Here is a 72,089-nt window from a genome sequence, read left to right as displayed (position 1 = left end):
ACATATGAACTCATCTGATAAATAGTCCAAGGAATAGGGTGTCAATGTCTCACTGTCATTTTCAGAAGGAACAGAGAGAGATATATAAATACATGTGTATAAAAACAAACACTTCTGGTTTGAGTCAGCTATTTGTCTTCTAAGGGTCATGAGAGTTTATCCAAGCTGGACTGTACATTCAGTTCATTCTTGCATACATTTAACGATGACCAGTTCTACAGCTGTTACACCCAAATCCTATATAGGTACCAGGGATAATTAACTCAGTTTTATCCTTCCTGACCTGAGATGAAGCAAGCTTTGGGGGAAACCATTCTCAGTCTCCTCAATGGTTTAGGCAAAGTTCAAGTTGTATGAAAAGACACTCCAAGGCTATACTTGCACTGAGGCCATCACAATCAGCTCCTAAAGCATCAGACATGTCCTCCAGAATATATTAAGGAGTAGTACCAGAAGCATGAAAACAGTATAAGGTCCTGCTGAGGCTAACTTGGCTTACTGAAAATGATGTATTGTGATTGCAAAGTAGCTAGTCTATGTATTAGTTAGGTTATTTATATTGATACTATACCATGGAGAAGCTGTTGTCAAGTCACCAAATTCATAGCTGAAAGTGACACAGGAAGACAGCAGTGATCATACACCAAAATAATCCACATTTTCCAGTTTCTACTCTAGTGCCCCAACTACTACACAGTTACTCATATCCTTGAGTTTACAATATTAGATTCTCTATGCTGTTTGCAGCAGTGAAATCCAAGCAGCTATTCCCTATTAGTAGCAGAACTACAGAGCAGAACTAGTTTACTGATCCTTTTGCTTTAACAGGGAAATATGTCTGAAGTGCAAGTCCACAGTCTCACCCACAAATTTAATTTTAATTATATGACATTCCCATTAAGGCAATGGCAGTTTCAATGTTAAAGCTAAGAACGTGTGTGTTTGCAAGTTTTACTTCTGACTTTGCAACTAATACCTACTTAGGAAGTCCAAGAGCCAGAGCATCATTCCTTCTGTTTCACCTACACAGAGCACTTGATCCTACAAGTATAACTTCTCTGATTGAAACAGTGTATGAAATCACTAATTAACACAAAATCTTCAGTGCAGTCATTGAATAAAATTGAACAATATGAAAGGAAAGAATGCAGATTTTCAGTCCCATCAATTGCATTTCACCTTAAACCATGTTCCTGGGCACCTGGCAATTAGTTGTGAGGAACTGTGTAGGTCTGTCTTTTAAGGTGTTTTGAGACTCTCTGAGTCTGGGTGTGTAGAAAGGACACTGCTTTGCTTAACTGCACTTTCTATGATATGCATTGGTGTCTTATTTGCCCTGACACTTAAAAAACAGTATTTATGATTTTAGAAAAAGATGAAGAATCTAGAGCTGCAAAGAAAGGGGAAAACAATGCCTGGGGTCAAATGAAAGCAATATGGAGCATATAGTGTTTGGGGATGGACAGGAAATGGAAACAATCCAAGATATTTAGTCAGGATCCAGCCTTTGGCAGGAAAAAAATGTTTTATTGCCTCTTTATGTTCTTTAATTAACACAGATATGGAAAAACAGAAAGAACTCTGCAATTTAAAGAGGTCTTGAGTTCACCTGACTCACACTATCATTTGTGGCACAGAAATTTGGCACATTCGAAGACAAAGAAAATGTTGCAGACTATACCAATGCATCCCCTTTTAATTGTCTATGATGGATGTAAAAAAAGCAGCACACAGGCTGTGAAGAAACTGACTACCACAATACATTTGGCTGTTATGTTTTATCCTACCTACAAATCCAACGATCCAAGTGTTTTAAGACACTGTATATCACCTGTGTAGAAAGGAAGGTTGATAGAAAATTACCCAGACCTCTCAGGGAATACAGCCCCCCTCTGCTTTGATTTATAAAAATATCATTGTTAACATAACTGATAATTCATACATTATAGCATTGCACAAATACGAACATATTTTACCTCCTTAACAGCTCTGTGATACAGGCAGTGTTGGGTCAAGTTCAGCATCCCCCTTAGTACATACATGCAGGATGAGAGTGATCATTTATCTCCATTGCACAAGCGGGAAAAATAAAGAAAAAGTAAATGACACAAAGCAGCGTAAGAAAAGCTACAGCCAGACTTGGACAAAAGCACAAGTAATTGTTCCCTTTCCCATCTTCTTTACAGTGATTTTGTTTCTGCTCATTTCTGCATCGTTAGAGCAATGTTAAAGCTTTAATTTGATAACCCTGGCTTGCACAAGCAGTCCTTTTGCAAGCAGAAGCACCCCATGAGTTTAGTGAAAGTAGTACTGCAATATTATGGCAATTTTTAAAACGGGCCACAGGGGAAAGGTGGAAGTAGCTGAAACTGGAGGTTGGTCTAGTGCCACTGAAGGAAAAAATTGTACCCTTTTCCTTGTTATTGAAAACCACCCATGAAATTAAGATATGGTTAGTTGGAACCCATAGCAGTATTGCAGAATAGAACCTCTGCATAATACAGCAGCCCCCCTTTTACATTAAATAGATTAAAACCACTATTCATTGATCCTTACCTGTAGTGGGACAATCACCATTTTCTGCAACATGCCACAAAAATCTTCTGTTCTGCTGTTTAGGGTCATAGTGCAGCATGGCTGGGACAGGGAAACTTAGGAACACTTCAGTGTGTGCATTTTAGTAAAACCATACTATTTCTGTAAACGAAGAGTCCTCGTTTTCTCCCTGATAGATGTGCAGGCATGCCTCACTAACAATTACTAAGGGTCACGGGCAAACAATTTCTACACCTACTGTACATAATAATTGTCATGAGAAATTATCTTCACAACCTTCTAAGCTTCCCGTTTGCAAACAATGATCTGTATGATAATAATATCTCTATAGCTTACAATGCATACACATTAGCCTGGTGTATACACAGCACAACTTTCCAATAGAAGTCAGCATTGATCATCAAAAGTTTATTCCATACTTCATAGCTGGAGAATAAAATGCTTGGCGTGTTTTTATCAACAAAATAGTCATTTTCAGTGCCTCCGGCTGCATATTATTCCTGACTAAATGGACATGCTACAAACCTCCTACATTCCAGCATATGGCTTTCTTGCATGCTTCAGAAAGAGAAATTAAACAGTCATAAGCATTAAGTATCTCTACAGTGCTAAATCAAGAAGATTTTGCAGTATTATATCTCATAATATGGTTGCTTCGAGAGACAACTCTTTTTAAAAACAGAATATTTTTACATTCAGAATTAAGTATTATTTTCTCCCCATTTCTCATAATCCTTTAATATGGCAGACGTGCACCTGATCATGCTGTTTCCCATACAGTAAAGCCTGTTTGTGTGCTGTTAAGCACTTCATGTATATGATACCTGTTCTGCCAAGTTGCCTCTCTTTCTCTATGCATGCTGCAAGAACCTTTCTAATGGAATATTCTTCATTAACAGCACTTGCAAATGTGTATGCTGTCTGCAATAAATACATTTTTAAAAATCAAAAAAACCCACCCCTCATTATGCTTTGGATTAAACTCAGTTTTAAATAACAGGCTGCATTATTATACATACCCCCCTCCCTAGGCAGAGCGAGGTACATGCATGCATATATACACATACATATAGACACACAGAGAGCAGAGCAGAGACTTTTCCTCTGAGTATCCTGCATCCCCTGTAGCCCTTTAATGCTTAAGGCTAAAATGCTAAAATACTGAAAACAGGTGTACCTTGACCCTCTGAAGATCTGATAAGATCTGACTGGATCAAAGGCCAAGGTCACTTGAGTCATAAGATTGGCTGAGTGATATTATTTTTGTCATGGTTCCAAACTGTTGAGAGGTAGGACTCTGATTCTGGCACATGAGAATCAAATGATATGATAGTCTAGTTATTAAATATGACAGATAGAAAAAGCTGTATGTTGCACAGCTACTCTGTGATTAGTACCCTATATTTTACAATGTCACTGCTCCGAATGCTGTAATACTTCCAAGACTCTTTCAAGAACTAAGGCTTTTGAATTTAAAAAGAAACAATAAAAGAGGATACAGATGAAATCTGGTAACAGCTCTGTAAGATTTCACAGCTTATTTTCCCAAACAGCATTCTACTTCAATAATTCAACTGTAAAACTAGTTCTCTACTGCCATTTTTTCCTTAGGACCATCTTTAAATCTTTTATTTGATATTATTTTAATCAGATAGATGAATAAACTTCTGGGAAGCATTAGAAGAAATCAAAACAAGAAAAGTTAGCTCTACCTCCTCATTTTAATGTTATGCTTGCATATAGATGCAGCACTTGAAATTCAGCTCTATTCTACTACAGGTAACCTATCCCAAGGATTTGGGATGAACCACACCAATGATAAATATGCCCATCTCACCCCCATATCTCAAACATCATAATTTTAACGTAATCAAAAGTTAAGTAGATGTTTAAGCATGGTATATCTATAACTTACACAGCCTATCAGTTAATGCATTTGTAAACTGGATGTACATTTCTCTCTCCCCGATGCATTGCAAATGTTTTTAGAATGCTTTCAGATCCACTGATGAAAGCCATTTTAGCAGCATGCAGTATCGCTGGCATGGGCATCTTGAGTGCCTACTTGCATTTTGAAAATGCGGCCTTTTGTCTTTAGAAGGAGGCCTAAAACCCTAATTAAATTGGGAGATTTTTGTGGGCTGGGGGATTGCACAGTATTAGATAAGTTAGCAACAAACTCATCAAGTAGTCCAGGGGGGAAAAAATAAAATGCAATCAGGCAATCTTACAATCAGCAGATAAAAGCTAAATAGAAACATATTACATAGCCTGTAACTATAATAGGCTAACACTGCATCTTTCCAAGGCATAACTGCTGCATACAATCAGAAAGAAAGCGAACCACCACGCAATGCACAGAGAAAATGGGATAGTAAGGCAAAACCTGCGTTCAAACCTTGGGATTTTCTCTTGTTTCTTCTCAGCAAACAGATGATTGCTTGTTACAGATGATAAAAATGATCATATTAAGACATGTCTGAACGGGCAACAGTTGCTACTGTGCTTCAGACCAGAGTTGTAAGGAATGGCTGTTTCTGTTTGGAGTAGAAATGGGCCCCCTGGTCTCTAAGAATGTGTGCATGATGTATAATAGATACCTGTCTGATATAATTAATTATATTTTTCCTAAATTTAACATTGCCTGAAGGGTAAAATCATTTTGCTTGGTGAAATCCCTCATGCCACACAAAGTCTGTGCACAAGCCAGATTTAATTGCTGTGATAAAACCACAAGAAAGACCAGGTTTGCATTAAATCTATAACCACATCTAGTGAAGAATAGCTTTAATCACCTTTGAAATGGTGACCACAAGATAATTAAAGGGAAAGTGTTCTCATTAGTAATTATCCAGGAATATCAAATCTCAGTTTATCGTGAAGTCCAATTTAAAATGGCTTGGCATGGTTTTAATTTTTTCCTCTATTTCTGAGGTTATGAATCTCCTAGAATTCCTTCTGTGAGGGTGGGAAAAAAAAGATCAAGTTTACCTTATGTAATTTCACAATTCACTGTCATGCTTCATTTCCAGGGTGTGTGCTAGTCAGTGTGGAGATACCAGGTAACAGCAGTGACTTCTCATTGACACTTTTACCATTTTCACATTCAGGACAAACTGAAAACTGAAGTTTTTCATTCTCACTAAAGACAGCTATACTGGTGCTGCTATAAGATGATGTTTCTTCTTGCTCCTATCACTAAATCCTCCTCAGTGTAGTTTCTCTGCTTGTTGTTACAAATACTTGGTGTCTTGCAGGTGTGCTTCCAGTGAGAAAGAGAAGGGTCTAACTTGAATCTAAGCAATAACTTCTTTAATTTGCACATGCAAATCAGCACTGCAACAGAGTTTTTCAAAGACCATGCAAGACCACCCCTATTCTCTGGAATCAAAGCACAGCACTGATTCCAGGATCTGACAAGAGTCACCTGCTTTATGAACTGACCCTAACCAAAGACCAGGGCAGAGAGCAAGTTCTCCTGCTGTTCGCATTGTTTCCTCTGCCTGACCTGTTTAACAAACCTCATAACACACACCACATCTCATTAGGCTCAGCATTTTCTTGCTTGTAAAGAAAATGAATTTGGAAGGCTATATTTAAAAACATCAGATAGCGATCACAGCCCAACGTGACATGTGCAGCAGTGTAAACTTGATTCTTTTATAAGAACTTGTTTCCTTCTGCATACTTTCTCTGTTTTCCTCCTTCTTTCCTCTTTACACACCTTAGCAAATATGCCAGGAGGGGAGATTCTGGTCTGAACTACTGCCTGTGAAATTTCAGACAGCTTGATTTTTGGCTTGGCAAAGTTTGGTGGGGGTCGCTTTCAATATTAAGCTTATAATGAAAGGCTTGTTGTAACCTTATCTATGTTATGTGGAAGAGATCAGCATCACTCAATCATTAAATAAAAAAAAAAAAGCAGAGGGCTTCTTTTCTTTCTTTAAATGTAATTTAGTTTTCCTTTCCCCCAAGTCTCATTGTGGGTTCACTGAGCTATGCTCCCCTTCAGGCAGAAATGGAAACCAGAGGAGTTGCATTCCTTCAGTCCCTTTCTGACAGGGAGTGTGGCTGCATCAAACTTAGCAGCTAAAGTCTTGCCCATTACTCTGTAGCGCAGCTGTGCAGAACTTGACTGTTTCGGATCACCGTGCTTTTATAGAGACTTTTCCCAAAGATTTCACTTGGTTTGTTGCTGCTGAATTGCACTTTGAGAAAGGCAAACACCACAAAAATAAGGAAAAAAAAAGTATCAAAATGCTCAGTAAAAAGCCTTGTATTTCATCTGCTTTTGTGTTGAAATTGCATGATGCTATGAAGTTCACATGATACAGAGGAATAAAAGAATTATTTGAGCTTGGGCCCAGGTTTGCTTTGAAATGTCCATGAACCATAGCAAAACTTTCAACTGATATAAAGTGAGATTCAAGTTCGTAATGAAACCAGGCCATTTTACATGGATTCAGGTTTCATAACTCAGGTCTCTTACAGCTAGCTGTACTCTCAAAGGAACATATTCCTATCTCAAGATGGGATTTACATACTGTATGTAACTCCCCACATATCCCAGCAAGATTATTACTTTCTTATACAGCTGTAAATCCTAGAGCTTTATGTTATGTCAAGGGAATGGATAATCAGCTCACTAAGGGCCAAATCCTACCCCCTGAACAGGCATGTCAGGGCCCAAGAGGTAAAAGAAACTCTGTTCTTTGAGGAGATAGATTAGCAAAGTGTACCCTCCCCAGCAGCATGGAAGATGCTCAGTTCACACTAGTGTGCCTGGGTCTCCATGCACGTATGCAGTCAGCCCCAATAGCCACATACAAAACAGCACAGGAATCAGCAGCCCTGCACCAAACAGATGAGGCATTAGTTTGGTCGTGTCAATCAGCTCCTGACATATTATTTTTTCCCCTCAAAGCATTACCACAACTTAAACTCAGAGCCAACATCAGTAACATTAAACTACAGAGAGAATAAATACAAAGCATCAGTTTCTGAATTGAAGTGCTACACCCTGGCTCTAAGAGTGGCAAAAAGTGAAAGCAGAATAAAAAATTATAGCCCTGTATCATATCTGATATTAAGGACACCAAAATGGCTTTTTTTCAGAACCTGAATATTCTTCACTGCAACTTTCCAAACATCAACAGGCAGCCTGAAGAAGCCAGTTCTCTATATGCATGCCACTAGCACCCACCACTATCTGCTTAACGCCTATAATTTAGGATCCTTACTGTACATGGGTGCCCTGAATTACACCCATGAACATAGCGTGATCTATTGAAACAGCAAAAAAAAAAAGGATTACAGGAGCACAGCATTTCATAAAGGGGATCACTCTGGAAAGTGACATCAGCCTGTTTCAAAAGCCAAGAGCAAATAAGAAATTCTCCTTCTCAGCAGCAGCCGTCACAGAAGGATTGCTTGTTTGTACTCAGCCTAAACACTGCTCACACAAGGCAAGTGTGTCAGAAAACGGTACATCACCCTGCTCAGACCTGATCCTTAAGACCAGACCAAGCTTCCTTCATCTCCAAGTCACCCAGTGCCTCCCAACACACCCCTTTTATGCTGTTGGTGAAGGGGTGTGGAGGGGTGTGTACAGGAAGCAATTAACTCCCCGCAGCTGGCCTAATTCCTACAGGATGGAGAGACAACTGTGGTCCTTTTTCTAGCCAGTTTAAGGATTAACCTCTTCTTCCCCAGTGTTTCAAGGGGATGTTGGGACCATCGCACAGAATGAGCTAGGGCACGGCTTTGAACACCTTTGGCAGCTGATTTTCAGCAGGAGGCCAACATCTGAATGTCAAAGGGCTATCTATCTGCCTTTGAACAAAGCATAATACCAGGGTTGGATTAAAAACAAAGTTCTGTGTTTATATTTGTTATTATATATTCGGTTCAAGCAAATACAATCATGTCCTCTGGAGATTAAGAAAGCATAGGAAAGGAAGGCAGAACCATATGGTAAAATCTTTCATTCATGCAAGCGATTAATATATATAATTGAATGATAATATTACAAATAATAATACATGGCACTTATATAGCACCTGCCATCTGAGGATCTCAGCACTTTGCAAACAGCTACAAAATCTCACACATGCTAACAACATGGCTTATGATCTTTTCAGCCTAACCTTTCAAAACTTTACATGCCATATGAGCGTGTTAAAACCAGGAAATGAATATGCCTGTGACTTCACAGAATTAGACATGCTTTTAGGTCTAAATCTGGTGCAAATATGTGCCCACCCTATGTGAATCTGGCCCCAGAGTGGCTACAGCTAGGGAATTGGAGGGGGGGGGGGGGGGGGGGGGGCGTGCGTGCGCACATATATATTTAATTACTATCTGAGTTTTCATTAATTTAGGGTGTGTCTTGTCTCAAGGAAAGGGAAACAACTTGTAGTGCCAGAAGTCATCTTTACTTTCTGCTGCTTGAGACAGAAAAAAAAAATATGGTACAGCTCTCAAAATGGAGCTCCCAAGCAGAAAAAAAATAAAAATGTGTATATATATGTATATTTTGGCCAGGTTAGACACAGGATTCATTAATGTGCCCTTGATGCAGTGTCTACCACAGGTGCTCACATAAAGCCCAGCCAGATGTAAAATCTAGATCAGAAGTTAAATTTCCTCCTGCAGGTATGTTGGCAAAGGCACTTGGTGCAGAGCCCCACACATGTACACCTGATTGGTGACTGTGAGGAGTGGTGGGTGAATGATGAAGGTACATATAATAAAAACTAACAGATTCAACACATGTGCTTGGCAGATATATTAAAGTGTGCAGACTGTCATTATGTTCTGGGTTTGGAGAATGCAACAGCAATTTCTGTCCAGAGGTACCAAAAATTAAACAAGCCAGACCTGGTCACCAGCTTTTCATATGGCCTTAAGAACATGCAGTGACTGAACAGGGATGGTGGTGGCTCATGGACTGGCACCAATTTAGCAACCTGGGATGCTGGGATCTATTTTCAGTATGGTCAATGGTCCCCTATGTCACCCCAATTAAATAATTTCTCTCTAGGTTTCTGCTTTCTTTATGCTTAAGGGCAAACTCTCTCTGCTTTTTAAAACCAAGTGTGACTTTTTCAGTATTATTTAGTTCCATTAATAGGCAGTTTCTAATGGTCTTCTGGTCTGTGTGATACAAGGAGACCCAGGGACATGAGAACAATGGCTCTCCATTAATCTCTTGTTCTTGGCAAAGCCAGTATTATTGATTATCATATCAGATGAGGCCTCACAAAACTACTGTAATTCTAATACACCTTAATTTCAATATTATGAAGTACTACTAAGTATATAACCCATTAAGTGAAGCTTTTTGTTTTCAGATATATCTATTCCCACACAAAGTTCTTTTAAGAATAATAATGGACACATTTTTCTCTTCTCCCCCCCACCTCCAAACTCTTCTTTGCCATCTTTATTCTAGAGACATTTATTCCTCTTCACACTAATTCTTGAGTGAAGAATCCAGCTAAAGTACCTGTTTCTCAAATTCAGCCTATCCAATCAGGGACCAGAAATAAGGCCAGGTGAAAAGTCATACACAAGGAATAACTTATAGTAAATAATCATCATGGTCAAATTACAGATAATTCATAGGGTACAGTTTGCTCACAAAAATAATTCAGCAGACAATTACAAATAATGAACTAATTTGGGAAAATCACAATCAGCTTGCCTGTATTACATTTACAGAAGAGCTGGATCTGCTGGATGAATTATTTGTTATGAAGAGTTCGACCAGCTCCACTATTTACTTCATAGAGTAGCTAAATCCAAAGAGCACACAGTGGAAACCACCACAGAATGGAAATATTTACATATTATCTATGTTCAAAGTGTGCAATGAAAATTGGAGAGAATACACAGCTAAAAAGGCATGCTAATCACCCTGGAAATCATGATGTACAATTAGCATGCAATAGATGTAAAATGGCAAGCAAATAAACTCAGACACGTGACCAAACTGGGCCAGAAAATTCTAGATCAGTATCATACTTCCTTACTGATAGCATTTATCTCATGGGTAGAGGAATGGAATTATGCTTTTATTATTGTTGCAGGGCACAGACTGAAATTTCAAACTCATTTGACTTAGACACACACAAGCTTCCTAATTCTTATCCCATAGAGATGGACTGATTTCACCAGGTTTATACTAGACTATGATGTAGTGTGAGGTGTTTGGAGGTGATTATGCAAAAATCTGCATCTTTTGAAGGCAAGGCAAGACCTGGAGCATGAAGGACACTGGAATGAACTCAGAACTCTTCCCTGGGATAATCTCTCCTTGCTCCATTTTGGGATCTCTCATTGCAGGAGCTCCTCCTGTCACATCTTAGCTATAGGCTTTCAAAGTACACCTTCTATATAGGAACAAGCTTGGGTTAAGTTTTAGACCAGAGGGTATTTATTAGACAGCTTCACTGTTCTAAACACATTTATACTGTTCAACAACTTTAAATAAGGAATTTCTCATGAACAATATCTTCTCTCTATTTCACAATCCCTATTATAGACTCTATTTATAATCCCTTGTGGAAAAATATTGCTAAGGGGACATTGAGAAAAAGGAGCTTAAAATGAACATATGTTATTTGGATAAAGTTAATAAATTGTAGCCCTTCTTCTTTTCCCCTCTTTTTTGTTTCCCCCCTATTGGGTCAGACCAGGTCCAAATAAAGCTGAATAGGACTTAGGAGTCAATTTTGGATCAATCCCTTTCTAACAGAATATTTGTTCTGAGCAGACCAGAACACTATCTGGCTTCATTTTTTTCTCTTTTTGAATGTTGGCCATCATTTCACCCTACATGCTCTGCTGCACAGGATTCTGTATGCAAGTTACAGAAATGTCTCAGATTTGGCTTTGACCAAAAAAGCAAGTTTCCTAATACCCCCCATATCCCCAATATTTCTAAGCACTCGTATTCCCTACTACTGCATATGGCACTGGAATACTCAGTGGGAGTGGAGGAAGAAGAAAAATCCTGGGTGAGGCTACATGAAACTACAAACAGCATTTGAAAGCTGAAGTTGTCTTGCCACTCTGACCAGAAAGTCTCCACAAACCACTAATAAATGTCCTCCAGACCACAGTTGGGGAAAGGCTGAGATAGACAAATCATTTAATAACCAGAACATGCTCTTCATTCACAGTGCTTTCTTTAAAGGCAGAATGAAAAAGGGGCACAGTGTTTGACAAAGTATTTCCTTTAGGCAATACAATACTTACTTTTAATTTATAATCCAGTTTACTTGGCCAAAATGACTTTTCCTTCTCATTTCACTGTTATGTACTTTGCTGGGAGCCAGCTGGTCACCACTTTCTGCCCTAGAGGTAGCTGCTTTTCACTCATGCTTTATATTGTTGTGAAGTGCTTAGGGATTTGCAAGATGGAAGACACTATAAATGTGAGAAATTGTGAAGCTCATTAAAGTTATTACGAAACTTCCACTTTGTATTAGCCAGATCTTTTCACAACCACTTTACCACTGAAGTCATCAAAATGTCATCCATCCTTTCAGCTAGGAGAGAGGGCTCACCAAATTCATTTAAATAGTGTTAACCATCCCAAAAGTCTGTACAATTTGTATGACTAAGGCCTGCACCCAGATAAACCCCAGTTTTGCAAGAATAAAACAGAGTCACACTCTGCTAATTTCAAACTATTCGGAATTGGGACTCTTCCAATATGCAATGTTGATTAAACATGGACAAATGTAACACTCCCATCTCAAAATACCCAGGTTGTTCAGACAAATCCGTATCTTAATTATCTTTTACTTCTCTATAGTTCCTGTACGTGGCAAATCATGAATGAAAAGATGTCATTTACATCTCAGGACACCATAAATAAATATAAACATTGTAGCACATGCTTGTACAAAAAAAAAATCTCTGTCAGCTTAAGTTAGTCAAAATGGTCCAGCAAGGGAAAAAAAAAAAAAATTGTGTGAGCATCCTGGTCCTTAGCAGCTCTACAGAGAGATGGCAGCTACACCAAAACATTATTGTTGAAGTAAAAGGGAAAAAAAACCCACCCCACAACAAAAAAACGACAATTATGACATTCAATTATACTATTAAGTGAAATTAACTATTCTTCTTGTTCTTTGAAAAGAGCAAGATAAAGCACAGGATCCAAATAATTAGGTCAGCAGCAATGAATTCTGAAGAAAAGCTGTCTAGACTTCTATTTTCATTCTCAAATTTGAATGGTCGGGTTTTGTGTGCCTGTGTGTGTTTGCTCCTTTGAATTCTCAGGGTGGTCACGTTAATAAGTTTGCCCCGGCAGGTAGAGTGAAGCCTGGATCAAGGTGTGGCATTCCCGCTTTGATGTCGGCTGTCACGCTCGGCTGCCTCTCGATCTCTTTGGCTGCCACCAAGTCTGCTGTCGTGGGAGACCAGGTAAACCTGGGCTGTTCTGCTGTTGGCACGACTCAAAAGGAGAGAGTTCAGATAACGCTGTGAGGGGCTCTGGTCTTCACCGGCTAAATAGGCAAGGAAGACGTAACTCGTAACAAACTTTTAAATGAAAAGGCATTGATTCTCACTGGGCTTTTAGCAGAGGTCACGGTATGTCGGTATGTTGGTGCAACAGTAATTACTGAGGTCTGCTTGTAAAAGGTCCTGCAAAGGGGAACTATGCAACAGAAAGGAAATGGTGGACCAAGATAAATAGTGAGTTGGCATGTATTTAGAGAATTAGAAGCACAATTCACAAAAATCATCCAGAGGAAAGCTGGAGGGGTGGGGGGATAAGGCTTTCTTTAACTAAGAATTTGCTGGACGTTTAGTGAAAGGAAACAAAACACATCTAAAGAAGTATTTTCTCACCTCTTCTATTCCTAAAGACACTAATAACTAATAGCAGCTGTCTGCAAAGCAAGATGCAAAACCAAATGAGCAATTTAAAAGGAAGAATCCAACGCTAGCTTTTTCTTGAGCACAGGGAGGTCCGTTTCAAAGGGGAGCTCAGTAGGTACAGTCTATTATTTATTAGTGTGACTAATGTGAGGAACTCCCATGGTTCGCATGAGGAAGTTCTTCCCTGCTTATCTCAACATTCTTTAGCATAAAACCTTTCATGCACATTGTCCTCAAATGTCAAAAATGTTTTAATCTGAAAAAGAGGGTAGAAACAAAATGGACTCATCTCAGAAGCTGAATCATCACACTGTATTCATGAGATGATGCTATGATGTAAACTGTAACTGCTCTCAGCAGCCCTGAACACTGAAGATTTTAAAAATTAAACATTTTAATAGAAATAAGAAAGCTTCTATTTACTGAAGACACTATCTGCTGATCTTATTTTCCAGTCTTTACCCAGGCTGGTAAATGGTTTCAAACCCATGTAAATTTTGAGTAAGAACTGAATGAGACCTGTAAATTTGGTCTATTTAATCTTTAACATAGAGTCTTAAAATGAAAAAAACAGCCATTAGCCTCATGCTTTTGTAAAACTGAATACCAGAGCAATGCTTATGCACTTCATCTATTCCTTCAAAGTTGCCACCTTGAGACAAACATAAAGCTAGGGTCAAAAACAGCCTTTCAAGGCCACTTTAAACAGAAGCTAGCACATTAATCCAATGCCAATAACTTCGGAGGATTTGTGGAGGAGTACAAACAGCCACATACAATCCAAACAAGCTGAACTCCTGGAAGTCATCTTGCTGCATGGCTTTTTTGACAGCATAATGAACAATAGCACTGTCGTCACAATAAACCCTACAATTTGAAAACAAGGCTGAAAACACTGCAACCACCAGTGAATTTATGAGTATCTTCTGAGGCTAAACATGGTAAACCAAGGAACTAGTCCACTGGCTATCCTCAATGTCCTGCTCACGGAGGCTCCTTCATTTCACAGTTTCCTCACACTTGTGGCACTTACGGTTTTGCATTGGACTGCACTGGACTGTGGCACTTACAGTTTTGTAGACTGGACTGTCATTTAGTCATTTTACATTTACTTTTCTACAAACACACATGATTACCTGGGTCTGGGCTGAGAGAGTCTGTGCTACACCACATATGGGAGTGTGCAGGCCTGCCATGGCCCAGCAAAAATTGGGTTTCCATACCTTAGGGAGGTACAAAACAAGAGACAGTTCATCAGTTTCTCAGGAAACGGCAAAGAAGGCATTGGGTAGAGGGGAAGTGTCTCGCCAGGAACAGTCTTAAAACATTTTAAAAGTGTTCCAAATCCATATCTGACATTATGGAGAAAGAATAAGACTGCTCATTGACTTAGATACTGCCTGTCCAGCAGGAGAGACTTGTAGAAAATGATCCCACGATTCAATGTGAGATGAGAAGACATTACAGAACATCATATATTAGTGCAGCAGCAGTTTAGTCATTTGTTATCTGATGCCTATTTGAAGTAAACTGCCAGGAGCTCTTAGGCAAGTTTCAACCACAAGATCTGCTGAGTTATTACTGTGGCCAGTACAGTTCCTGAAGTCCATAGTAATCTTATTTTTACTTTCTTTTTTTTTTTTTTTTCCCCTTGTGGACTGTAAGTGTTCATTATTTTATCAATGTTAGCAATGGAATAGATGAGTAAAACTTCTAGAGGCATCTAAATGACTTAAGGACAATAAATCCCATTGGCTTTGGATTCTAAGTCAATTAGATGCATTTGAAAATTTTACCTTTTATCTGCATGCTTCATTAGTCAGATTTATTAACCAATCATTTAGGAAGGAAAAGGCCAGAGCAAAATGATCCCCAAAGTGTAAAATTTACAACGCTGCTATCTATCCTTACCAATTGCCCAAGTTTAATTCTCTAATTTAATTCATTAATTAAAGAATATGCTAATTGACTGAAAAACTCAGGCAGAGGTTTCTCTCTGAGCTCTTTCCCGTCGAGAAAAACAGATCCCAGCTCCTAACAAAATACACATATCAAGCATAAGGCCATTGAAATTCTTTTCAGATCTGAGCTCCTGTTTAGCACAGGAGCACTTTTCCCTGTTGAATATACTATTTCACCTGAACTTTCCCAAGAAATGGGACATTCCTAGTTTGCATTTCTCATCAATTCTCTAGCCCATTGCATTCCATTGTCAGCAACTTCATTCCAAATATTCCATCTTGAGTTATTTTCCACTCATTTCACTCATTTTACTCGATCTCTGTGCCCTAGTCCCACCTAAAATAATTCTTCAATGTTTTTGCCAAGACTGAGCCAAGTGGACAAAAAGCCTAAAGGACTTAGAAAAGCGTCTCTGCAGAGCAGAGTGTTTCTGTTTCACTGTAATTCCTTTTTTTCATACTGCTGACATCTCTGCAGGTAGCTTTTTTGCCTCTGGGCATTAGGGTCATAGGTTCATAGTACAGCAAAGAGGGAAGGCTAGAGAACTTCCTTTCCTCTTGGCCCAACACGGCATGTGTGCTATGCACTGTATTTCTCCACTCTTCCCATCTGCTACATAAACATTTAATAGCCCACAACTGTGTTGAAAAGCTGATAAATTCTGACACATTGGCCCATTTTCTCACTTAAGCCTACAGTATGAAATAGTATATGGCCTTCTCAGCAGGAGAATGCATTCAAGTCCCATCCCTGGTTTTTTCAATGTGTTTTCAATATAAACTCTTTCAGATTCAGAGCTGAATATCTTACAGCAACTATTGACCTCACACTCATGATAAAAAAGAAATCAAAACTCCAAACCAGCACTGGGATTATTGGCCTGTGAATATTTCTGTCTATTTACAGTAGATCAGAATTAGTAAGAGAGATAGAATGGAGGTTTTATATCATCAATTTAACATTAATTACCTAAATCTCTTTGAGGACATGTAACAAAAAGCCCCCGACATTTGTGTCACAAAGATTATTATAACATATTGCCAAGTCATAGCATTGCTGCACTAGTAGATAGAATTCAAATTCAAATCCAGGCTAAAGATGCTACAGCTGTCACCCTTGCCCAGCAAAGCCCTCTTAGGTTCAAAAGTTAGCCGTCCTCCTGCCTGCCTCCACCAAATCAGCTCCTGATCCCTGGAGATTACTAATCCCGACTTCTCTGCACACAGTTGACAGGAAGAATAAAGCTATTGTGCCTTCCTAATAATTCAGGCTAATCACATATTTATAAAAGAAAATTAGGAAGAAGTGATTAACTCCTTCCAGTTCGGCTATTGATAGTATAGAGTTAATAAAGAGGCAGCTGGAATAGCTTTAAAATGTGTTTAAATTTTAACGCACTGTTATAAAATAATAAATGTTTAAATAACTATGGTTTGGATTAACCTAGTTGCCCAATATTGCACCACTGTCGCCAAGGAAACATGGAAAGGCAAGTTGACAGAGGCTTTCCTTTTGAGCACATGTATTCAACCTGAAAGTGCAACCATAAGGCATGGCAGGTCCAGAGCAGGTGTCACCCTTCTGAAGGAAAAGGGTGCAGCAATAATTTGAAATTGGAAAGTAATGCGGTATGATTGGAATCCCTGCAAATTAGGGAGGATTTCCATCCTTCTTTTTTGCATGTATTATAATGCTGTGAATCCTAGAGTAATCCTGCACCCAGTGCAACACAAAGCAGAGAGATGGATGCTGCTCTTCAGTGTTTGCAGTTGCTAGTAGCTTGGTATTAAAAGAGCACAGGCAGACCTAAAAATTACACACCAGAAAAGCCTCAAAAAAAAAAGCAGAATGCAATCAGTCGTCCCACCACATCATGGGTTTAGGCAGGAGCTGTTCCTCCATCCCTGTGTTCCTGGTATTTCCTGCGTCTCCCACAGAAGTGTTGACTCACTCCTGACTTTCTCAAGTTCCCATTTGAGGAGAGGCGGAACAGTGCTCAGTGCCATCGATGTGTAACAAAGTCACAGGCATACAGCACCTTTCAAGAAAAAAATGAGTATATCAGCAATTGGGGCCCATGGCACATAAGGTCCTCTAGGAAGAGAGCAGGAAACAGTATATTTAAAGAGAGCAATATGCTGGAAGAAAATGAATTACTGAATCCACCCTCATATTGTCCTGTCCCCAACAGCAAGCAATTTAAAACAGTGTCTTCTCTTCAGTAACACCTTTAAAAATAAAGTGATATGCATATTTTTGTTGTTGAAAATCTTTACTTTTATCAGGCATCAGACACCATGAATATTGTCAAAAACTAGTAACTTTTGGATTCTTCTCCATATACTGACAATCTGTTCAAGCACCCAGGAAAGGAATGGTGAAAACTTTACTAATGCTTTGAATATTAACCTTCAAGCTTAGCCAAAAATAGAACGAAAATACAATATTTTTATGGAAACCCAACTACATTTGGGGCACTTCCTTCCTCTTGACCCAATTCCATTTTTAGTACATTTTGGGCACTTCCTTCCTCTTGACCCAACTCTGTTTTTGGTTTGCTGCAAAACTGTTACTTAGGAGAGAGAAAACACAGGAAAGACAGACAGCTGAAAAAGCCAAACAGCAGGATATTGAGAACCCCAATCCTACTATTTGTGCTGGTAAGAGGGTAGAGCTGTGTCCATGTGTGCAAGCTGGAGGACCTGTTGGCAAGGGTAGGATTTTGTATGGGATGAAGGAACTTCAGGTTCAAATCCTTCTTCTGCTTGACTTTGTCTTTCATAATGAACATTTAATAAATCTCACTTCAAACTTTTTCAGGGCAGGGACTTGAATATAATCTTCCTCATCCAACAAAATTTTCAAAATGTCTCCATTTCACATTGGATGAGCAGAAATGTGTTTGTATTGTTAAAAAAAAAAATGTACTGGTTTTCAGACAGCCTCATTAACGAGGAAGATTTGCAGCATCATATTTAATTTTTCCTGCTTTATCACTGGCCAGATTTAGAGCACTTATCCACTAGTGTTTAAGAGAAAAAAAGGAGGTTCTGAGATCCTACAGCTGAATTAGGATATGTTTTATCTGGGAAAAACAGTATATTCCTAATGAATGCTAAAATCAAAGTGAAGAGAAACAGGTACAGCTCTAGTGCATTTTAGCCAGCTGAAGTAAATCTCGTTTGTTTATCTTGACCAGTTAATGGGTTAAAGAATGGTTCAGCACTGTATTTACCTCTCATTCTGACACTGTCTGAAGAATGGATTGTTTCTTTCATTTTTTTCTTTTCCAGTCATCTCTGTGAATTCTTGTGTGAATGTTTTCCTCCTTGTCCTTTGTCTCTTCTTTTATGTGATTCATGCTGAATGCTTGTCATCCATCCATTGGGTTGTTTGGTCATGGACATTCCCAATGAAAATAAAGGAGATTCCAAAATAAAATACTAAAACCAGAAGCTTACAATGACCTCAGTATGAATGAGCAGGAGCAGAAAATGAATGTTGAGGAAAAAAATCTCTTGTTTACAAACATTTATCTTCAATTATTAACTATTTATGGAGGAAAATAGCTGCAGATACCTGATTGGCAAATTGGCTTATGTTTAAATAATGTGTCTAAAGTTTGACTGAGCACAGAAGTTCATCTTTAAATAAACAAACGGTACCATAATGTTATAGTCATTAAATATAAACAAGCAGTGGTCATGGTACCTGTCTGCCATGCTAAAGTTGTGCAGAAGCATCAAAGTTTCCTTAAGCTCTTTCAGTGAACTGTGAAGAGGTTCCTATCAGGGAAAGTCCCTTAAATGTGTTATGCTTGCAGTTTTTTCTTTCATTACATCTCCATAGTCTGTTGGTGAACTAAGCTTTCTGGGAATGGAAGTAGTTTCCTAATGCTACCAGCATAAATAGGTAACTTGAGCCCTCTCCCCAAATACTTCAGCACTCATTGTAGAATCACGTTCAACATGCTTCAGATGCAATACCCTGTTTGAGGTGCAGGAGACAGTGGCAGAAACCAACAGGTGAGCTGTGAGTTTTGTTTGATTTGCTGGGTTTGTCTCTGTTACTGAGCCCATTATTACAGTGTGAACTGCTGGCTGCTCTCGGTTTGTCTGGTCCCCATCCCTCATTGTGACACTGCCAAGAATTTCACCCTTGTTCCAATGTTATCAGGATGGATAGTTTCTCATTCTTACAAAGGATTTTCTATTTGCCTTTTGGGGAAGTCAGGTTAGAAGGATGATGATGCATCTGAATCTGAAAAGAGAGGAACTTGGTAACAGCAACAAGAAAAGGAAATTAATTAATGCCTGTTAACCTAGGAGCAGATTTCTCCTGTGACCAAAATGCTGCTAGGGAAAGCTGCAGACATTCTCCAAAGGGTAATAATACTTGGAAAGTTAGGACTTGGGAAAGAAATTAAGACTGTTTCTTCACATGTCCCATTCCCCCCAACCTGTGGCTCTCCTAAATCTTGCTCCTGTGGCAGGCAGATTTAGCCTTTCTGAAGGGCACAGCTGCAGCTGGATGCAATGAGAGGAGCTGCCTGAGGACTACTGCAGTCTATGGGAACTCCATAGAGTAAGGCTGTAACCTTGAACCCAGGCATTAAATTGGACATAGAGCAGAGACGAAAGCACTGGGCTCAGCATCTCCCTCTTGCCAGACTGACTGAAGAGTATGTTTGTGTTCTCGGTAGGGTGGAGCTCTTCAATCATATTTTTATACATAATTTAAAGTCTAGATCTAATAAATAAGCAGTTTGCTTCTCAGTTCTGTTTTCAATCCATAGTTGTGTGAAATGCATATTTACCACTTTGAAAAATACATTTGAAAAAGCAAGAGAAATTCTACCAAAGGCAACAAAAAGAAAGAGATGTTCTCCACTGGCTTAAGCAAGGTACCACAAAGTGCCCTTGCCCATCTAGCCATGCTTGGACAGACTATCCAAGCTGCTTGATTCACAGTGTGCAACAGGTCTAACTTGTCCCTCTTTTATATTTTGTGAAGTTATTTCCACAGATATCCAGTCTTATCTGTCTGCTTACATGCCAGTCCATTACTTTTTTCTGGGCAAAGGTAAATGGTTTGATAAGAGTTGGGACCATAAGCATCAGATCTTAAGCATTTTAAAAACTTACCAGGCCACATTGCGAACAACGGAGTATGCTGTGGAAAGCATTTTTAGCTTGGGGAATGCAGATGAGAAAACATAGGGATCGAGCAATTAAAAGCCTTGATTCCCCCCTCCCACCTCCAGCATATGGCAGGAAATTGGACCAGAATCAAGTGATGTCTCTCCTCGGTGGAGTCTGACTTCTGACCTCTAAGACAATGGAGTCACAAGCTATCCTGAGGCTTGATTGAGAAGCCACTTCAACATTTCCATAAGTCATTCTGCCATTGCAGATCTGTCACAATTTTGTCATAAAGTTTGCAGAATTCTGTTGACATTGTGTCATCTCAATAAATGCAAAGGGAAAAAAAATGAGTCGGGGCAGGTGCGAGCACAGATTTTAAGTCTAATGCGTGGGCTGCTGCATGTCTTCTGACATAATCTAGGCTCTCATACTTGATGTTTTTCTGGAGCCGTGGTGAACTCTTCCATCCTTTAAAGCGATCAACCTCATTTGACTAATTTGAGAAGGAAAAAAAAAAAAGGAAGAAAAACACTTCACTTCCCCTCTCAAAACATCCTTGGCCAACATGGGTCTTTAAAAAAAGTAACGATGATTTGGGGCCTGGTTGTCATTTACATGAAGGTCACTTCACACTGATCTGGCTGTGTAAACGGGCCATAAGTTACTTCTACACCCACTTGAAAGACCTCTTACGCTTGCCAGAATGATGTAAAATGGCCTCAATGTAAGTGAGAATTCAGGCTCTTATTTTTAAAGCACTATCCCCTTAGGGAGATGCATCAGTCAAGCATGTTGTATTCCACTAATTATCTTAATGGAAGCCTGAACCTTGCAGAAGGTAAGCAAAATGGCCACTAAGAGCATTACAGCACCAACACCCAGGACAGGCATGATCCACAGCAGAAGGTAGCCTCCAAAGCATCTAAATAACTCCCTAACTTTTAACATCTGACCAGCTCTGTTGACTGTTCAAATGCTTGAACACATAAGCACACTGGTAATTTGAGGCCTTTTAACATGAAAAGGAGTAGCCCACTAAGATGTGAAAGATCTGTTAGTACTAAACACAGTCAGATCTTTCCACTGCTGCAGCCTTAGTGATTGCTTTTCTCATGAGCTGTGTCCAGCTGTGATGGGATGGTATTTCTGCAGCCAAGGCTATTCGCATCTGAGTTAATAATTCCATCTGGGAGTCTAGAGCTGAGAGGGTGTTCATGCTCTTCTGTATGCCAGCAGCTCAGTGCTGTGTGGCATGGTTTGCATAGAGAACTTCTCAACTGTGATGGTGGCTTTTGATTATGTTTGATTATGTTATTAATAGGAACCAACTTGAAATTACTTGTATCAAATGGACTAATGAATAAGCAGCCAAGAGAAAGAAGTTTCAGAAACTAACTGATGAGATTTCACAGTAATACCAGAGGGTTTAGTAGTTTTTTACCTTTTCCTTCAGTCTTCCATCTGGCTGTATTTGAAGATAGTTTTAATATTCTTTTTAGAAGTTGCATTTGTGACCTGGATATTTTGTGTGAGAAACAGGATGAGGTAAGTTAGGAGAGAGATACAAATGGCAAGTATTGGGAAGATAATTTGTTTAGGTAGCTTTATTGCATTTAAATTCACTCTAAACCCCAAGGAGAGCTCAAAGGGGTTAGAAACACAGAGCTCAAACTGATAGAAAGAACTGTGTGAAACATGATTTGAGCCCAGTCCAGACTTCAGTTTTGTGGGCCCTGGGAGAGCTAACACGTTCAGATCCCCAGGCAGATGCCTCCCAAATCTCCATCACTAATCCCCTAGAAGCCTTCTGTTATTCTCTCATCTCCATCAGGCTGAAACAAACCTTCTCACCTTTGTGTAGCTCCCAAAGCAGGCAAAACAAATTTTTCTCTAACTTTTGGAAGGAGATGGCAAAAACAAAGTCTTCATTAACTAGTTTTAATCAGTGCCTACTATTCTCATTTGTGCATCACTTCAGTCAATGATATGATATTTAACAAAAATATTCCATTTCACACTTCCGTACTATGACTTTTAGAACTAAATATTTCTATACAAACATCCAGCCAAAAAGACAATTTGTTCTCACATTCATCTCAACTGTTATGCATTTGACCTTTATTCCCCTCATTCTTAATTTAAGGTCTCTTATTTATCTCTCCAACCACTGGGCTTGTATAAATCACCTCATTCCCTTCAAAGTAATTATCAAGCAGGGAGTTGTTAATTTCATTTTCGATCTTTTTATGTGCAAAACATGAAAAACAAAAGGCCCACATGTTACTGCACCTCCAAAGTGTGAGTGTTAATACCTTGGAATACACACAGATATTTGTTTAAGACAAGATGGGGATTTTCAAGCATCAGTTTTGTATCCTGTGGCTCTTGAGGCTTCAGGTTTCTGATACATGGCCATGAGCTGAACTGTGCTATCATGAAGTTGCTGGGCAAACCGAGGGAAGAGAGAGGCCCCAGGGTCTCCTGCTGGAGTTTTGCCAGACCTGTTGCCCAGTGCAGCAGTGGTTTCTATCAGCTTCAACATGCAGATAACTTCCAGCATTTCCCATCAGCCCTACCGTTTGAGCCATGTGGTACTTACCTCATTGCCCTCAGCTTAGAGCTATGGCTTGTAAGATGCAGTAGTAGGGTAAGGGAGTTTAAGGAACTGTGTCCTCAGACTACCAGAGAACCAATCTTTATGCAACCTGCTTTGTGTAGATTGTCATGTCCAGAAATGACAATCATGAAAGTCCAGCAGCCAAACAGCAGTTTCAAGGCATTAATTGTCATAAATGGCATTACTACAACACTGAGCACTCTGTGATATCAGACTGGCACCTTCTTCCACTTGTTTTATGTGCCCAAAGTCCAAGACAGTTTTAATGCCAAGAGGTGTTTTTCTTTAGAACTGCCTTTGTGTTTTAACAAGAATATATTTGTTGGAGAAAACTCTCTGCCTAGATTTATCAGGATGAAAAATGGATTTCTCAGCTGGGGTAATCGCTGGAGTTTTAGTTCAAAGGCCTGAAGCAAGTATGCAGTGATTTCACTAACCCCAGAAAACTGTAGCTCTCTAAGGAACATGTCATCCTTTCTTTCCCTTCCCTATTGAAAGACTGCAGTTGCAGCCAATACACACTTTCACCCATCAGTGATTATTTCCCAAAGAGAGCATGTTTTACTTTGACCTCATTCAGGTACCCTCCTGCCCATCTTTATACTCTCCTATCAAGAAAAAACATTAAGTTTTGACTGAAAAAGGATCTGAATTATCCCTAAGTATTTGGACAGCAATGTATTCTGTTAATAGACATGTCAAATGGTTAAAGGCTGCCACATAGACAATAAAGTTATCTTCTGTTGCCAGACTCCTGCTGGAAGGACGGGAACTTCTATTACTTCTCCTCCTTGGTGACTTTGTCTTGGATGCTCAAGAAATTGTATGTACAAATGAAAACACCAAGCAAGGGAAAAGAAGGCAGGAGATGTGAAGGAGGAAACATGACAGAAATAGTGCAAGAACTGAAGGCATCTGACCAGTGTCTGGGCAGTATGCCCAGGAGAGGTGTAATGGATAGGTCTGATGCTGCTCTGCAGCACAGACTTCATGGGTCTCATGTATGCTATTAGGCACTGCACAATCAAGTTTGTGTCGTGTCTGCAAAGGGCACTGGAGGCTTCTGTTCTTCTGACCTTCTCTGCTTTGTTGTCCTTTCCACAGATACAAACCAAGAAGGGAACAGAAAGCATCATTGCTGGGAATGCCTATTGCTTGTGAAGAAAAGTCAGCACAGACCAGAATTATAAGAAAAACTGCAAAAAGCAAAGTTGGGGGGACACACAGAGCTCATGTTTTGGGGTAACACCAGTGTCAGTCTCTCTCCTCCTATCAAGCAGGACCACAAAACTGACTCAGCTGGCCTTGCTCAAAGGCAGAACTTCGGGAAGCAGCAAGCAGCCCTGCTCATTTAATGCCTTTAAATGTATGAAAATCAAAACTAGGCACATTTTTACAAATGTTAAGTGGAAATGCAGCATGACCTTCATATTCTCCTTTTGGCTGAAGAGGTCCCAAGAACAAGCCTCAGTTCTCTTCTGGGACAGGGTGAGACACACATGCTTCTCCAGCTTTTGTCCCAACATGCAGAGGATATTTCAGAGATATAGTTGTCTCCTGTCACTTTCATCTCCTCACCTATTTTCCAAATCTGGGACTTCAAATCAGTTTTTTGCAAAGAAATGGAGGTCTGATTTTAGTGATAGTTTTCTCTTGCTCAGTTTACCCCCTTCTGCTCTCTGCTGTTATATCCATTGCTGTTATCCCATCAACCACTCAAAACAGCCACCCTCCCAAGAAAACACCACTCCAGATTCACTTATTGTCATGACTCAATAAGCTGCAGCTCCAAAAGTTGCTTTTCTCATGAGATTTTTTTGAATCAAATAAGCGTCTTCCTTCTTGATAGCTGGTGTGATTTGTTACTTCACCTGTCATAGATCAGGCTAAGGGGTATCTATCTCTCTGTACAAACAGAAACCTAGCACAAAAATTAGCTGCTAGGGCTATCACCCAGACAGAAATTAGCAGCAGACCGCACAAAGTACCATGAAATAAAGTTAGTGCTGATCATAGAGAATTTTGATGCCAACAAAAGAAATTAACAAGGCATACCCTCATCATTTGCTAAGTATCTAGTATAACTGCCACTAAGATCTCACTGAAGGACATTGCACCGTATTTTTGCTCCTTTTTCCATGCTTTGTTCCCACTGTTCCTCCAAAACCCCTTTCAGATAGGGAAGGGTAGGATAGGATAGGATAGGATAGGATAGGATAGGATAGGATAGGATAGGATAGGATAGGATAGGATAGGATAAGAAAAGTCTGGTATCTGATTAAACTCAGTTACTGATGCCATAATGACCATGAACTTGCAATCCTTTTGCTGATAATTAGACAAATTGTAAAATGACTTATTTCTTTCATAAAGGTTAACCATGGGTGGACAAAGGTGAGTTAATTCTAATATTTTCAGCTGAGTTACACATGCTATGCTCACACACACACACATGCACAGAAAATCCTCATTATTAAATCACAAAGCAATTAAAAAATTAAAAATTTCATAAGACCCTGCATAAAAGAAATACAAGTGTTTAATGATGGATTATAAAGTGAAAGTGAGAAAAAAAGTAAAAGCTCTGCTGTCTCAGGGGCTTCCCTTGCAGCCTGTGATACTGATTTCTGTCTTCACCCTCACACAAGCCGCAAGAGCTAATAAATTCCTGGCTCCCCTGCCTGGGAGCCAAGGCCGATTAATATCTGCCTACCTTGTTACCTAATTCATTATGGAATAGCAGTTAATTTGATTTGATATTATTTTAATAAAATTCTGTAATATATTAGATTGTTTCAGGCTATCAAAATAATTTTCCAATTATTACGGTTACTCAAGCAAGTCTTTTTTTCCCTTCATGAGCGGCAGTTGGTCTGACTCAGAATACATTAGCTCCTACAGCTTCATCCTGGCCAGAGGAATACGAAGTATATGCATGATTACACCAGAAATGTTATTGCCAGTAATGTGAGCCTGCAGATCAAGGCGCAGAGTCCAGATTGATGTGCAATTACAGGCCCCCATGACGTCATGACATTGCTGATTACCCTTCATCTACAAATGAGTTAATGTATTAATAGGCGTATACACAGTTACACATACACATATGTGCAAGCATGCATGCATACAAGTATCTCCTATTTTCTGTATCCTGATACTCGTGTTTGAGGGCTGGTGGTACATGAAGGCAACGTGGCGTAGATGTTGCATCTCACAGGAGCTCATGTTCGTTGCTCCTGGGATGGACAGTGCTAGTCTGGCCAGCAGGAGAGGGTGGGTAAGCTTTGCAAGCAGCAGGAGTTGCCTTTTCTCACTGTCATCACTTTCGGCCCCTTCAACAAACAGCAACTTACATCCCTGCATAGGAGGTGTCAAGCTGCTCTTTTCCTTTGATTATAGTGAATGTCTAAAAGCCAGAGAAAAGAGAGGAGATGGGTGGAACTTGATTGAAATAGGAGAAGGCAGCCTAGACAAAAGAGCAGGTGCAAACACAGCCATTCCATTTGCAGATGCGCTGAATGTCATAACATTTCTGCCTGGGTACATGAGAGCATCTTCGTCATATGCTTCTGGGGTTGAGAGGGTGGCATACCAAACACTGTCATGGCTTGATCCTACTCCCACTGGACTGGGAAAGAGTTTGCCATCATCTTCATTAGGGGCAGAACTGGGTCTGCCTTGGTAATTTCCTACAGTATGTGCAACGTAAATAGAATGTATCTCACCCTTTCCATCATACTTCCTCAAAGGGCTTCTGTCCATGTGAACACATAAAATATCTGTACTGCCGTGCTGTGAGTCAGGAGAAGGTCCTGAATTTCAAATGTTGGAAGAAGATGTCAATTGCTCCTCAAAAATATGAACTGAAAGAACTGAAGCTGCCTCTCTCTCAGGTCATCATTCCAGTGAACATCCAGACACCTCCCCTGCATTCCTGAAGCAGTCTCTGACCCTGCTGGGGACCATCCCATGGCAATGTTAAAGTTCATGGAGGACTGCAATTTTGCCATTCTGTTCTACCGTTTCCTTGTCCTGATTGAAAAAAAGAAGTGCAAGCACCCGAGTTTAAGCTGCTGATCATTTTTAAATGATGGTTTTCTGCCTTATACAGTACATCACAGTTGCTTTTTCATATTCTGCCTCCAAAAGTGGTTATTCCCATTCCATTCAGCTGTCTTAGAAGAGTGGTGGCTGACCCATGGGATGTATGTCAAATATGATTTACAACCTTTTTCATGCTTCAGCAGAACTCAGCAGAAGCATAAATGGATCAGAACATACCCTACATATATGAGGAAATACAACTTCTTTTTGTTTTAGTATTTGTAAATTGCCTTATTATTTCCACTGCTTAGCTATCATTAAGTGCATGAAATAGCACTGTTAATAGCAGGGTGTTGCAACAACACTTATTGTGCAAAGACTTTATTACTACGAGTAAACTGTATGCAACCTGCCAAGTGAAAGCACTATCATATCAAGTGTAGAGGTTAGTGTAATTTTTCCTTCTGTGCATCAATGTTTCTTAACTTACGTTCACATTTGGGTGGGTTTAAATTGTTAGGACAAAAATGATATTGTCTACCAAAAGGATATTAGTGAAAGATGGGGGGGGCGGGGGGGGGGGGGGGGCGGGGGGGAGAGAGGAGGGCTGTACACATGCCTTACATGGTACTGTTTGTAGTTTGACAATAAGCGACAGTAAGAACATTTCTAAGTTTTCCCTTTAAAATCATTGCATTTTTTTGCAAACTACATTTTTGCCAACCCTTATAGCATGAAATATGACAGAATTGTTGGCTTGTCATAAAATTCACATAAAAGACTGTTTTAAGCATTCACGGTTTTAAATACACCCATTTCCAAAAGGAAGCTTCCGATACGACGTTCAATTACTAGAAAGTTTGGCTTAAAGATCTGTCTCTTTCCAATTTTTAGGTTTTGAATATGCATGCTATTTTGAATAACTAATATTTTTAAAACATGCTTTAAATTTAGATATCACATTTTAAAATCAGGCAAAAAGACTTACGAAGAATCCTGACTTTACCTTTCAAAAACAATCCCAACATCATTAATCATAACTGAAGTTTTTCAGTCACTCAGTATTAGTGATGCTGAAGTGAATTAACTAAAAGGCTTTCATGCTTCTTGATCTTAGATCCCATGCCTGAAACCCTCGTTCATCCAAATCTTCCTTACTCATGTAAGTTGTCCCATTGAAGTCAATGTATCTCAGCATGTAAGTAGGGTTTGAAGAGAAGTCTCTGGTATATAAAAGCAGGAAACAGAGTTGGTTCTCATGATTCTTGCATAGAAACTGGTAGGTTTACATTCTTTTTAACATTTCTAATGCATAATCAGCTAAAATGATTTTAGATCCGAGAAATTGCTACAAGATGGTTATAAATTCTTTGTGTGGACAACTTTTCCATTTGGTGGTAAAACTGGAAGGCCTTATCACTCTTTTATAGCTTTCTATATAATTTTTATGAACACAAACATAAGGCATCAAAGACTGCAGGCTGAAAACTTCTCTGTGATCCAAACCAAGTGGCAAAATTAAGTCCTGAAAAAGTTAAGAATCACATCTGGTTTATGGTCTGTCTTAGACGACTTGGCCTGAGAACATAGCACAGGAGTAGATTGATGCAGAATAAGGCTCAAATTTAATAATCAAGCTTGGTTACTGAATACAGCTATAAAGATGGATGAAATGAAAAGTTTGTATTACATGTCTCCACTCATCACGTAACAAAAGAACATAAAATAAGGGGATGTTTTAACACTAAAAAAATGGTTTGTGCTGAAAAGGCATCAGATGTAAACAATACGGGTTAAGACTTCATTACAATCAATACTCAAGGAAGAACGTGTTGTCTGTTGCCTAATAATGGGAGAGGGACCTGTGAACCTTAGGTCCAAGCTGCTGTCACTCTGTACACATGCTTCTCTTTACAAGTGACTGAAGGTCACAAAATCCTTTGTTACTTGGCTGCCAGTGGAGGGCTCTGCCAGCATGTTACCATTGGGGAACCACTGTTCTCCACCCTTCCTCCCCTCTCCCTTCCCTTCACTCCACCCCTCTTCCCCCTGGGTAGACAATCTCTTTGCTGGCCAGCAGAGATGTTCTGGTAACTCTGTATTCTTCTCATCTTCCTCTGATCAGAAGTGCTGCAATACAGCCCATCTTGGATGGCATACAATAGAAGAGAACATTTAATTGAAAACTTGCATGCTGTGCTATTTCAACTACTACTATATATATTGTTCGGCTATTCATCCACATCTTCTGCAAATCACAGGGTTGCAAATCCAAGGCGCATCAATATCTCTGAGGCCCACAGAGGTTCTTAAATGTATCTTTAGCTACAGAAGCTGGGATATGGTCCTGATAGAAGGGAAAATCCTGGAAGTGATATAGCTCCAGGGAAATGTTCTCACAATAACTGATGACAACCCAGAGAGAGAAGATTTAATGTGCTTTTGTTCCATGGCTGGGCTTTCTGAATTGCCCTGTGAAAAACTGTGGCCATGCTAAAGATTTATCTTTCTGGATATCTATCTTAGGTATGCACAATGCCCCCCACTCCAGTGCTTCAGTCTCATACCTTCACACGTTAACCTTCCAACATCTCCTCAGAACTTCTGGTCCCATCTAACAGTGGAAGAGCTGAGACATAGCTGATCGGACTTGTGGAAGGCCTGTGTGCATCCTGACCTTTTAAACAGTTTTCCATATGGACTGCTAGGTATGTGTATCCAAAGGATATCCCTTTGCCAATGTGTTCCTTTGCACTTCGCTATTGAACTTAGTGAAACCAGTACGTAACAGTTTGGTCTGCTCAGAACCAAGTCCTCTTTTTCACATGTAATAAACTAGAGAAATGTTTTAGATGTCATTACATTGTATTCCTGCTAAATAAATGCCACCGTATTTCTCTGGGTTTTTTTGATCAGCAAATCAGTCATCTTTTTAAGCAACTTTCCTTCTTAATATATTTTGAGTGTACATAGACTGAAATTCTCAGTTTCTCTTTGAGGTTTTTTTTTAAGGCTGCAACTAAACATCTATATAAATATATATAGGAGGAACCAAGCTCTGATGAGGTCAGTCCGTATCGAGATAGCCTCATGCAGTATAGTGACAAATGGCTACTTTTTCTATAGAACAACAGATACAATCAGCATCTCAATAAAGAAAAGGGTCAAATAAAGGTCAGCTCAGAACACATCCACATGGAGGAAAGAGCAGATTATATGCTAATTATTGCACAAACTTTACAACACTTCTGAATGGTCGAACTTGCTAGATAAAAAAAAAAAATATCACAAAGGCGGAATCAGATTTTCTCTCATAATAAGTTCTGGATTCTTAAATATAGGCTCTCAAAGAAATAGCTAATTATATCCAGTTATTAAAGTATATTGCAACTTGAGGTTGCCGCCTCAGATTTTATAACACGTGCATGAGTATAGAAGGTATATGCTTAACTGACTTCAGAGAAAACTGTAACAGAAGCTGTTTTAGTGATTCAGAGAGAAAGAATGAATGAGGGTTACAAACACTGTCATAGATTTCAAGAAATGAAACAGAGTACATGCTCTGCCCTAGTCTTCCTGTGTAACTTTGGACGAGTCATTTCACATTCAAGTTTCGGAGCTGTAACACAGGAGCAATACCTTTTGCCATTTTCACCGAGGTGGTCAAAGGATGGACATGTGGAGATACTGACCCGTTCAGACCCACCCTAAAGGGGCCTGCAGAACCTGTCATACATTCAGCAGTTTGCCCTCGTAGTCAGCAGAAAAGGAGAGGCAATGAGCCTAGAGGTGAGCAGTTGCACAAGAGACATAAAAGTAAGGTAATTAAAAATCATTGGGTAGAACAGTGATGAAGTTTGAGTAATTGCATTCTCCCTACTTAAAAAAATAACTCCCTGAAGCTTCAATTGGATCTGGGATTTATTTTTTTTTTTCATTTGAAGAGAGCAGGTGTTGTGCTATATCGCTCTGCATTGTTAACGCGTTGCCATGTTTCTCCTTAGCAGTGGATTGGCAGAGTGATTCCCTTTAGTATGTAAAACATATTGTGACTTTCTGAGGTGAAAGAATACATAAGACTTAAAATCCACCATACCTTGGAAGCCTGGTTTCTTGGGAGCATAGAGCAGGGTTTCAGTGGCTAAAGCAGGTTTCTGTGGAAGGAAGAAACCTGTTTTCTCACGGACAGTCTCGAGCCACCACACCCACCAGCTGCTAGTAACCATCCCCACCATTTCCTTGGTGAGACAGATCATCACACAGATTATTCAACACTTGAGTTTTGCTCAAGCTGCTTTTGGCAGCAGTGTAGGTTAGCACAATTGCTCTCACCTTCAGATCATTGAGGTCTGTTCCATAGTTTGTTCTACCAGCCCTATCCAGCATAAGCTCTTCAGAGGGGCAATCATAACTGATCTGGAGAGAATGCAGGAAGAAATGCTTGGATACATTTCAGCCATTTGTAAAGTACCATGTATCTAAAGTGAGAGCTTTTTCAGGACCCTCACAAGCTCCGTGTCTCTCTTAGAAAACTCCAGACATATGAGGAATCCTGAAATGCTTATATAAGAAGAGTTACTGGTTTTATTCTGAACTTCTTCTAGAGGTTACATGCTGTCCCAGCAAACAAATCTATGAATGAAAAACTCTGCTTACCTTTGGGGCACAAACTGAGGTGAAGAAAATTCTTAGCTAGATAGGCAGAGTTCACCGGAGAGTTAAAGAGCAGGACCACTGAACCTAACAAGGAACTCCTTCAACAGACTGGTACAGTCAAACACAGGTGGGAAGACAACACTGAAAGAGTAGACTATATTTTAAAATATTTATTCTTAAAACCTTCAGAAAATGCTAGGAAAAAATCTTGCAGAAGCAATATTAAGATGTTTAATCTGCATTGGTGAAAACTTGCTGTATGGCATTGTATCAAATGCCTGTAAACTTATTTTGCCATTCAGAAAAGGATACTATAAACATCTTTGAGTCACTTCACCCTGGTGTCGTGGCACACCTGTAGCTTCCCCAAATTAGATTTTTTTGCCAGTCTATTCTAGTCTCTAGTTCCTAAACCCTCTTACCAGTATAATATCTGAATGTCATGTGATAACAAACCTGTCTTTGATTGCTTTCTCAGGTTTGGGCCATTCTGGGAGAAAGTGAGCTTATATATATCTACATATAGGGAAGCAAGCCCCAGGAAATCTGTGTAGGTTAAAAAAAGGAAGTATCAGAATTTGTGATCATCCTTCATTCCCAAAAATTTATTCTGCAAAGGTGGAATGAAACCTTCACAACACAAAAAGACATTAACTTCCACATAAGAAATTAACATTACTTCAGGTGGTCATTTACTAGCAGAGACTGCAAGAACTGAATGAGCATCAAATAAAGCAGAAAATAATTTAAAATGGCCCTTCCACTTATTTTTTTTTAAAGGGATTGAGAGAATGTTGATAGGGTTTAAAAGATAATGAATAACAAAAGCACAAGGGTATTTTGAGATTCAAGTTTTAAAGACTGATAGATTGTGAGCTTAGTTATAGCAGAGAAAATCTGAAGCAAATCCATTTGACATCAAATCAAAACCAGAGTTACTGAAGTCAGTTAGTCCAGATTTAGAGTGCCAGGACTGAGATTAGAATTTGGCCCATGCTGTTTAGATAAGGTCAGTGTATATAAAGGAAAACAGAACCAAGACAGCAAAGTGCAGAGAATCTGAGTTGATAAATAGAATGGTAGAGTTTACGTATGAGGACAGAATTACTTAGTTTTGGAAGTATAATAGAGATGATTAAGAGGTGACATGACTGAGGTATTTAAACTAACTGAAGATTACTATAAAATTAAGCTTGATGATCTATTTGAGTTTGTTGAAGAGACCAGAACTAGAGGATTTAGGTTTAAATAAAGTGGGAATATATTTAAGAAGAATTTAAGGGGAAACTGTATCACAAAGACTGATAAAAAGATGGAAGGTACTTCAAATTCAAATGTTAGAGATATGCTGCATTAATATTTAAGCAAATACAGTAAGACTTTCTGCAACCTAATACATTTAAGTGGTGACAGTCAGTTTTCTACTTGGAAATAATCATTTTTACAGAGAGCAAATTTCCACTGATTATTTCTTTCCCCAAATATCTAGATCAAATCAAAGAGAGAGAGCTTAAAGCTGTGCAGGTTTTTGGAACATTGTCAGTTTTCACTAGGTGCAGATCTGTTCTTGTGATTTTTCTCTCACTTGGCAAGACTGGTAGACTCTCTCTCAGGCCTCAGGAGCTTGGTTGCATGCACCGACAGGGTGGCATGAGGAAGCTTACACTTCTGTTGTCCGCACATAACCTGTTTGGTGGGTAATTAAAGGATTTTAATCTCCAGCACAGTCAATCTGGCACCTTTCAGCAACTCAAACTGACAGGAGCAGAGACAAAAAAAGAAAGAACACTCTTAATTCTTGTTGAAAGAAAAAAAATAATTATGTGGAAAAGATAAATAAGTCTTATGAACAATGCATCATTGTTTTTTCTGTATCTCTGAATCACTATTGAGGAAGATAAAGCTCAAACTAATGTCCTACCTCCAATCAACTTTATATATATAATCTCCTGCCTTCTCCAGTATATGCAGCTCTGCTATAACTCTGCTTATTAAGTACATTTTTCATGAGGGTAAATCACAGGTGAGTCTAATCAGTATTGTGCATCCCTGCAAATTGAAAGATATTTGTGGAACAGATAACCAGAAGGTTTACTTCCATAGTCCCACCTTACATTTTGTCCTCCTCCCTTACTTTTCCAACCATAGAAGCCTTACAAATGGGATTAATCAAGAGAAAGTTTTAAGACATTTTAAAGAATAGGAGAATGTTAATATTTTATCTTTTTTCTTTTCTCTTAGATTATATTATAAGAGGAAGTACTTTGTCAGGCATATGTAAAATCTTAACCCAGTTCAAGTCCTTAAGGATCACCGTTCAACTCAGACTGCAGGGCTCCAATGTTGTTATACGGATATGCCTCACACACCATGCTGGAAGAGTTTTGTTGAGAGGGCTTTTTGAGGGGAAGCTTTTTGGTTGGAAAACATGACATTCAGATGGGAGGTTTGAGGCTTAATTTCCTCAGGATACAAACGCTCCACACTCTGTTGCTCACCAGCAATTATTCTAACCCCTTTAAAATATCACCACACCCAAATCAGCTTGAAAAGATGACAGCAAACTTGTCACTCACAAAGAAGGGAAGGGCAGGAAAGAGCACTGCTCCAATCCTACAGAGGGGGGACTTGCAAGGTGGGCAAGACTGAGAAGATAGCTGGGATTTCAAAGGATCTGCCACCAAGTTTTCCTCTCTGACTGTATGTTGTTAGCTCTTGCCCCATTCAAGGTTGGCTCCATTCTATTTTATTTAAGTAGTTAACTGAATGTCGGAAGCAAAGTCACTCAATTTCTTACGTAACTGATTAAGAAGGCTGGCTGTCTCCATAAGGGAATTCAACTTTCATCAACTGCAAGGGAAACTGCCTTTTACACCTGTACCTCTCTTTCCCCTGATTGCGTAGAAAGACTGTGGAGGCTGCGCTTCTAAATCAGGTTATCTCAGTTACATTTCTAGTTACACCCTTTAGTGTGTAAGTATTTGTGAAGTCCAGTCCTGAGGCACCTGAGTCTTTTCACAAGCTGTTTAGTACAGGTTTGCCAACTTGACTCCTGGAACCCAACACCAAAATTTAGGTGAAAAGCACCTTGCTAAGCACCTTTGTGAATCTTTCCCAGGGTCACAGGAGTTCTTAACTGAACTCATTCCACTCATAATTTAGATTGCTATGCTAGCCACTGTAACATTTTTCCCCTTTTTTTTTCAGTCTTGTTTCCTTGAAGAAAGAAGGCTGATGTGGTTATGTGGGTGGGCTGGCTGGCTGTCCCCACCCTTGAATAGCTTTTTCCCGAACTAAATCAGTTGACCAATTTCAATTGCATGCAAAATGATAAAAACACTGAAGTTCCAGCGTACTCATGAAAATCCGTAGGCAGAGGAAATCAAAACTGATGCATCCAGTGAAGGAAAAAAGAGAAAAATAGTGCCTTGACCACTATGTTTGGCAACGGCCAACAGGCTGATCGACAACAGCTTGCGATGTTTTTTGCTCAACAGGGATGAAATGTAGGAGAAGGATTGGAGGAGAACAGATTACAGTGTGAAAATTAAGGGGTAGTTTAGGGGACAAAAGTTTTTTATCTTCTAAACAGAATTTGTTCCATTACTGATGGACGAACTTAGGCTTTCAACACGAATGTGGTAGATATGGTTGCTTCTCCCATCATGTTATTACATTAGCATCAAGTAGGTAAATATAGGAAGAAATGGAAATCATCTAAATAAAAGTAATTAACCTTTTTTATTATTTTCTCAGTTGAGATTATTTTTGGGCTTTCACTTAATTACAAGCCAGCAAATGTATATTTCATTGTGGATAGCTTTACTTCTGCATACACGTTACAAATGGAAAATTTATTTCTTTGCAGTTGGGAAGATGGCAAAAACTGTTTTGGGGCATACTTAATGCATCAAAAATGTTATTGCCACTTGAGGCAAAATGCAGAACTAGTACAAACTCATTTGGCCAATTCACACTTGTTTGATATATTTCAAAAGCATAATTTTATGCTGGATCAGCTATCATCTGTCTTCCTGCAGCCATCATCAGGCCAGGACAAATTCTATACTGTATGCCCTGATTAATTTGACATAAATACTGTCAAGTTCTCATACCTGAGCCAGATCACATTTTGTAGAGAGGATGATCCAGTTGTGCACAGGTCTGGTATTAATGAGCACAGAACTAAGGTTTAAACTCCAGCTTCCCTCTCTGTGTAAGTAATAAAGGATAGCGAAGTGCAAGTTACTGGTACAGGTCTGGTCTGATGCTGGACAGTTTTCCATATTCAGTCCAAGTATATGAGCATTTAGCATTATAGCCATATGAATCTCACTTCCCATTACACTATCCCAAATATTGCATTGAGCCTGTTTTACTCCCAGATGATTATACATAATGGGCAATGTCTGGATGGAAGTGTGCTGCAGGGATTGTGAGCAAATGAGCTGTCTCAAACTTACAATGTGGGACTGCTCTACCGTTAACAGAATCTTCTGACATTATTTCAAGCAGTGAGATTATTAAGTGTCATACGGCTAAATAGGAGAGGTCATTCAATGGAAATATCAGCAAACTCAGTCATATAAAAAACATACTACCAAGTGCTCTATGTGACATTAGCCCATCTCGGCCATAAATCTATACAAGATCTGTTTCAAACTGGCATGTGAAATAATACAATTTTATATGTGGTGTGGTGTGGTAAAACAATGCCAACTCTGTGCATTACAGTCTTTTCCTGCAGTGGAAAAGTCTCCATGCTTGGGCCCTTGGCTTGCAGGAAGAAAGAGGGAAGAAGGCATTTTAATAATGCAAATAAAAAGGGAACTGGATACTTTAAAGGAAATGTGGTTACTAGACAGCTGGCAAGACATAGATTTTAAGAACACTAACACTCTTATCAAACAGCTGATGATGGAGGTTAGTCCATTTGCCTAGGTCCGATCAAATGGCCTCAAATTATATCTATACATAAATATGTAAAGGAGATTATTTTATGGAAGGTGGAAGACAACAAAATCACAAAATATCAGACCTGATACCTAATCTCTTCTCTCTGGGCTTCAGAGAGGCAGCTTCAGCCCTTCATAAAGTCTGATCTCAATTTATGAAATAAGCATTGTCCTTGAGGGAATGGGAACAAGAATACTCTGAGGTGAGTTTAACCCAGCTGGATTAAGTTGGATAACAACACTAACTAGACAAAGTGGTGTCTGTCTCAAGAAGCATGCAGCCCTTTCACTCTGTCCACTCAGTGGAGTATTAAGCAGATAATACCAATGCAATGTGAAATAGGATCTCATGGAAAAAATACTAGATTACCACTCAGAGGTCCTGGAATTACTCCTGGCCCTATCATCATCCTGCAGTGCGAATCTGTTGCTTCACATTTGGCTTCCCTTCCTTACCCATCTTCTCCCTTTTCTTTTTTGTAGTTTCTAGCACAGTGGAGCCTACATATGTTGCTGTAATCAAATAATAACAGCAGTGCTATGGGATAACGTAAGAGCAGAAATGTGTGCAGGAGGAAAAAAAAAAGTTGCACTCTGTGATAGTCTGCTCCACAGTGCGACAGTGCTCCATGAATTAAACTCATTAGGCATTTGGAAAGATGGAGAGGAGATAATGCTATTGTCAGTGTAGAGACAAATACTTTAGTAAGATTATATTTAAAGTGTCTGGAGCAAAATGGTTCATTCCTGCATGCTGAGCCCCACCTGTAAATAACTGTTGGTATAAGGAGTGCTAGGGGATAGAAAGTATTGCATCTTTTAACCCAGTTAGGAGGTTCTACCAGTAAAGGATGTAACAGAGCTGGATCTTATTTGCCAGTATTGCTTTGGAAACTGAGATGAAAGAAAAGATGCCTTTGTGGTGAAGGGAAAGAATTATTCCTGTAATTCAGGAAGTTCAGTTCCAGCCTAGTTCACCGACGCCTGTGTGACCTTGTGCACATTTAAGCTCAGCTTCTCAGTGGAGGTGCTGAAGTTCCCCTATGGAAGATGTCAAGACCAGAGGTGTATTATGGGTCCAGAGAGGGCTTAGGCTCATGCAGAGAGGTTGTCCTTTAAACATCGTGGTATGAATGATCTAGGGTTTTTAAACCTCATCAAATCTCAGTACAGAAACTGAAAGGATGTACCATGGAAAGGTCTGTTCATAGTTGCTTTTTTTCCCTCTGCTTTCCTATGCTTTCATTACTGCCCTGCCAGACACAGGATACTTGAAAGGTTGTTCTTCTGCTGAGGAATGGTTGCTCTTCTGTTACAGCTATGTTTTAATACAGATGATTCAGTGCAGGTCTCAGATTTAGATCTCTGCAGGTCCCGGTTTCTCCCGTCCACCCTTTGTCTGTCTTGACTAATTTGGCTGTAAGTTTGAATCCCAGCCCCACTGGTTTATGGGAGTTTTGCCATTAGCTTCACTCAGCAAAGATTTTCTCTTACATTCTTTGAGCCCAGGACTGTCTCTTATTATGTGCACGCCGTGTCTAGCTCGCTGGGGTGCTGAAGTCAGTTGGGACTGCCAGATGCTACTGTAATGTGAATAAATGTTAGTATACATGGAGGAAGAAGAGAGATCATATAGGTTTTCTTTCAACCGTTATATAAAAATCCCCTCAAACTTGAAGGACTTCAAGATATTACATTAAAAACAGCTTTTTTATTATTTTTTTCAGGTTCTCCAGCATTTTTCATGTGCAGACTGAGGGCTAACAGCTCTTCATGGTATTTACAGGAAAAATGCATAGTGCTAAATAATCGCCACATGCCGTGGGAGGAACTTCTGTTTTTAATAAAACCAATCTGGTCTGGATCAATGATAAGGGGGCATAATTTCTTCAAATGGGAAGCCAGCTCTTTGAAAGGAATCTTAGAGTCTACATTAATCTCAGATCAGGGTCTGCAGGGTAAGCAGAAATCAGAGGCCTGGCCGTTTTTATGAATAAAGAGTATTGTCCTCATCTTAGTGGAAATTCTGGCAAAGAGGTTTTACTGGGAGAAAGAAGGACGGTTTCAGTACTCTGGAGTGTTTGGGGCTAATCTCTGCTCTCCCTTTCTTTAGGTGTATAAACACTCACTCAACAGTGTGTTTACTGAATTATTAGCTCTTGCATTAGGGATCCCCTATTTCAGGGAAGGAATCCTCCCAGTTGGGAGGCAGGGAGCAATAACTGGACAGAACTGCTGCCCACATCATGAATACCTGACAGCCTACATGTCATATATTATCGCTTCTATCCACTGCTGGCAGCCCCTCTCTCTAGTTTCCATATGCCTGGGTGGTCCAATACAGTTGAGTCAAGTCCCACTGATGTCCAGGAGAGTTTGCACACAGTGGTCCATCTTACTACGTGGAACAAGGAGAGGGACTGAGGTCTTGTTCCCTCTGCTACATCTCTATCTTGCTGCTAGATCAGCTTTCCAGTCTCTCCTCTACAGTTGCTGCAGGAACAGCATGAGTATTCTCCACCCTGGTTTTCTAGCCATGATACAATCAGTCTAATCTTACTGTCCATTGTTTCTGTAATTAATGCATTGGTGCATGACAAATTGCTAAACAGAGGTAAAACAGAGGGTTGTCTTTGGATTGTATGGATCTTAAACAGAAACTGCAGGGAGAAGAAGAAAAAAGACAGCAGGTGTCCAAGCAAACCAACTGTGGTCACTAGGCTCCAGGATGACTTTCGGGGGTAGCCACCAAAAGCAGATCACTTTAAATATCTGTCCACTCAGCTACATCTGCTGCAAACAACACAACTTACATGGAAATGTGTTTACTTGAAGTTCAGATTCCAAATATTACAGGTGAACCATATCCCATGCATTTTCCTGTCTTATAATAAACAATAACAGTAAGGATATACATAGTGGCTTCATCCCACTGATCTGAAGGTGTTCTATAAAATCTAAGCATCCTTCTTTTACAGCTGATGAAGAGCTGAGAAGTAATTTACTCAAGGTCACAATGAAAATCATCAATAAACTGAAGAACAGACCATAGGTCTCCATGATTCAGCTCTACTTTTCTACCAATAGATCTCAGTTGCACCTCTGGGAGAAGGGAAGACAGGCACTTACCAGCTGATTTCATTTTATGTAAAATGTACATGCACAGAAATTTAGAATACAAAAAAACCCAAATTTGTTTTAATTATATGAAAGCTTTTCGACGTGTTTGTTTGCAGGTCTAAATGCATATGCTGTGAATGCTTCCTTAGTTGTGTATTATTACATGTTCAAGCAGCAGGTTGTCTAAAAGGATAAAAGATTTTTCCAGTTTCTGTTATGGATCTGACCATCAGGAAGATGAAAATTTCCACAGTGTTGGAAAAACAGGCAAACAAGACATATAGCCAACCATAATAATTACTTTTTGGCAAAGTGCTTAGTGGAAAATTTCCCATTGTCATTGTACAAACAATGCACGTTCTCCCATGAAACAGTGTCAAAGTGTTTCTCATAAACATATGCACCATTTCCTCTTCAGAAAGGTCAAGTAAAATAGCATCTATCAAGAGGAGCATTTAGAAGCAACCCACCTGTTATTTCCAGCCAACAGCAATGCAGAGAAATGCTGCTAGTGTATCTTGGGGAAAGACAACTGGGTCTCTGTCTGCAGTGGATTTTTATGGCGTAAGAGAAGAACACACTGGTTGAAATTCACAACCCATTACTTTAAACTAGCTTTGTGAAGCCCATTAAAGTCACTAAAGATAAATCATTGAGGTTTGGATTAGATGCCTCAATGGGAGTATTGAAAAGATATGTGCTAGTGTATCAATGGAAGAAGTCTTTTGAGGCTTCCTGCAAGAGCCTTCCACTTAGGGGGATTCACTTTTGAAACAGGAGTTACTACAATCAGCAGATATCTTTCTAAAAAGTACAGTGCAGCTCAGCCAAAGGTTGTGTGTTGGGTGCAGAAATGGCTGGACAAAATCCTTCAGTCTGTGTTGTGTAGGACAAGAGGCAATATTGTCAACGTTGTCAAATGATCCCTTGGACTTTATTAATCACCAACCCATACCACATCTTACAGCCCATGATCTGTGCATCCCTGACATCTGTAGAGTATGGAAAGGTGGTAAAACCCAAGTTCATTTTCACTCTACAACATACTGTTGTTGGGCAATATGTAAAGGAGAGAGGGGCACACCACCAGTAGAAAATATTCTACCAATAATGAGAGATTATCTATGTAGAACCTGCCAATAATGGCTCCAAGGTAAGCAAAATTTGCCCTTTCAATCAGTTGTGATCTTGGCAGGGGTGGGGGAAAGTAAAAGAAAAAATATTCACTAAAGTAACTTCCAGGAAAATGAGTCCCTTGGATTTCATTTCAATTTTCACTCTCCCCCCACTATTCCAAAACAACTCTCCAACGTGGGAACTCTAAGCATATATATATATATATATACACATAGTATACATATATATATATATGCTTATGTATATAGTAACTTTGAAGAAGATATCTTTTAGAAGTCAAAAACACTGGATGGTTCAGAGGGGAACTACATCAGGGTAGGTACCGAATAAGCAGTACTGAAAGGTTTCTGAGTGACTATAATGCATATGACAAATGGAAAGGGCCACTGAAATCTGAAGTCTTACAGAAGAGAAGTTTAATATGCAGGTCATCAGGGAGAGGAGGAAGAATTGGACAACTTGAAGGGCAAATCATGCTAGAATTCTGTGCAAGCCACTGAGCACAAATGACAAATACACCCAGAGACAACACTCATGTGCACAAATACGCCGTATAATCCCAGACACTGTAAGAAACATGTAAACATTCGAGCTTGCATTTGCATACATTCTGAAAATGCTAGAGGACGTTTTTGCAAGCTATTATTTAATTTATTCACAAGGTCGATTTGGAAACAGTGTTCAAATGTTTTGGAAATACGTCAAGAACATCGTTTTATTTCATGGTATTGTGGTAGCATCTCATTATATTAGTCTAATATGAATGCAGCACAATGAAAAAGCTATTGTGATGGTATTGTACTAGGCTAACTAGATAGAATGTTATTACAGTACTGTAAAAGGAAAGATTTATAGGTTAGCATTTGCATTTATGAGTAAGAACAGCACATGCAGCCACATACTTGGCTATTTGGACTCCCAAGGAAACTAAACCTTTTGTTATATTCAGAGTAATCAGACATTTGAGTAGTGAACGACCCTGCTATTGCTGGAAAAAAGCAGCAGCAAGGGAGAATAGGTGTGTTGACTCTGCTTCTGGAACAGTTTCTTCTGCCACACTCCCCAGAGGTTTTATCCCCTTTCAACAAGAACATCAGGATCCCAGACAGAATAGGATCCAATTGCACATCAAAGCAGCTTTTTTTTTTTTTTTTTCAGGACAGACAACTAAGGGGCACAATTTTAATTTCTACAGAAACACAGCCAGCAGGGAAACAAAACTACCTTGTATGAGCGGAGGAATGTCTTTGCCTTCTCCAGGATATTTTCCACTGTGATTAGAGGCAGAGGTGATGGAGGAGAGCTGAGGGGATTTCTCTGTTTCCTTGCTAAAAATATTTTGCCAACTATGAGAGACATTCAGTAGGGCATCCCTTCATCCCTTTCTCTCCCTTGCTGAGTTTGGATTGATGAGATCTATGAGGTTTCTATTTAAAGTAGAAAATCCGTGTTCACTTTCGACTTAGGTGAATAAAAAAGATCTGGAGAGGAAAAAAGTCCTGAGAGCCAGATCCTTAGAGTTGTAATCACCACAGTTGTGCTGACTGAAATGAAACTACGCTGATTTGTATCAGCCAAGGATCTGGCCTGATACCATGAACACGCTTTTGGAAACCACTATTGTCAAACATCTCTCTGTGCTATGGCTGTTGCTGCTGTCTCTTGAAAGAGTAGATATTTCAGTGACAACTGCTTCCAACAGGAAATCTTAAAAACAGGAAATAGCACTCAGCTGTTGAATAAGGGCTTGATGCAAAGCCTGTGGACACCAGTGGGGATCATACCATGACTTCTCATAGGTTTTGGATTATTCCTAAAAAACATTTAAAACTGTCTCAAGGAAACAGGTGCTTCACTCTTAGTAAACACTGCTGTAAAGAGGGATGCTAGTTCCCTTAACCCCTACTGAAAATCCCAAGTAAGATCACAAATATGGAAGACTTTCACATGTTAAGTGAATCCTGGAAAGTGATTTTTACTATGAAATTTACAATTGAGCTGGACCAATCCTGGGTCCTTTCAAGAATCACATCCTCATGTTCACTTTGGCAACACATGCATCAATTGGATGTCAGTCTGGAGGAATGGCTTTTCAATCTTGCTTTATGGACCAGATATCTGTCTTTAACGAGGAATACCAGCTTGTGAAGTGCTGGGTGCTCTCTGCCAGATGCTGAATGTCTTCATCACTGCTGAAAGTACTCCACATCCTGCCAAAGTTGGTCAGCAAGGCAGGAGAAGAGTGTTTGAAGAAAGCACTCCTCTCTCCTCACAAAGGAGGGGTTGGCAGTCCATGTTCCTCTGCACCAACTGTGAGCTCATAAATACACCAGCCCGTGTTACTAAAAAGGCCCACTAAAATCAATTAATAACTTTTTTATGAGATATACGGTAATTTTCTCTCTCCTCCATCTTCCATTGCTGGAAATAACTTAGATCAGACTTCTCATGCCAGCTGGGCTACATGCCACTCCTGCCCCCCTGAGAAGAGAGAAGGACCAGCAGTCCCATCACTGTTCCAGTTCAGAACTGCCCATGATGCCAGAAGCACTAAGACTGCTGTCAAGTAGTGCCTAACTTAGTCCCACGGAGTTTGAGTCCATCCTTATTTCCTTCGCATCTTACCTGCTATAGAAGCATAATAAAAGGGATAAACTGAAATGTGATTAGGAATTTTTTTACGAAGGGGGGACCAGTCAAACTGCTAGCACGCTGCAGTCTAAGGAGCACTGTATCATAAACCTTTTTGTAGAAATGAAAACTCTTAAAGTAATGTCTTGAACTCATTGGTATCAATGTCAAGACACGTTCTATCACACTGCCAGAGTTTTCTTCCAGCTACCTTAAAAATTTTTATTAAAGTTGTTCAGAAATAAAATCTCCTGAGGAATCCATAATACAGTAACAAAATAATAACTAGATATATTAAAAAGAAAGAAATTAAAATATTTAACCCAGAAAGTCTTTCTGAAAATGCAGAGGAGTCTAGAATGCTTGCTAGCAATTTTAACTAACCTTCTAATTTCAAGTAGAGAGCATTCAGATGTTATGAGAATTAACAGTATACGTTCAATAAATAGATTAAAAGGTAGTCAGACAATTATTGCCTAAAAACAACAACATAAAGCTTTATATATCTAAGAAAATCCTTTTCTTGTCTCCAAAATTTTGTGTAGTTATTAGACTTTTCGAGGCCGGATTACATGGGATGCATGAGGAGCTCTCTGGTATTAGCAACATTGTAACATTGATGACCGCATGATTTATTGCAATGAAATAGTTCCTGTTAGAGTTAGAAAACAACATTATGAAGCTGCCTCTGGTTATAAAAAAACATGCTGCTCAGAAATATCAATTAATTCTGATTAAACCCTCCAAAAAAAACCCAAACCAAAACATCCTCAGTTGAGAAAACAGCAGAAAATTAGAAACTCTGCTGATTGTTGTTTGGTACTGGCTAGCTCTCTGTGGCTCTTTCCTCAGCATCTCAAAGTTTTGGTTCATATTCTGGATGAACCTGACCACACAGGGACAATAAACAACTATTTTGATCCTAAAAATCAGGTCAGATAACTAATTTTTCTTAGTAAGTGTGTGAAAATTAAGTATTTATACATGCTCTAACTTTCACAATGTAGAAGTCCACTAAATTAAAAAAATAACACATATGATTAAAGCTAGGTGTCTAGTTAAAGTTCTTGGTGATTCAGTACCTTCATGACAAAGCAGAAAAATAGCAATCAACTTTTCCGTTTCGTAATATCATCTCCCAGCTGAATTACACTTCTAGAAGCTGATCACAAGTGCCATGACATTTTTGTTTGATTCTTCTCAGTGGGTCACATCTTCAAAGAACAATCATGCCACATATTTGCAAATAGAAATATTTGTTAAACTAATGTTCATCCCAAAGGGATCTCTCCATGTGACTGCATTGCTGGATTTTTGCATTTTATAGGAACGTAAAATAGGAAGTGGTTTATTGTTCAATACGGAGCCTGTGACAAAATTCTAAATGGAAAATTTGAGTCCATAAAATATCAAATTATCATATCTTTCAGTCTTACTATCATGACTGAAAGGAAATTATTTGGTTCATTAAGTATTCCATAAGTTAAAAACAAATTCTCTCCATTTCTATTTTTTTGTAGATCTAAAGAGCTATTGAGCTCACAAACCTGTTCTGGACTATTAAAACCAATTTTAAGAGCACCAATTTCAAGAGTGCTCAGGAGACAGCTTGGAAGCAAGTAGCACCCAAAAACAGGGACAGACTTTCAGAGAGCTCAACCTCCAACACATTGAGTTTATTTTTGGGTACAAAGAAGAACCAAGGCCTTTTGAAAATCTGTGCTTCGTTATGAATTCTGAGTATTATTAAAAATCTGGCAGTCATTGAAGGTGCTGAGTACTTGAAATCTTAGTGCTAGGTTCTCTTGAATTTCCTGTTGGAAAGTTTTTTGTATGCCAGACAAGGTTTTTGAGTTAGCAATGTGTTTTAAAGAAATTTTGAGATTACTATCAAGCTACCAGCATACCTTTTTCAAATATGTTTAACTCACTGGTGTAGGAAAAAAGGGGTCACTTTGTTTTGTGGTGACATCATTATATATCACACACTTGGTGGCATCATAGGGTCTGAGAAATAAAAATGTGAGCAAGTTTACAGTGAAGATTTAAAAGTAAAGAAAATTTAGTCCAATTATTAATCATTACAGTATTCTGAAAACAGAAGCAACCTAGGGCTCTTTCAGTTAGTCGACTAAGAAAACTGGATGAATTGCTGGCATGAAATAAAGTGGTAGAATTTGGAGAAGTAGAGACTCATATTTAGGGGCCTTACACTTTAAAGCTACCAATGCAAAGGATTTTTATTTAAAAGTCCAAAGGCAGTTAAATCAACAAGGTTTTCGGTCTGGGAGACATTACTTGAACAGGACAAAGCAGTTCAATGACAACCATATGGTATTATTTCCCCCCTCTGGTCCACACCATTATTCTGCCATTTTGAATAAACCAAAAAAAAAAAAAAAAAAAAAAAAAGTCTTGCATGCTTATAGTTTCCCCTTAGCTCTTCACAGGAAGAAGAACTGTGATGAGATAAACTAGACATTGCCCATATGAAATAATCACAGAAAAAAGAAAAAAATCAAATTCTAATGGGCAAAGTAATAAGGATTAGACACTTTGGGGATTTTGGATACTCATCTGAAAATGTTCAAATGTCTAATGTCTCAGCTTTTAAGAAGCATTTGGAAAATGCCCTTATTAGTATGCTTTATCTTTTTACCAGCCCTGAAGTAGAAGGTTGGACTAGATCATAGAATCACAGAATGCTTTGGGTTGGAAGAGACCTCAAAGATCATCTAGTTCCAATCCCCTGCCATGGGCAGGGACACCTTCACTAAACCAGGTTGCCCAAAGCCCCTGGATAAAGTTGGTTATTGTAAGTCCCTTTCAATTCCGTTCCATTCCATTCCATTCCATTCCATTCCATTCCATTCTGTTCTGTTCTATTCTATTCTACTCCACTCCATTCTAAGCAATGGAATAGTCCCCTTTATGAGGGCTGATGAAGTCAACAGGAAACTTGACTTTCCTCATGGATACCAAAAACCAACTGTCTTGGGCTTACACTACTGGGGTTCACCAGGAAGAATCTGGTTGCACAAAGAAAATTATATCTAAAAGTACAGCTAAATCAATGTGTAATATAAGCCAAATATCTTTTAAAGGAACAAGAGGGAGTGTTTCACATTTATTTCTCAGGTAGTCTGCAATGTCCCATAGGCACTATAATCTGTGAAACATCTGGGGCTGATCTGAGGCTTCTATTCCAGCAGATGTGCTAGATAATTTACCCCTTCTCATGTGAAGCAATGTGGACACTGCCTGAGTAATGACCCCGTGATCTTCCACTTCAGATGTTCATTGTAGGGAAGGCTCTGTTTCCTCTTCTTTTTACGATTTCTGATTATTTCCCTCCTCCACCTTAGGTGGAAGCTAAAAGAACCTGAGCTTTTGAGGATGATTTCAGTGCAGACCAGCATTGACACAGCCACTTCATCCTGGTGGCAACTGTTGGGTGGATGACAGCTGTAGGGACAGCCCTCTCCCAGCTGCAGAAGGTGCCTATGGAAGGTGAGCTTGGTGCACTCTGGAATATCTCTCTATCCGCCCCCTAGGAGCAGACAATTTTCATCTACAGCATGGTAAAGGAGGATACCAGGGAGGTAAGACCATTGTGTAAAATGATCTCAGTTTCATTTCATCCGATTCAGCCCAGTGAAAAATTAGTCCTACACCCTCCATCGCCCTTAAAGGGATATGCTACTTTTAACATGTGAGAGGAAGAACAGGGGGAGGATGAGAGATGAAAAAGAAGAACTGTGATAACTGTGGGACCTAGAAGCTATAGTGTGCTCAATTAATTAGAATCTTCACTTGTTTAAAAAAATGGTCTCTCTGTGCACATATTTAAAAACTGGTAATAAAATATCACTACTGTACCACTATGGAGTCTCTTTGAGATGCTCAATGAAATACTTGAATTACAAAGTAACAATTTCTATTGTTAGGAGTTGCTGCTATTCTCTTTTTATTGATGTCATAAAGTAGGTATTTATGAGATGAGGTTATTAAGATCAATAGTATAAATGGAACACCTAATTCTCTCTTTTTCAGGCCAGCACAAAGCATTTCTCCGGTAGAATCTGTGAGAATAAAAGGTGACTGGATACTGTCAGTTAACCCTAATCCAAATGCAAAGAGCTCACCCTATTAACAATGAGTCATTTTTTACATGTTTCTTAGATCTAAAACTATCTTGTCCCTAAGTAGCCTTTATGAAATGTACAGATTTGAATTCATTGCAGGACTGGATTTGCTACATTTACAACTAACACTGAAACTCTATTTTTGCCTTTTTTAAAGTAAGAAAAAGAAGATGGAACATTTTACTTTTAAATTCATTTAGTGATGTGTTTTTAATAAATACGATCTCAGATTATAGGGTTGATATTCAGTTTTCCCATCTACTGCAGAGAAACTATGGTATGGGCTAGATTAAATCTATATTCCAATGAAGAACTGAACCTGTTATTATACAATTTCACTACCCAGCTCCAGTTGCAAAAGGCAATGTTTTTGAGCCAAATGTAGTCACCAAATTCTCTCAACTATTTCTAGTGATCTGACTCTTGTTTGTCATTTGCCTTTTTCACTTGTAATCGGCAGCATCATCAATCACTGCTAATTTAAACTCATGATTAAATAATATCAGCCTAGTTTAGTGGTCATCATTAAGGAAAAAGATTTGCCAACAGCTGATCATGTTGTTGTTCCTAATGACTGTCCTTCCAGAATTCTACTCTACAAGCACTTGCTAACTTCAATAAGATTTACACATGGGAGCAAGGGTTTGAAAAGTTCTTTAATCACGAGATGCTGCAGAAGATGGTGTGTGTTCTCCTTTGTTAAATGAAGAAAAATCTTACAGAGGGATTTTTTTGAGGTTTATATTTAACAAAATATGTATAAAATTTGGATTATCTTCAGCAACAGAAAAAATAAAGAAATAAAATATAAAATAATAGAAGCATATAATCATTCTAGTATTGCTCAATAATCTGCGTTAATGATTTTTTTAAAGATGTGGGTTTCAGGAATGCAAAGAAAACTTTAACGTATTATTTCACATCAAAAGAGATTCATTATTCTTTATATTAATCATTTTGTTTGTAGTATAGTATAATGAGTTATTTGAAACTTATCAAACTGATACATGAGTTTCTTCTATAGCTCTTCCCAGTGCAACTGTTGAATGAAAGAAAAAAAAAAAAAGCTTGGTACCTCATACAGTTTTAATGTGTGCTTATGCATAAGAACTTTGTACCCATCAAGGTGACTGTTATCAGACACAGTAAATTTGCTATGAAAATTAAAGTACATAATCATTGCATCCCAACACTAACAGTAGTAATTGACTGGTAAAGTCTTTTCCATCCACCTACAGACCTCTAAAGGTTGCAGAAATCATAGACGCTATCAATCGTGCATCAGCATGTCTGGTGACAGGAAAGGGTGTACAAAGCAGTGCTGGGCTTGAGGAAGAGATGCGGAGAAACTCAGCTCTGCGGTGTGTCCTCAGACACAGCCCCACACATGCACAGGGCCCCTGCTCAGCCCTCTTATCTGTCCTGGGGCACATTCCTCCTGGGTCTGCAGCCAGGTGCCGTGTAACCTTTACAGGGCTAATACAAAGCTAACATTTGTGTCATGCTGAAAACTATTTGAGGAGGAAAAGACCCCTGCTTGTCTGCCAGGCTGTCTTTTCCCCATACTGTACTCAAAGCTGCTTTACTGTTATGCGGCAAAGTGTGAATCAGAGGGAATAGGGAACAAAACCGCTCTAGACGGCAAATCTGAGTAACAACATGAAAGCTGCATACTGTGCAATACCATTATATGACTTCAAATCTTTTGTTCCAGAGAACATTATATACCTATTACATGCTTAAATACAGGCATTGCTATAGCATAATTAAAATGTTTGTGATTACAGAAATAAAAGGAGAAGTTAAAAAGCAACACTCTATTACTTCTATAAGGCTGCTAAACCTTGGCTGTAGGCACAGAAAGAAAAGCCACCAGCATGAGGCAAGGAGTGTACAGGCCTTTGGCTCCCTCTGAAAAACCAAGCTTAAGGTTGAGGGGCAATTTCTGTTGGTATGTAGCTGTAGAAAAGTACTTTATCTTAGTTCTACATATATGGCTCTTTGAACAATGTTTCTGTACCTGAAATGCTCCCGTGGACCTGCCACAGGGCACTGGGTCTAGTAGGAGCTATGCTATTCTATGGTAATACCTGTTAACCTGTGGTAGTACCTACTGTAGATTCTTTTCCTCTATTGAAAAAAGCTGTACATTTTGTCAAAAATGTAAAAGGTACCAATACTGAAATACTTTAAACGTTAGTTTGAGACTAGGAGACCTCGAATTATCTCCCTCCTTCGCAACCCTACCCCACCCTCCCACCCCCTGCACCAGGAAAGTAGACAATAATTTCCATTTAGAAAAGAAAAAAAGAAATCTACAGGGAAATTATTTTATTCATAACTTTACAGATAAGCTGCCACAAACACCATGCATTGTTATGCTTTGTGTTGTTTAATAATTCCAGAGGAGTCCATAAGTGAGACTGTTGCCACGATTGGGATTCCTGGGTTTAGCTGACAAAGACCTAGCTACAATGTCCTAAGGATGTAGGATTTTGTCCTTCTTTTCCAATCTGATCCCAGAAGATGCTTGGGCTAGATTATTTTCTATAGCATGTTTTGCCAGAGTCTCTAGAGAGGACCACCTCCTTAAAAGGACAGCATAATAATCTAATAAGAATCCAATCTATGAAGATCCATTATTGTGCAACTGGGAAAACCAAACAAGATACTAATATAAAAACCTCAGTGAATTCCTCAGTGCATTATATGTACTACAGTATTTACAAATGACCACATGGATCGTGTAATATCATCTACTGCAGAGAGTTTCTTTTATAGGTCCCTGTGGACTGAAATGTTTAGACACAACAGAACTGAGCAGAGGGGCCAGTTGTAGGTTTAACTGGGAATTCTTGTGTTTTTATAGGCTTCTATGTCAGCCGTATCATTGCTTTAAAAATTGCTTTTGTATTTAGTAGTAGGAGAGCTTGACCTGAACAAAGTAACCACACGTGTATCCCTTTAAATAAACTCTGCAGCAGATTGCAAATTGAAGTGTAGAGAGTTATTAGCTCTGTGAGTTAAGATGTCATTAGCTGCCCAGGAAGGGCAACATTGTCAATTGTCATTAACACATTTTTATGCTGGTTCTTTAGAGATCAGAAGCTTTAACCTGGAAATGGCATTGTGATTTAAATCTCTTTAACGTTTTTAAGAATTGGTCATTTCTTTATACCAGATTGCTCTTTGAGGAGAGTCCTTCCTTTGTTCAGCATCTGTAAATTGCCTGTATGTGGACCTCACTTAAGAAAGGAGAAAAGGATCCTTTCAATTGTTTCATGAGTTGCTCAGATCTGTCATAAAACTGTCACTTTGGATTATTGCTTAAATGTTGGCTGCAGGCTGAAAACAGAATGTCCGTGCAGCACTCACCCAGCTCAGGTGGGGTTTATAAAAGGGAAATTGTTGCTCTTCAGGGAGATGCCTGTTAACCTCATTCATTTGTAAAACTGGTTACATATTTTTGCACTCACCTGTGCAGTCTGATACTGACAGAGCTTTTGACAAGATGAAGTAGATACACAATATTTACATAAGGTTTGCAGAAAGTGGTAGTTCGAAGCAAACTTTATTAACCAGAGCTGAGCTCTTTCAGTGTCAACCAGTGGTTTTTCTCAGGAAAAGCCTCGGCTCATCTACCCTTTGCCCTTTATCAGTATACAAAGCTGGGCTGCAGGTGATAATGGGACTCAAAATTAGCAGTTCTGGCTTCACGGGCATTATTCTCTTCTGTTATTCAGCTGTCCTTTACCAGGCTACAGGTTGTGGGGACAGAAGGTGGAAAACAAGGAGCTTGTCTTGTGAGATGTTTCACAACTTCAACTCATAGAAATGAATTCCCAGAACATAGAGGGATTCACTCATCACCTCATTGGACTAGGTTCTGTATGACTGTTTGCATTTTGCTTTATAGTCACAGAATAACCATTAAAAATGTCAAACTGAACTTAAGAATATCATAAATATATCTGCATGCATATGTAACTTAGATTTGTTTCATGCCTCATATTCAAATCTAATTGTATTTAATCTGGAAGGTATTTTACAGTTAGCATTGTAGTCTCACTGCATTAGGAAGTTCAGTGAGAAAAACTACAAAAGACAAGAACAAGTTGGCCTGAAGTGTATTCATTTTTTATTCATTATGTAGTCATTATCATTATGGAGGAGCTGGTTTTGCCTTGAAAAATTACTGATTTCTGCCAAAGTCTTTGCACAGATTCCTCATATGTATGGTAGGATTCTGGCACATAATTGGAAGAAAAGAATTAAAAACAAATGAGAGCTTTTATCATGACCATCAAGAGAAAGAGTTGTGTTACCTGAGCTGTGTAGCTGCCTGGTTAAGGAGCAAGAGACTATAAGCAGAAGTGTGGAAATACAAGACCAGATGATAGAGGTAGGCAGGCATTGGACTGAAGCTGAACTGAGAAATGGTCTATCTCCAGGAATATATTTGAGGGAACTCTATCTGAACTTCCTGAGGTCTGAGATCGTTTGTAACTTCTAACATAAGACAGCCTAGTAAGAAAGTTACATGGCACTGTCATTCAGTACCAAATATGTCTGGCTCACCTCTGCAGTGCTTGAGAGATTACTCCATTGTCTAGGGCACACTGCATCTACTGCACGTGTGGTTCATGGATACCTTGTGGACATGCTGTGAGTCTAACGATCCATCCCTGCTGATGACTACTGCTAATGTGGAAGGTGTCAACAAGAAGGAATAAACCAGTGTATGAAAAAGTAATGATTTCTCTGATTTTGTTGTGGAAGCAGATTTTTCCAGTGTCTTTAAAATGGTTTAAACTATACTGTTGCAGGCAGATAATTTTTGCACAGGATTGAAGTACCCACTGCAACCCAAAACTGTCTTATGGTAATTTGTTATTCAACAGTTCCACCATGGTTATCCTCCTCACTGTATCATCATGCATTTCCTTTTCAGGCATAGCATACTGCTGCCTCACATCATGCCTTTCCTTGGACACTCCCTTTCTTGGGCAAAAGGGGAATATATTGCACAGTTTCAGGCTGTTGGCTTGTCTAGGGAATTCTGTTGGGACAAACATGGAAAAAGGAACATACCCAGTTTAGCCTAACCTCCGGACCTCCCTCTCTACCTCCAGACTACCCATATTTTCTGTTCTACCTTCCAACCCTACTGTGACACAGCAAGACACTTGGATTTTTTCCCTGATTACATACAAGCCTTGCAATATAACTGCAGTATTGCAGGCTGGGATTTCATATATTGTAATCAAGTATGATCAATTCACCACAGGTGCTAGGGCAGGCAGAGAATGATGCAGTCCCCGTTTTCTAAGTGCTCCCAACCTAACCTCTAAACATCGCTACCAATAGGGTGATTGGCAGTGCCTTGTGTACTGCAAGGAGATAATTGTGGTGCTATGGCATAAGCAAGTGAGTCTCATTCTGTATTTTTGCTGTTGTGGAAAAAAATTCTGATAAGAGCCATATGGGGTAAAAGACTAGGGTTACAGCAATACAATTACAGGGTTGTTTTATCCAAGCATAGGTGTGACTGAGATGACAAGTGAATTTTCCTGCTATATATGTTTGCAGGCAAAAAATCCAAAAGACAGTAGACTATTTCTTACTCAACTTACTGTGACCACTGAGGAACAGGAGAATATTCAATGAGGAATTAATGTTATGAAGAGGTTTAGTATTATATAGCACATGGCACACCAAAGATTCTTAGCTCTTAGCTCATGATAATCCGGATAGAATTTAACCTACAAAACTTAAAAGGTGAGTCTGCATTACTTTTAAGCAGAGAAAAAAATCTGGTTTATACTGTCATTCAGGTCCAACCCAAAGCTCTTAAAGTTAACAGGTCTCTTTCCCTCGATTTCAGAAGGTTTTGGATCAGGTCCTGATAGTCACAACTCCAAACTGTGTGATATGTAAAAGTGTCTTTTTTAAGTGCTCCTTGCAATCAGATAAAACTCTTTCCTAAATGGCATCATTCAATATACAGATTGTAGCAGGTAATTGTAATTGTAAATTACTGTAGCGAGCTTAGAATCAACTATTTAAGTACTCACCTGGCAAAACTGCAAAAGCTAACTTTTTTCCTCCTTGCTTTCCAGTATATATTTCATTTTTCATGGCTCCTTAACTCAGATATTGCAGTGGGCAATTTGGATTGAAACTTGGCATAGAAGTTGTCAGCCTCCAAGCAAATATTTGTCATTTAAAAATCATGAGGCTGTTGAGTAAAACTTGGCAAACTGTTCTAAAACTGCATATATGGCAACTACATTTGCAAAGCATTAGCACACAGGGTATGCACACTTTCTGGCAAAACACACTCTCATGCACGTGTGTACAAACACACAAGATACATAAATATTATTTCCTTGCACATCAGTACTCTTCACAGTGTCTCGCTGATGACTGTGTTACAGAGATGTGACTGTGGGCATCACTTTGGATGTTCCTTCCTTAACAAGGACTGCTCGGTATTTTATGTTCACCATAATGGAGTCTAATCTCTTAAAAAGGGGTCTTAAAGACTAATATGCACACAGGCATACATTTTAAAAGCACACCCTTCAAAAATATGGAAATAGAAGTACAAAAGGTAAATTTATACTTTCACAAATAGTATAAAATTGTAGAGTATCAGGTTTTTTACAAATGTCTCAGCAAGGGGAAAACAGAAGTGAAGGACAGAGGTATTTCAAGACATTCCATGCTACCTAACAATTATCTAGTTATAATCACCAATTTACAGCTTCATCTTGCCATCTGCAGAAAAACAGAGAAGCCTTTGCTGTTGTGAATATAATGAGAGTTGAGGCTGACCAACAGCTATAAGGACTTCTCAAAATGTTTAATGTTGAGCTCTTTGAACACACCCTCTTGGTGCTTCATGACCAGCAAATGAGATGTTGCAATGGATGGGAGGAACTCACAGCCAAGGATCTGCTGCCTGAAGTTGGGGAGAAAATTAAGGATGAGAGTAGTAATGAAATGTGTTATTCATGCCAAAACAGACACAAGGGTCTTAAAGTCAGCACACCACCAAAAAGCATGACCTAAAAAGATCGTACATCTACTCTTGGCCAGTGCAAAGATTTTTTATCAGCTTTCTTCTTCAATGACTGCAAGTGACTCAATGTATTAACTCATATGGCAGACGCTACACTAGAACAAAAAATAACCATTTGAATTTGGGGCAGATTGGAAGCTTTAATTTAAAAATGTCCGTGCTTGTCAATTCAATTAGATGAGAATTTACTGGCAAGACGAGCTAAGTAAGTCTTGCCAAAATATAAGAAAAAGACAGACTCATCAGATAACTAACTGAGGCAGGTACAACCCACCAGGATAAGCATTTCCCATTGCTTTATAAGATTCCTCCCCTGCATCCATATGTCAGTATTGTACCAGCCCTGTCTTGGGAAAAGGTTCTACCACTGCAAGCTGTTTATTTGCCATCTCACTCTTCTTTCTGTGTCATTCTATTATTTTCTCTTTTATTCTGAGATGACAGAGGGACACAGTGAAGTGCTTGTGTCTGCCCATCTCTAGCTGCCTACTCAACTTATGACCTAATCGCTGTATTTTCCAATAGCCAAAGCTAGAAGGTATTCCACAGGTGTGAGAGGACAGATCACTACTACCAAACGTCTTTCCTAAAGGTCTTACAGAGAATAGCACTGGATTGGTTTTTCGGTTTGCTTGGGCTTGGGATGGGGCTTTTTGAAAATTCTGTATGCTAAAAAATTGAGCTGTGATTATGTGGTATACACCTAATTAAAATGTACTATAATTGTTGAAGTATTTTTCTGAAGTCATTTTCTTTTTCAAGTGACAGGCTTACCAGATGATAAAACTTGTTTTGTGTTTTGTGTTTCTGCCTTTGCCAAGAAGCTCAGGGCTAAGTACAGAGGGTGGGGTCAATCCTGGACATCAACCCCTTCGTCCCCTCCCCCTCAACCTACACACACACCCTCTACCCCCCACCAGCACCCCACCCCCCAGATACCCCCCTCCCCGTGAATGGCAGCATTTTTTGCTAAGCTCTCATGCTCAAGGCTGAAGTCAGGCTTTTTGCCAAACACTCAAGTCCAAGACAAATAGCCTATGTGGGTGTTTTGTGCACAAAGATGACTGAGGTTCATTTTAGCTAGACGGATAAATCTTTTGAAATCTGGCTTGTTAGAACTGACTATATTATAGATCAGAGTTAGCTGCTTATTGAAAAGCACTGTGAGAGGAATGTAAATTACCCGTGAATCCGAATGACCTGAGAGTGAAGCACCAACGGTTCTTGGTGAATGCATTGTCACCTACTCTCACAAAAAATGCAACCATTTATGTACAGTGGGTTCATTTTTCTTAAATGACCATGTTCAAGTTCTGTCTTTTTTAATTTGCAGAAAAATGACATACAGATGTATGGAATTTGCAAGAAAAAAATCAAAACTCCCTACATCTCCTGTTTTTAAAAAAAATATATTTAATATTCCTCTATTACATAAGGCGCATTTTCTGGTGGAGGCAGGGTTGAAATTTCCTTAGGGGTGAAAAAAGCAGATGATTCTAAGCCTCATTTAGACCCTCGTGCTCTATGGGGCCCAGAATAGCTTTATGTACCAGAGACGATGTGTTTGGTTTTTTATTTATTTATTTTAATGTCAGCAGCTGAACCACCTCTGGTTTATTAAATGTCATACTGCCCTCAATCCTCCACAGGTTGCCACCCAAACACAGAGCATTCCTGACTCATCTTGTGCCTACTCGTTCCTTTTGCCCCTTCAGGTCTCTCCTCTAACTTGTTTCTCACTGTTTTTTCCATACCAACAGAGAAAAAAAAGAGTATGTAACCATTCATAATTGCCCAAAACTCTGGAACCCAGAAAGGGCAGTCTGGGATGTTATATTGTATGATAATTCAAGGCAAGAGAAAGCATCCACAAAATACAGCATCTCCTGCATCAAAGGTAAATTACTACAGTTAAAAATTGTTGTATTCCATACAGGGAATCAGTACTTACCCTTTCCATTCTCTTGCATGGGAGAATGGTTCTATTTTCATTCTGAAGGTCATCTCCAACTCAGCAGCAAAACCAAAAGAAATTGTGTTGTTGAAAGGTACCACAGCCTACCATGGTCCACAACCATGATGAAAGTACAACTCTATGATGTATTTCAGTTGCACTGTGTGAGAACTGTCAGTGTTTGTTCAGCACTGTCTTCCCTACTGAGATTGCCAGTTGCATTGGGAGTTGATAGATGTTATTGTCACAAGGCACTGACACTGAGGGACACTCAAGTGAGTTGATTTGGGGTCACAGGCAGAGGTCTGAGGTTAGTACACAACTCCACTAAGCTGATGTATCCTGTTCCTCAGCATTTAATTTGAGAAGACTTTACCCTGAGAGTGATGCATGGATATTCTTTTGTTACCATGCAGTATTTCTGTAATGCACTTAGTGTGCAGTGGAGGCACACTTATAAAGCCAAAGCAAAGAAATTCTGGGATGTGAGCTTGCATAGCCTAGGACATTGTCTAAAAAGCCCATTAGAACTCAAGGAAACCAGAAGACTATAAAAAGTTCTGTTTACTGATGACCCAGGTTGCATTTGACCCAACAGTGATGCAAATAAAACCTTGTAAAATTTGGTCTTCATTGATTGATACGGTGTTGACAGCACCCTAATGGAAAGAAGCATGACAATTAAAGCTGAACCACCAATTTTAATTCTGGCATTATCTAAATCTTATTGCTCTACTTTGCAGCTATTAAATACCGCTCTAATTAAAATATTGCATGTTGTTTAATTTTATTTTTATAACACTGTCTAGAGGCTACTTTTGTGCAGCAGTGACCATCAAAACCATGCTCCCAGAACAACTAGAGTAGCCATTAGGTTTTGTATTCCTCGTAAAGTAAATATTTCCAAATAATCAACAGCAGCTACATGAAGAAACACATGGTGTGCTGTGAAACAGACATGAATTTGGCATGTGTTTCCTTTGCCCACCCATGAACAGCAAGCCACACAGTGCAGTGCATGGTTCATGTCACCTGATGTGCTGCTGTTCCTTTGCCCCCACCATCAAGGTGGCTTTCAGACCTGTAAGTACCAGTTGCTAATAGGTCTGTTTCACAACTTTTTTCTTCAAAGGCTCCTTTCTGTTACACTCCTGGCATCTGTTTCTTCCCCCTTAGGAGCTGCTTAACCTAGGTGCATAACACTGTTTTATAGAGAATCCAAGGGCTAGTCCAGCATCCACCAAAGTAACTATTAATACAGTTCAGTGTATTAGCCAAAGTAAAAGACATAAAGAAGAGAGACAGTCATACTGATAGGTTTTGTCTAGACACTCTCAGAGGTGAATGAAGAGGCGCAGTGACAGAAGGACCATCGCTATCGGTCATGCAAATTCCCCATGCCTACTAGTCAATAGTTTGATTTGCAGCAAACAGCAGGTTGTTACAGTCCCTGTGGTTTCTCTCCTCCATACCATCACTAAGCACATTTTTTCCTTCCTCGGCTTCAGAGAGAAATCTCATTGGAGCCCAATGTCTTTCTGGAGGCTGTTGCAAGACTATGCCCTGGCATTACTGGACAGTGGATCAGACACCAGAGGAGCAGTTGCTGAGCCAAATAAATTTTACGCACAAACACTGACCCATTTCTGTATTACCTGGGACCTGTTTCCCAAATACCAATGTTAAATTGCTTTTGGTCTGTGCAACAGGTCTCCTAGCCCTTATAACTACACACTGGGAAAAGAACCTTCATTCTGGGATTTCACCCCTGATTCCATCAGCTTTCTGTACAACCTCTCTTTGTTCATGGTTGTAAAGCTGTAATTGCTACCTCTTTTTATGTCTCATCATCTGAAGCAGTACAAGGTTTAGTGTATGAGCAGGCCAACCGCAAGCAGCTGAGGTACAGCTCTCAGCTGAGACTTGATAACTGCATGTATACGTGCTTCTAACCTGTTGCAAATATGAAACGAAACTGATTGCCTGAAACCAAACTCACAGTGGATTTAAGCCACTTCCTGGGTAACCTGAGCTTGTTTGGTTTTCACATGCAATAGATCTACATGGACATGTCTCAGCAGAGGGGCTGTAAGTGTAAAGAACTACCTCTGTCAATCGATGCAAATCACCAGTCAGGCCTCTAGCTTGTGATATGTTTGGGACAGGACCAAGTTTTGGCTTCGTATTTAAGAAAACTTGTGCAATGAGTCTTAGTCTATTACTAAAGTTAGAAGGTATCAAAGTGATAATGTAACAAGGTATATAAACATTAGTATTTTGATTTTGTGAGTAGTCTTGTAAGATCGTTTTACAGTGAAGGTTAACTCATTAAGGTCTGAAAAACACTTGGAGGTCCCTGTAAGAAAGGAGTTAAAGAAATGCAAGTCTTGCTTTGGCATCATGTTATTTATCAGCTGTCTGGTTAGCATTTGTGCTCAGTCCGCAGGTTTCACATGTAAATCAAATGCAATGAGTCTATGACAACTCACAAGATTTACACAGATGGGACCTGACCAGCTCTCTCTGAAGTCACCGGAGGTGGTCTGGATTCCCTAATGATTGCAAACAGGAGACACAAACATAAATATAATTTATTTTTATAAAACTTTTAATTAGGTTAATAAAATATCACTGCATAAAAGCCTATAGCTCATAAAAACCCAGACCCTGTGCATTACAGAGCTGGCGCGGATCAGGTTAATAAACACATAGAATTGCATTACCATGCTAATACAATAGGGAAGTCTCCTGTCTCTCTTTTGAATAACCTCTCATGCAAATTTCAAACGTTGACCATGACACCAGACCTTCTTAGGGCACTGAGTTGTGTTTCCCTGTGCTTACAATATATTTGATTTCAATATAAAACTGCAGACTCATCAAAACCCCACCTTCCTGCCAGCGTTCAATTATTTAAATACTATATAATGTGGGGGGTTTTGCCCCTGAATCTGGCATAAAATACTTCAGGAAAGCTCACAAATAATATATTATGAATAGGACAAAAAATCTAAGTGAGGAGAAATTTTAATCAACAGGATCCTTTTTAGGTATTACTTTCCACCTTTTCTCACCTTTAACTAGTAGTTTAAAATGCTGATTCCAAAAGGCATTTAAGCATCCAAGAAAGATACATATCCAAATTGTCTCCACAATAACTATTCTGTAATCTTCTTCAAGTCAAAGGCAGGTTTATTTGTAATTGGGGTCATTATCTGCCCACAGCTAAATTGTTTGACCACATGCTAAACATTTGAACTATGCAAAGGTTCATTATTGTTATCCAATTAGAATATGTCTAGTTTCTCATGCATATAGAGATGTAATACTTATAAATATACAGGTACTTCATGCTACTTATGAAATGTTACCAACAAACCCAAATAATAATACATGCGTAAGTGTATCCTGTATCCATATACATGATGTTAAAGTATTTTTTTTATTTCCTGTGCCATATTCTGACATCAGTTCCTAGAGATCACAATGACAAGGAAGTGCCAAGGTAAAATGTATAAAGGTTAGTTTCAATCACTTCCCCTTTCAACAGACAATAATTTAGTTTGTCTTGTACAATGGGACTTGCGCTACTCATATGGATTTTGCACTTCCCAGGGAGTAAGCAAAATCAGAATTCTTCCTTTCTGTTTTTGCTAAAAAAAATGCCCCAAGACATAATATTCACAGAAGAAATACATCCAGTTTTGTGTTCAAAAGTGTGATATACCGAACCTATGTGCCAACTTCTTTTAAGAATGTATATAAGCTGTCATAAGCATACACCAGTTTTCTTCTTCAAATTCTAAAAAATTAATGACTGTAGTTTAACCTGAGTGCTTTTAGCATCTGTCTCTGTGCAGCCCCAAACAAAATAGCTCTGAAGCAGCAAAAGGAGCTACGACCCAAACTGTGGCTGCATTGCACTCCCGAGTGCCACAGCCCAGCATGCCAGGACAGGGACACTTCCGACACAGAACAGCTGGAAGGTGTGGAGATTGCCATGAGTCACAAAAGGCAGGATGTGCCAGTTCTGCATGTCCATCCAGGCTACAGCTTGAGAGGATGTATCATGGGTGTGTTCCTCTCCCAGGCTGAAATACTCCCTGCTACAAGAAGCAGGCATGAGACACATCCTCCAAAGATTGGGATTCCACATCATCTGTGGAATCAGGTTCCACACATCTCCAATGGTCATTTCCAGCAAACTTCCTCTCCCCACCCTATGCCTGGCTGCAGCTAGGACACCCATCTCTCCCCCCATGTCCCAAGGAGCACCAGCGTGCAGGACACAAATCCAACCATGTTTGAATGAACACACATCTTGTGTTGCATGCTGTCCCCTTCAGACTTCTCTCAGGGCTGGTTGAAGAAAATAGAAAATCTCTCCCCAAATTCAGTGGGCTTGGGGTTGGATTCCAGGCCTCAAACAAGTTTTTCTTCAGAGGAGCTTGGAGTCTAGTATTTAAATCTATGTCTTTGTTGCAGAGCTAAATGTAATCTGATTCCAGTAGTCATGAATAGGACATAAGAACTGTGGAAATATCTGTACATGTTCCCTGCTCAAACAGTGGGTGTCATTAGAAAGCATAATAGTGTTCCGGGCTATTGATTTTACCACAGTATTTCCTTGCTTAGAGTGTTTTCCACTATGAGACATTTGCACCATGCTATGGTAAATGTTATTTTTAACAGACCTCACTGCAGTCTTGTTTGAGAAACTATGATACAATGTTGAGTTCTCTTGTAGTGCTGAGTTACTCAGCTGTGCTGTCTGAGGTCCTATTTAAAAAAAAAAAAAAAAGGTAGGAAGAGCTAAATGGAATATAAAGCTGAAATGAGGTAAAAAGCAGATAATGAGGTAAAAAGCACATACTAAAAATCCTAAATAGTGAACTTCAATGAAGTATTTTAGGTAATAATGATATTAAATAGGGGATTATATACATAGGTTTAGATTTTGATTATATTTGCTTGGAACAGAAACAGACACCCAAACACCCAAAACAGTCCTCATTTATCTTCACTGCAAGCTAGTAGGGGGAAAGAGGGGGAAGGGAGGAAGGGCAGGAGAAAAGGAATACTTGTAAACCAATAAACAAACTGAAAATGCTTCTAAGTTACAACCAACATAATTAAATGTTGACTAGCTTATCTGTCATAATGATGTCCAAATTTCATTTAAATGAAACTGGTATAATATTTGTCCTTGGCTTAAGGTGGAGCAAAATTAAGTTTAAAACAAGCTCATCTTTGTTGATATGAATTGACACATGTCTCTTTCTGAGATCTGAGTTCTTAATTTCATAATTTACAACAACTACTATTTTACCAAATACTTGTATCATATTATGAAGAACAGAAAAATACAGTATCAGTGAAACTTAACTAAGGCTGGATGGATGTGTTGAGGGTTCCATGGAGTACTGCCCTATGTTTGGCATTAATTTGTATTTCATTATTGACTTGAAGATGGAATAAATTGTGCTTGTATTAAATATAGAGATGGCACTCAGCTAAACCACACTTCAGGCACTTTTGATTAGACTTCAAAAGTAACTGGATAAAATAATTGCTTTATAAGTAGGGTAGAACTTAATAAGGACAAGGGTAAAGTTCTATGCTCACTTAGGAATATTCACCATACGTGCAGTATGTCCTGTTGTGACATAAATGTAAACATTATGTGTAGAGAGTGTCATCTAAAAGGTACATGGGTAATTTGTCCTCTCTTCTGAGCTGATACAACCACAAACAGAGTGTTGAGAGTTGCGTGCCCCCATGCTTGAATTTAAACCCATTGAAGTGATTGTTGGATGGGGCAGTAAAAACAAGTGGAGATCCAACAAAGGACATCACAAAGCAAAACAGAATCATCCGTTCTCCACACTATAAGGCAAGAACTAATGAGCCAGAAAAAACCAAACCAAACCAAACCAACCAACCAAAAAAAAAAAACCCACTGTAAATTTTGGAGTATATTATCTATAAAGATGATGAAATCTATATTGTTGAAAATTCTGAAGAGCTGGTTAGATAAAGGTGGTAAGACTGGTTTAGGTACAGCTCATCCTGCCATGAGAGACAAGGATAGATCTGGGTTTTTTGTTTCTCTTTCAAAGTTATTTCAAATAACTGTACATTAAAATTCTGTTACAGTTATGATAGAAAGAAGATTGAATGGGGGCATTCTGTCTACATGGATACTAACACAAAACCCTCAACAGGACCATTTTCATGGATATCCCCAACAAATAAGACCCTGTGCCTTTTCTGAAAAGTAAAATCGCAGTTGAGTTCACCAGAAAACAGAGGACTGGACTACTCAGAAGCCAATATAACTGGAAAAAGAAAAGCCAGACTGTTGGTGAAAATTAGCTTAAGGTATACATATTCACTAGGTCTGCAGAGTTGTCTCTGAGGGGTTTATCATCCTAAATTACCATTGGATCTACATAGGAAATATATCTTCAGAGATACACACTTGAAACAGGAATGTGGGGGCAGGGGGAAAAAAATTACCTCTCCTATTCCAGGGTGTATTTTAGCATACTTTTTACAGACCTCAGTTTTGCCTGTAATGGGCTGTTGATGATGAGAAGACACTTTTTTATCTTTTTTTTTTTTTTTTGGGGGGGGGGGGGGAGGGTAGAGGGCAAGGTCAAAAAAAATAGTCAAAACCTTGGTATTTTTACCTGAAATTCAAAGTTTTACTAATATTGAACCATAAATGCAACTATGATGCTCTACAAGAACTGTAATTCAGCTATCCTTTCTCCCCAAGTCATTTTTGTTAATATTGCACTTCTTAGCAGGACTACAATCCTAGAGGGTCTCCTTTCTTCTGTGTCATCTCACTGCACCATATAAATTGGATGGTTACAGGGTGACATTGAGAAGGTACTAAAGGAACTTGCCTCAAAAAGGAAAATGGAACCATGTTATATTCCCGTGAGGTACCACATCCATATTTCAAGTGAAAAACTGCTCAGCTCTCAGGTGTAGGACCTGTCACTCTTTAAATGGGTTCATTAAAAAATCTAATCTTCTCCATTGTAAAAACATTTGCTCAAATTAAGTTAATTCAGCATGATTCCAGGCTATGATACCTTTGAATCCATTGTAGCACTGTGGTTTCTTAACATTTAAAAGTTACAGGAATTGAGTATGTATAGGACTCAACTATGTCAACAGTCACTAATCCTTCACAGAGTGCATAAAAATAAGCTGTGATAAGATCTCTACAAAGAATGAATTATAAATTTATTAGTAATTTTAATTGGATTTCAGATTAAATAAATTTCAAAACGTATCAAGAATCTATCTGAAAACTGCTTGATTTCTGTTCTTTAATCTAGAGATCTGGTGCTAAGCACTGTATCAGAATAGACGTCATCGGGGTGTTACCATCTCCTCCTCTTTTATATTTCCCACAAAGTTAATAGCTGTTTGAATTACCAGGCACTTACTATGCTCCTCAGTTTTCTTGTAGCCAGAGAGTTATTGTTTACATATAAAAAGGTGAGTAGTCCTCACTTCAATGAGTTCTCAAAGCTAAACAGAAGTTTCTTATTGACAGAGACTACTGATTTGGAAGAAATGTGTAGACCGGTTGAAGAAATTCTAGAGCAGGTCAAGAAGAACTGCCTAAGAATCAGAATGGGTTTCTCAAAGCAGACTGGAAATCCTGATCATGTCCAGTGATACTAAAAAGAGAGGACAGCATGACATTAAGTTTGCTGTTGCCAAGGGATTTGAGGTTGGTGAAAGAACAGAAGAGGAATACTCTTCAGAGTTCAATGACTGCTCTCACAAGGCATGTTTAGAGGAAACAGATGGCTCTGCAGGCAAGATTTAAAATATCCTGCATTGAATATACATTTGTAGGAAGAAGGAAAAGAGTGGTGAAAGTTAAGAACAGTATAAGAGAAAAATGGATGTGGAAATGAAAAGATGAAGAGGAAAAATGTCATAATGTTTCTTTGACAGCAGCAGCAACAGCATGGGTCTGTATTTGATCATTATACTAATGTCTAGAGCTAGAGAAGATCAACTAATCAACTACAGTAATGAGGACAATTTTGCATGTATTTAGGAGCTCCAGCTAATGCCCCTTCCAGCTACTTGCCACCATGGTTACATAAACTATCACAGACTATCTGGGTTTAAAAATCTCCCCCCAATCACTTCCATCTTCAGTTAAATCTGCTGCAATTCAAGATGCCTTTAAGACATGCTTCAAAAGGGACCTCACCAAATGAGATGCCACTTCCTTTTCTGTAGAACAGTTGGTGGATAGGTCCTGACTTGAAATGTCTTGATCTCCATTCACAAGAACAATTTCTGAGGGACCTATGGTAGGTTATTCTGAAGGCCAGTTCTCAAATTTCAGGTCTTGATTTCTCCACAATTCAGGTCAGGTCACGATTTTTTTTTAGCATCCTTCTTATCTCTTAAGCTTACCCCCTGTTTCTGGACAAATGAATTGCTAGGATGTCTGTGAGATACTCAACGCTCAGGAACTTGTGAATAGTTCAGTTGAGAGACATGTCAAAACCTCCCAACTGGATTTGAAATTCAAAGATGTAAGGCTAACAATAGTGTTCTAATTATAGTGAAATCTGCAACACTTGATCAGTAATTTCCCAGTTAAAACAATGTTTTAAAATCTCATAAAAAATGAAAGCAAAGTTGCCTACTTCATGGGTAGCTTATGGAAAATAATGTTTTTCAAGTAAGTAATAAGATTCTGTTTAACTGCTACAGTGACAAGTTCTCTATAAATCAATCCAATATGCAATTAAAAATTGTCTACATCTGGAAGTTCAGCAGAGAAGTGTCCATTAACTGCCACCAAACAAGAACATAGTCTGCCAGCATGCGAGTCATCTGCTCTCCTGTTCTAATATCCAATGGTAGAGCTATATTTCAGACAGGAAAATCAAAATCGACTTACATGAATGTTTGAAGCAAAAGTCATGCATAACCCACTAAAGCAAAATGAATATCAGAGTCAGTGGGTTCCAAAAAGAAGAAAGGAAAAAGTAGCTATAAACTCCACAGAAAGTGGAAATACAGACATTGTTACACAGACCTCTAATCTCTTGTGCAGTGCTATATGTGGAGAGGAAGAAATGCCTTCCTGACCTCTCCAGGTGATCAATTTACACTCTGAAGCCTGAGAGCTGATCTGTATCTATTCCAAATTAACTGGAATAGAAAGAGGCATGAGGCTAAAACATAAAGAAATAACACTGTAGAAAGCAGAAAGTACCTTATTCATCAGTACAAGTCGGGATGTCGTTTGCTAGCAAAGGAGATATCTTCCTTTCATAAATATGCCTGTGCAGATTTTAATATCAAAAGTACCTCAGAACTCTCAGTGAAAATAATCTCTGCAGGTACTGGTCCAAAGCCTACTGAGATCAATAGAAACACCTCCCTCCAGTGCAGTAGACTCTGGATCAGGCCCTTTCTCTATAACAAAGGTTCCCTCCATCACAGGGCAGCGATGTCCCCTCCTTCCTACCCCCTTACAGTGCGCTCAACTTCTGTTTTGAAGCCAACAGAAAAACAACAAACAACCCAGATGAACCTAACTGGAAATATCCTTTCAGATGGGAAAAGATATGCGAAATCACATCAGCTTTACCCAATGTTAAGATAAGATGCTATGTGACCTACAATCTGATGCACTGTATTGTATGTGATCATCATGCAGTATAATTTTATAGCTTTTTTTTTCCCCAGGTCTACTGAACTTCAGTTATTTCCAAAGCATTAAAAATACTCCGTTTGCTAATATAAATGATTATAATTGACAGTGCATTGTCAATCTATTGCAAAGCTGATTTAATTAAGAATGCCAAGGGGCATCATTTGGGGCCAGGTATCTAAGCTGCAAATTTTTTTTTGATCTCAACCTCTCCCTATAGGACCGTCCACACTGGCACCAAAGGCTGGAGGGCAAGAGAACAAAGGGAATTTTATGTGTCTGAATTCAAATTCTTTCCCTTTGAAATGAAGCGTCCAGAATGGGCAATAAAACTGTGAAAATGGATTTCTGGCCGCATTTGATGTTAAGCCTTTAGTGTCAAGAGCCAGGTCTTTTTTTCTCTCTCTTTCTTTTAGGGTTTTCCCCCCCCCCCTCCTTTCCCTGAATGGTCTTGTGGGGAATTTGTCCTATAAATTATTTCTTACAGTTTGTATGCATACAGTATGGTCTTGTCTCATAGTTAGAACTCAAAAGTAGGCTATTTCGTGTGTGTGTATTTTAATTAACTTGTGTTTTTGTGAAATCGCAATGGAAAACATTGTGTTGAAGAGGCTCATTTCACGTGGCTTTTTTCCTATCAGCCCATGTGTGAAACCTTAATGTTTATTAAGCACTTCTGTGGAAAGAGTAACTTTCACTCTGGTCTTCCTTTTTCTTACCCAGTAGTCATAATCCTTTGTGTCATCTCTTCCATTCCTATAGTAGGATATTGCAATGCAATAAGAAAAGCAGAGGATTATGCCCACTTAGAATGATCATGCAGAGGGATCTATTATAATAATGATTACAACCATTTTATCTTTAATAGCTAGCCACTGATGGAAGGGCAAGGAGGGGAAAAGAGAAACAGAGAAATGAAAGGAATCTTGGCATACTGAAATGATTTGTTCCTAAGCTTTGATTGTATATGAAAATTGATCTTTAAATATTTATTTGTAACAAAAGCAGTTGGCAATACTTTATTAAAGCTGGCTAAATTAATTTAAATTGTTACACAGAGCTTAGGCAGTACATTCTTGCCGTCTGAAGACAAAAATATTATGTATACACGTGTGTGCATGTATGTATGCATGCACTTTAATTACAAAACTTTTTTCTAATAAATTTAGTAGCATTTCACCATCCATTTCTCTGCACACCATGTTTTCATGAAGCAAGATTACAACAATTATGAATTATTTTTCTCTCCAAGACAGTCCAGGTGTTGAAAGCAAAATTTAGTGTCACAAGTATGAGACCCTTTTACCAGGAGTCAGGCTTATAGGTTTCAGAGAAGAAGAAATGTTTAAAAACATACCCTTTGCCCCTGTTAAATATAATAATAAAAAAGAACCTAAAACTCAAAAACCAAAATAAAAATCATCTCTTTGGTGTGTTCATGGATTTCAGTGTCTCTAGTCCTACATTTCTCCCCTTTCAGCCCCTCCTTTCTTTTTTTTTCTGATATCCTTTTCTTGTAGTTTTCTTTCTCCAGGCCTCCCTCAGGCTTCCTGCCATCTATCTAGACTTATTCTCTTTTCCATTGACTTTGGTTCATTCTGATCTTTTTTCTTTTGTTTTACATACCACGGTTAGTTCACTTTTTCCTCCTTTCTCACATACAGTTTTTCCTTGTTTTTTCTGTTTTATTTCTCTATCCCTGTCTATGTTTTTAATTCTGGCTTCTATATTTTTAAGCAAGCTTTCCAGTCTGTGATATGTATACATGTGCAAGTAAAGAGGAGCAAGTAAAGAGGAGCAAAACTGCAATCAAAGGGATTCTTTAGGAGTCCTTCCTTTCCGTAATTATATTCTCTATTATTGCTTTACAGGAAATCTCACTTACCAGAAAGTTAGTCACATTGCTGACCATCCTTACTGACCTCTCCTAACCTGAACTGCTGAATATATTTTGTAGGGAGCACACCATGACTGTAAGGGGAATACTGTTTATCCAACCAGAAAAAGAAGAGTACCACTATGATTTTCAGGCAAAACAGATTTTCTCTAGCCTTTTTAGTTCTCAAAGGAATGCTTCTATAGGTACTTGCGTAACTCCAGTAGTGCCCTAAAAATCATGCTTTTGTTTGATTTCAAGACACCATGTTCAAATCCCACAAGGAGCTGTTTGATAGGCTTTGAGGCAGGGGATTTTTGAACATTATGCATCCTGACTTTATTTACAATAGATCGTATGCTGTTTCTGTGATCAGTATCCGTCCTTTTATCTTGGTTGCATGATAGAACCAATCTCTCCCACACCTAATATCAGTGGTATGCCTTGTATAAATAAGTCCGTCTATTAGATATTGACACACTTCACTCAAGACCTCATGTAGTTTAGGTCTGGGGTTCTTTTATATAAATGCAGACTTACATTGATTTTCCTTGCTGACCATCCCCACCCTCATCTCTGGGCAACAAAAAAATAATAAGACTGAGTTAGGTCTATTCAAATCTTCTTCTTCACCCACCCATGTAGTGAATTATGTAAAAGCTGCAACTTCAATTCAGTGGCCAGGTCCTACAGGCTCAAAGCTAAGCATCTGCAAAAATGTTTCTTTGAAATGTCATTTTTACAAAACACTGGAAGTCATACTGAGACAAATAAATAGACAGAGGGATGGGATCAAAAATGGAAGGAGCTCTATTTTTTATCTGTACATATAAGTTGGTAGATTACAGACTTGCTAATATGTACTTTTGTATATTTGCTCAAAGACTAAATGTTTTCCTTTTAATTCAGCTGTGTAAGTAAAATATTGTGTTACTTGATTTACATGTAGTATAAAAATCCCAGTTAGACACAAAACTTTGAAAATTTGGAATAAGGCTTAGGAATTCTTATCTCCCTTGCTGCTTCTAGGACAGACGTACCAACTGCTATGAACGCTCAAATTGATTTAAACATTTTTTAGACACACACAATAAAGAAACAGCAAAAACCTTTCATACAAAATATTCCAGTTTCACCGACACTCTGTGAAATAGAAAACAGGAACATGTAAGATATCACACATGGTTGTAGCAAAACCACAGCCAGCATTCGTGTAATACATCTGTTAGCCAGGCAATGCTCTGTCCCGTCCAAGATGTGGTCAGCTTTTGAATTAAGATTTGCTGAAACAAGTTTCCCAGGATCCATTGCAGCCCTACAGCCTCAGGCTGTGATAATGTGAGGTTTTGGGAACTTAATAGGATAGGGCTTGGCCAGTAAGTGGAGAGGAGAATCCAAAGAGGAGCCAAGGCACTGCAAAACATTTGGCTGCTTTTCAGTTCATGGTGGTTTGTACCTTCTTGCTGAGATGGGCAAGATGTTTCTCTGAGGGCCCTGGCATTGTGTCCAGGGTCTGCGGTTCCCCTGTCCTGACCACAGCAGGGCACTGGAGATTCCTCATTGCTGGTTTACACTTCAAAACTTTCTAACCCCACCTGGCCTAGCAGCAAATTTGGAATGGGAAATGAGTGAACAAATATTTAATCTGGGTATATCCTTCACAGCTTCCTGTCTTTAATGCAAGAATTATCTCCTCAGCTGCTACCATATTCCTTTATAGATTCACCTGCATTTCAGTGACAGCTAAGGTTTTCTCATATTGCACCTTAGGAATCACTAAATTATTACTTGTCACTGAAATATGTTTTTCCTTACAAATATTATGTGTATGCTTCCTGCTTACAATTGGCCCCAACATGAATTCTCAGAAATAAACATTTTTATTTTTTTCCTCCCAACCATGCTAAAGGTCATCTTAAAGTGATTCTGTATAAAAGAAGTGGTGTGCACACTGGAACGAACTTTATTATATTTTTTTCTTCAGAACTTTGTGAAGCACAGAGTAATTTCCACAACCCCCGAATTCCCTTTTGCTTCCCCTGGTGATTGCTGCAGACTGCTTGTGCCGGGCACTATACACAAAGAGCTCAACAAGTGTTCTGTCTTCCTGTAACAGACGGCAAAACCTCTTTATCAGTTTGAAACTCTCCACAGGGCTTTAATCAGAAACTCAAAGCCTGAAAACATTTCAGACAGGAACACTCCAAACTAGAAATGCCTTTGTGCATCCCCAGGTCTTGTATTCACAAGTCAGGCTACGAAGTGACCAGCTGACTGATACACACAAGAAAGAGACAGCAGTGAACTTGCACAGACGAGCCTGATCGAAAAGGAACCAAACATGCAAGGCCAGCATGTACACTAAGCTAGCGCTGACATGCTGCAGCTGGTTTCAGGTACACAGGCAGACAGAGCGTACCCGGATGTGGTCAACACTGTAGTAAACTACACAGAATATGTTGTTTTCCCCAGAGGCCTTTGCAGCAAACCCACAACTTTTTTGGAGGTAACTTTACTACACAGCTTTCAACTTGGTAGATAAATTGCAATGGTTACTCACTGCTGGTATGGCAACAGTAGCTATTTCTGTCTTTTAGCTCATTTCATTTATTTTCTTTCTTTCATAAATGGCTGAAAGTGGAAAATAATACCTGATGATTAGTTAGATACCTTTTGGGTATAAAACTTCAAAGAAGGGAGAGTAATGATGAAAACATAATAATCAAAGTTTCCACTTAGATTTATTACTTATTATTCCTATGAATATTTTTCAATTTTTAGAATGCATGCCACAAGGAAAATGCATGAAGCTTTCAAGTTTTAGCATTCTATTTATTAACAATAGTTCCATTCAATGTCCATAAACAGCAGATGCAATTTTAGTGAAATCCATAAGCAATAAAGCTACTCATATTCTAATTCAGGTATCTTGACCCATTATTATCAATTCTGGTTCCTGTGATTATTTAGTTCCATTACAACAGTAAGTGCTAAGTGCTTTCTAAATTAAGATTCATGATAGTCATTCCAGCCATGTTAAGAAAAACCTTTTTAACATGGTTATCTAAATAACATCTTACACTAAACACAAAAAGAACTGAATACTTTCTTGACAATTCCAGTAAGAGTTCGCTCAACAATTTAACATAATATTTAAATAAAACATCTATTTTATACATGCACAGTATTGATCGATGAACTTCAGAAAGTGCAACTAAGGTTATTGCTTATTCATCATTCATTCTATCATTCAAAGACATGCTAGATTTCCCAATTATTAAAAGCAAAGTTTGTTTCCCTTTTGAACTATGACCTAATGGCCAAATCCAAAATGCAATGAAACTATCCATCATGCCCTTTCATGGGGACCACACTGTGTTCTAGACACTCAGCAAAATCCAGCAGGGTATACATGACTAAATAAGCACAGTCACATTCATTGTGATCATTGTTCTTTGTCCTTAATTCTGAATAATATTTATTACAGTCTCTGATTGATTTGTATCAGAAGATACACATGCATCTAAGGAGAGTCAAGGAAAGTCATGCCTGCCATGCAAAGTCTTGCATGGCAGATTGTCATCTATGATTTGGCACAAA

Source organism: Gallinula chloropus (assembly GCF_964237585.1).
Source record: "Gallinula chloropus genome assembly, chromosome: 14".
Classification (NCBI taxonomy): domain Eukaryota; kingdom Metazoa; phylum Chordata; class Aves; order Gruiformes; family Rallidae; genus Gallinula; species Gallinula chloropus.
The sequence above is the reverse complement of the archived record's forward strand: the minus strand, read 5'-3'. Positions refer to the sequence as shown.